The sequence below is a fragment of the Acipenser ruthenus genome, chromosome 3 (genome assembly GCF_902713425.1).
Source record: "Acipenser ruthenus chromosome 3, fAciRut3.2 maternal haplotype, whole genome shotgun sequence".
Classification (NCBI taxonomy): domain Eukaryota; kingdom Metazoa; phylum Chordata; class Actinopteri; order Acipenseriformes; family Acipenseridae; genus Acipenser; species Acipenser ruthenus.
Window position 1 is genome coordinate 63,804,867 of NC_081191.1, and position 60,948 is coordinate 63,865,814.

The window sequence follows — 60,948 nt, forward strand, 5'->3', positions numbered from 1 at the left end:
ATATTTGATACTGTAAATTCTCAATTTTAAATGTTCGATATATGAGGTCAGTTGAGCGTCTTGATGTATGTACTGTTTTGTTTTGTTTTTTTGCAAATATCAGGATGTTTAGTGTTTTTATTTATTTTTTTACTATTTGCTTAATACGCGATAGCTTTGGACAAGTTCGAAGTTAACTATAAAATCCGGTCCTGCGAAAGTCTTGCGATGTGATATAGCTGGAATTGAGTAGATTTGGTAGGGTTTTAGCAAACCACTCCCTCTTCTCAACCCACTTGTAGTCAACAAGCGATAGCTGCTTTTTGAAGGGCGAAAAGGACTTGTTTAGGTTCCGCGAGATTTTGCTTGGAATTTTTCTTGTGTTTTATTACCGCGAATGCTTTCGCGTCCTCGTTTGCTAAAGTGCTAAATTTGATTTGGTCTGGCCCTATATTTACAGCGAATAGAAGAAAATTAGCTGCTTGTAAGTCTATCTCCCAATACACCAAATATTTGTGCTTAGCAAAATGTGTTTGCACTTTCTTTTTGTTCTAAATAAACAATTCTAAATTATTGGGAATTTACCAAGATTAAGATTGTCTTAGAAATTGAAATTAGGTCATGAGATCTATCCAACATGGTCACAGTGGGTTTGTAAGTGGGTCCTGACCAATATGAGCGCTCCACTGATTTAGTCATCAAACAAAATGTCTGACTGACCATCACATAAATGTGCATTTTAATATATTACCCAGTTTCATTTTTTAACAAAATTATCCACAGGAAAAGTGCAATTAAAATATGTTGGGGAACCTCAACAACAAGTAGTCCAAGAAGAAGATAAAGATGAAGAAGATGCCCTAAGAGTGGCCTGTTCCAGTCAAAGCCAGAAATCGGTGGCCTACTATAAATGAGGTGAGCGTGATGTTGAATTCACAGCCTGTGTCATATTATAAATGAGGTCAGTGCAATGCTGATTTGAGTAAACCTGTTCGTGTCTTTTTGCAATACATTATCTCTGTCATGATAGCTTTTTTTTTTTTTTTTTTTAAATACAACATATAGCTATTTTACAATATTTTACAGCATTTCTCTATAATCCACCACACATACTGGGGCATACTCCAGAAAGTACAGTGATTCTCTACAAACATGCCTATATCATGGGATACAATAGAACACACTGTGGGGCCGATGTAAGGATACGTGCAAAGTGATTTGTGGCCAAAAAACACCCATATTGCTGCCAAAAAAACGTGTTTAGCTGGCGTAAAGTGGGACTAGCGGTCACTAAAAATGTAGCGTATGTAAAGAATGGTTTTCATCTGGCATTCTGCACCCGCTGTAAAATCAGCACTTTGCCATCATTAATCCATTTAAATGACATTGAAATATATTCAGATGTATTCAGAGCATGGAATAGGGCGGGGAAAAGTCCAAGGGGGGTGAATACTTTTGAGAGACACTGTATATATATATATATATATATATATATATATATATATATATATATATATATATATATATATATAATTTCTCAAAGCCATGGTAACAACATTCTATTGTATTGCTAAATATTCCTGCTATGCTGTATCAAATAAATGTGAAAACAATTAAAGTGTCCAAAATATCTATTGGGTCATTCCGTGACAAATCACCCAAGAAATCTTGGATTTAATACCCTACCACCTCCAACTTAGACCAAGCGCTCAGGGTTGTTCAAGGCAATAATAATAATAATAATAATAATAATAATAGTTTTCAGCCTGATTGGGTCAAGGGGTCAAAAGTTATAGAGGGGTCTTTTTTATTGGAAATTGCATGAGGAATTTGTTCCCCACTAAGCATGAACATAGGAAGGACTGAGAGAAAAGCTTCATTGACTGACTTAAATAGTTTTTGAGTAAAAGATTCATTAAAGGTTGGGGGTCAACCAAATCCCCCCCCCCCCCCCCCCCCCAACAACTTTTGATCTCTTGACCTGATCAGGCTAAAAAAATTGACTTTTATTGCTAAAATGTGCAGCACCCAATTTACCCGCTGTATCTGTCACCCACAATGTAATACACTGATTAAACTTTATATTCATGTATCCCTTAAGATCAGCTAAAGCACTCCTCAATTATTTAAAAAATAAATTGTCCAATCCCAGTGTATGATGCATACTGTAGATTAAAACCACAATTCTTACGTTTTGTTTCAGGTACTGAAAAGAAGAGATATGATGGGTACCAGTACCTGAAGCTTTTTGGAAATTGCAGAAATTGTTTTAAATTGCATTAAGCTCCCCAGAATCGCTATTAAAATGCTTCTTTGTGGTAGTATTGTGAATTAATAATCCAGCTCATTGAATATTTGTTCTTATTGTTTTGAAGACATAGTTATTATAAATTTGTCATGATTTTCAACTTAAAAATCTAAATATGTCATTAGGCAAGAATAAGAAGATGACACATTACTACAAAATGGTCTTCCAAGTTTTTGGCTGTATTTTTTATGATTTATTTTTGCATGGCTTTGAAAATGGGACAGTTATCTATCATTATACCCCCAGTGCCTCTGCTTTCTTTGAAAATGGATAACATTCTGTAGCACCACTGCACTTGTAAGACATCTTGCTTAATAAAATATGTTGAATATATTTGAAGACTGGATGATAATCTGTACAGGGATGCTAAAATATTTCATGAACAGCTGGTCTCAGTGAGGCAAAATGGGAAACAAATTCAAATTACAACATTTCGGCTTCCACCTTCTTCAGACAACATGACAGAAATAGCCAGGTAGATTGATGTTGTTTAAGTTTGGAAGTTGCACAGTGACTTACAGATGAATGTTCTAAGAACACTGTAACCATAGACAGTTCTGAGGTGGAGTTCCAATCCTTAAAGGATGTATTGTTTTCTAGATTCTATCTATAGGGAAATAAAGTCTTAAGTCTGTGAATCCAGAGGTTTTCCCTTTTATCTATCATGTTAGGATTGTACACTTTTTCTATTGGAAGAATCCTCATCTCTGCAAGGCTATGGTTTTGATAGTTGAGGTGCTTTGTAATAGGTGGATCCAGCTTTTTGGTAATTGTGACAGACATGGTTTTGTAATGGTGTAGTTTCAGTTTATCAATCATTAAGTATTTCTAGTTATTGATGCGTATCCTCTTGGATCCTCATTGTCCTTGGTTATAGAGTTGTTTACTGTTTTTGAGCAAATTTCAGAGGGGGTTAATTACCAATGGGGGGACATGAAACCAAAAGTGTTTTACAGAATTTGGAAGAGTGGTCCCTAAGGTTCTTACAGCAATACTAACATTTTAGGACCTGCATCCCCTACAGGGTAAAGGGTTGGGCTGAAGTTCGAATAAAACTTGTCACTTACCCTTCATCTGGCAACTTGCCAAAAGTGAATGAGTTGCTCCTGGTATTTGTTTCTTGAAAGCCCTATTCATTACGAGTCGAACGAGGTGCTACACATGATGGTAGCGTCTAAGTTGAGCCCAGGGTGAGTTTTCTGGTCAGGGTCACTTTTTCACTTTAGGTTGACCTTTGCCAGGTCACAGCTCGAAGGGGAAATTAAAAAATAAATAAAAAATTGATTAGCATTTCTGAACTCAACAGGCCTGAAAACCCCCAGGTGAATTTTTCTAGCAAAATCTGCAACAAAATGCCCCTTTTCTGGTTGAGTTGGTGTGGAATGACGGAATTGCAAAAAACTATGTTAATGCTGAGTTAGGGTTGAACTCATTGCCACAAAAGCAAGGAAATGTGACGCTAGGGTTTTTAACCCTAACTGGCCATTCCCACCCCCCACACAAGCAGCTGAAGGAACCAGAAAACACAAGCAACCGCAGACTGCTGTAATCAGGTAAGACATAGAACATGCAACTCTTTCCAGACCACAAGAGGCATCCGTCATCATGGTCCACTGATGCTGCAGCAAAGTATATACATGAACACTTCAACAAATACAAACCCACTTTAGGCTGCAGAACCGTATCAAATTTACAAAAATAGAACTATATTTGCAGCTCACACCTGGTATGAAAAGATGGCTGCCAAGTGTACTTTGAGGGTTGTTAACCGTAGGCCCGACTGGGAGGGAGCAGAGGTAATCCAGGATGCTTTCCACTGGGCAGGACGGGGTCTAGCTCCGTGCCCTGACACCAAATGAAAAATCTCTTCAATTTGAAAGCGTAGCACTGTTGGGTCGACTGCTTCGGAGAGGACAGAACGACATGCAGATAATATTCCTTTTGCCCTTTCCGACAATTCCGACAAACCCTGCCAAAGTTATTAAAGTGCCAAGAGGTTTAACACTGAGCACCCAACTCAACCCTAACTATAGTGGAGCTACCACACCACTATAATAATACATATATATTGGTTACACTCTGTGACAGTCTGGCTCGCAGTGGTGATGTCACGGACCAGGAAGTAGAAACCAAAACAATGGATGGGCGGTTGAAGCTGAGTGCAACAGCACTCAGCGTATTTATTAATAAACAAAACAAAAACAAAAGATTTAACAAAACACCAAACAAAAGGGCACGAGGGCCAAACGAATAAACAAACAAGTTAGTGTCGTGCTGGATAATCCAGCACGTTTTAGCAATTGTTTTTAGATGTTGCTCGCTCTCTCCGCTCCCCGTACTCTCCTCTGTACACTCAACCCTGAGTGCAGAGAGCTGCAGGTTTATATATTCTGGCCGAGGGATTAACTAGTTGTTAATGATCTTATTATCCCTCGGCCAGAGTCTGCACGCGTTTGGTAAGGATGCATGACTGTCAGCTAGTTAAATAATCAGTAGCTGATCAGCCATGCATCCTCACAGGGTTTTTAAATATATAATAAAAGACGCAGCGCTTTTACCCGCACCGCAAACAAAAATACAAATAATAATACCTAGGGGCGGGACACTCCGCCACACACTCCATTTAATTTTTTTTTTTTTCACTCAATCGTTAATGAAAATGTATGGAACTTACCCAATTAATAAAAGTTGCAAGACAAAAATCGGAGTCATATCGTGTTGTCTGGAGTTCTATAGGCTTAAACCTTCTCTCCAGCAAAGCTGACCTCTTTAAATGTTGTGACGCCCAATGTAAACAAGTATGTCAGTAACATACATTCCCAGCCACGGCTGTAAATTCAAAATGAGAGAGAATGGACACCAAGCCTTCCTCTTTGTTTTCTCAATAATGGATACTTTTCAGTCAAGAATGATTTGTGATTTGAATATGAGAGAAGCTCAAAAGCTGAAAATACCACAGAAAGTAATACACTAAACTGAGTGCGGATTATTTAGACAATATTACATGTAAGAAAATCAGACTGTTCACAGCTTTGTAATCAATGAGTTACATTTAAAAAGACAAACTTCAATTAAGATGTATCTGTCATAAAACAATTAAATGATGTACTTTATTGTATCTACAGTACATTTCAACAACTACCTGCAGGTTCTATAGACATTGTCATCTCAAATATATTGCAAATGTCATGGACTTTCTTATGTTATGTTCTTATGATATTGTATATTAACAGGAATCTACATTGAATGAACTGTATTCTAATTTGTCTAGCTTTGCCTAGTGATAATGATCAACCTAACACCTTGAATGCATCAGGCACTCAGGAAACAAAAGGCTAATCAAACCCGTCTCCGTGATTTAATTAACCCATCTAGTGAGAGAGAGGTGGTTTAGCATAGGCGTCTGAAAAGAGAGAAAAATAGCTTAAAGATTTAGAGATTTAAGACAAATTTCACATCATATTGATTTAATACCACTGAGTACAAGATGCAAGCGTTTTTATTCTTAAATTGTCTAACAAGTATAGAACAACCCAGGCAACAAGTATAGAACAACCCACCTAGGGCAGCAGTGTGGAGTAGTGGTTAGGACTCCGGACTCTTGACCGGAGGGTTGTGGGTTCAATCCCCAGTGGGGGACACTGCTGTTGTACGCTTGAGCAAGGTACTTTACCTAGATTGCTCCAGTAAAAACCCAACTGTGTAAATGGGTAATTGTATGTAAAAATAATGTGATATGTGAAATAATGTGATATCTTGTAACAATTGTAAGTCGCCCTGGATAAGGGCGTCTGCTAAGAAATACATAATAATAATAATAATAATAAGGTAATAAATCCCTAAGAGAATTAAACTGTTTGCAATGTCCAACCAAAGTCGCAACCAGACATGTTTGGTGTCTAAAGAAATCTAATTTCTTATGGTCAAAATAACGGGAATTCAAAATAAAATCTGAATTATTTAGCAAAAGTTATGCACATTTTAAAAGTTTCCCCTTTCCAGATTATGATAATGAACTAATCAGAGAGGAAGGGGGAGCAATCAATCAAGGTTTCAAGCCCTTTCAGCTACAAAGTAGCCAATCGGAGCATGCAGCGGGAAATTCAAATAATCTCTTTGTTTGAAAAGTATAAAAGCCAACTGTAAACTTCAGCTCCTTGCCCCTGCTCTACGCCCCTGCGCTATTCCTCTGTGATAGCCCCCTGCGCTGATCGCTGATCCCTGCTCGCTCAGATTCTAAGAAACTACAAGACTGCACCTGGAGCCCTCAGCTCTCAGTATTTATCCATCAAGGTTGGGGGCCCTTACACTCGGAGAAACACAAGGCAACAGAATGCTGAAAGTGACTGTTTTCCAGGCCAGGTAACAATACTCTTAAATATCTATTCAGGCATTGTGTGACCCCTTGTTGTTGTGTCAGTATGTACTAATATTTCTTTGGTAAATTGTTGTTTTAAACCTTAGTTCTCATTGTAGTGCTTTTAATGTGACATTAATTGTGTAACTGTTTTGTGTGATTTTCAAACTTATTTTATTGCATGCTTAATAAATGCCATCTTTCTAAGAAGAGATTCCCAGTATTGAATCATTCGCAAGTGTTGAACAAACATGATTTATGAACTTTGAACAGTCTGGAATGTGGTCTATTTTTGGCTTGTTGTAACGTGTAAATCCACCATCGTTTTCAGAGAGCGATATTAAAAATGGGTTTGTACATTATAATAGGACACTGTTTATTGTAGAGGTCCCACCGAGATCTTGACAATCGAAGGTATCTCTTTATCCCCTACAGTTTTTGGAGGTCCTTTAATGTATTGCTTTTAAGAATATATTAACTGCCTACAATAGTACTGTAACAGGGTGAGGTGCCCTGTACATTGTTTTTTTTTTTTTTTTTTAGAGCGGGGTCCCCCTCCGCCCCTGTGTTTATTTTGTATTGTTTATTTATTATTGTTTAGTGACGACGTAACTGTTTGTTTTATTTTATACTGTTTAGTAATGTGGATGGGAAGCCCCATCCACATAGTAATTAATAAACTTGTGCAGATTGTGGCCGAGGGGTAATAGAATAATTAATTGCAAGCTAGTTAAACCCCTCGGCCACGATATAAAAAGACTGCAGCTCTCCAGCTTCGGGGTGGGAGTTCAGAGGAGGAACGAGAGCGGAGAGAAAACGAAACAAAACGAAACTTAATAATAGACATAGGAACAGTGAAGGCAATCTGCCCAGCCTGACCTGTGTTTTATTTATATTTTGTGTTCGGGATTTGTTTTGTTAAAATATTTTATTTATTTTTGTTTTGCAAATAAAAATGGCAGCCAGCCGATTCTTTCTTTTACCTGCAGTACTCCCTGGTGTCAGTTTATTTTCCCTTCCTGCTTCTGCCGTGACGTCAGACCACTCAGCCACCCTGTCACAAGTACCCACATACCCTCATTCTTCTTCTTCTTCAAAAAAAAAAAAACATTCAGCTGCCAAGCAAATGCTGGAGCTAAGATCACTGTTTTTTGACACAAATTACTTTTTTTTAAAGGGAATGGAAATTTTGCCTACAAGTGACAAAAACAAAACATTTACTTTGGACATTGTTTCACCTTGTCTTTTGCAACATTGTTATTGTTTCTATGAATTACGTATGATATTTAAATGTAATTCGTAAAGAATATGCATAGCAATTCTGCACAGCTTGAGTTTGCATGTTATTAAGCTTCAACTACTTTGCTGGTTCCTGGCATCTCAATGGTCAATTGTGACTATACTGCATGTGGTAGCTAGAGAATGGATCATAGGTCCTATGTAGGCTTGCATGTGCCATGTTGTTTATTTTTCCTCCTTTGCATCTTTAAACAACTTCAGTCTTCAGTATGTTGTCATTATGAGGTGTTATCAGTATTAAAACATATATATTGTACAGTAAAACCACATTTTAAGGCCGCTTTTTAAAGTCCTGATTTGCTCCTATTGACATCAATGTAGTCGCCATCAATATTAGGGCACAATCTGCTGTACCAAACGTACCATGCATCTCCTAAATGGCCTCTCTCTGAGTCCAGATGTAGAAATCGACAGTCCCAAAACTTGGTTACCTAAGGGCATCTGGCATACTTTTAATAAAGGCAATATATGCAGCACATTCATTGTCATGTTATTTGTCCCATCCAATATATTTTTTTATCAGTAACAAGTCAAAACAAAGAAAACGTGCCTATCTGGGTCTAAAATTGTAACTGTGTTTAAAAAGTAAGCAGCAGGTTGTTTGAAGCGAGGTGGCTGTGCTAGATCGTACCTGTAGTACTGATTTAACTTGGCTACAACCGACAGGAATACTTTTAGTCTGCGCTGACTTTAAAGTTAGTTTTCTGAAAGCTGTTTATTTTACGTTCTGTTCAGCAGCCTCTGTAGTAGCCTTTTGTTTAATGTGTGATTCTGAAGTTATAGTGATCGATCGTATTTTCTCAAGACACATTAGATGTGCAAAACAATTACCTCCATCTGCGTGTAGTTTATTTGGGAAATATCTTGACACGATCATCAGCTGAAATATACTTTTGTTTTTTTTGCTTTGTCGTCCATTTCTGGTATTTTACCTCCAATGCTGAAAACTAGATTTTAGCAACCTAAATCAAAACAATGCAGCACTGACTTTGCCCCACTCCCTACTGTACAGTATAGGTCACAGAAAAGCCAGTACAGATGCGCTGATAGGCTGATTAAAACATCATTGTCATTTGAACAGAAAACAAGAACGTTAACCGCTTTGGAGTATTTTTTTGTTAATGCTATTTGTCTAAGGACTTTTTTTGTGTAAGTGCAATGCAAACAGGACAGCGAAGTAATAAAAAAAAATGCTGTCCTGTTTCTTTTTTTTTCTCTCCGTACTTGTCCGGTATGCATTGGCTAAAAGGTGAATTTTGTTGTGACCCCTCAATTTCCCAGATTTCCGCAAAATCGTGATTTAGGTAGACCCCTAATCACGAGTCATCTGCAAATTTGATTTAGAAAAAAAAGGCGGCTATCTAAAATGTCTATCTGTAATTTGAGGGCAAATTATGTGTGGTGAGAATGTGGCCAGGTGAAACTGGTTAATTGATTGCCAGTTTAACCTGACCACCTGTATATAAGGGGAATGACTAGTCTTGTGATAAATACAACCTGGGAACTCAAGGTGAGCAAATCCCTGTGAGCTTTACCGTTAGACACAGTGGTAGTTGTCTGCTTGGGTGTGTATGTGTTGCAGCTCCTGACAAAGCCATAAAGGGACAAACGTTCGATTTATATTTTGTAAATTTTTAGTGTTATTTTAAAATACATATTTCCTTTGTGTGACTCTTGTTTGCCTTCCTTACCACTGGCTGTCACACAAAGTTCAACTGATTTTAGTTTTTTATGTTCCCAATAAAGGGCACAGATATTGTTTTTTTTCTATTTCATTCTTTAATCTCTATTTCTTTCTTTTATGTCGCTGACCATCTCAGGCTGTAGTTTTTGGATCCATGTAAAACAGTGAATTAAGAAAAACATTAAGCACCTTTATCATGGTATACAAGTTTTAAGACAGTTATTTTTACTGGTAGGATAGTTTACGTTTTATTACAGTAGAACCTGTCATAACTGATCCTGTAACATATGATCCCCTCTATTAACTGATGGACCTCTGGCATGTTATTTACACGTGTTGCTACCAACTGAACGGCAATAATGGAAACTGATCAATGGACATTTTATTATGGATCTAAAACAGTACATTCAGCTTGTAGCAGGATAGAATGGATTCCGTTGCAGATACAAAACAAAATACAATGAGATATATTTGTACATATCCAATGGACCCTGGAACCAATTCAATTGGATATGACAGGTTCTGCTGTATTTTGTTTAACAAATCTATGTATTTTGCCTTCACATGATAACTCAGGCCTGTCTGGACACTGACCAAAGATTATGATTTATCAGATTCGTTTTATTGTGATTTTATGCAACTTCTGTTTCACTTGATTTGAATTTGAGCTTACTGTAGAGTTTTTTCTTTTTTTTTTTTTTTTTATTGTACAGGACTCCCAAGAGCAGGCCAACAGTTTTCATTGTCAAACACAAGTAGTAAGAAAACAAAATAAAACACTAAATACAAAATTAGGTACAAACTGTTATAATGTATATAAAACTCAAAATACAAGTTGTTAATCTTCATTTGAATCAGAGACTGGTTTGCATTCAAGCACCTTTTGATGCTGATATTCAGTGGATCAAAAGTCATATGCCCAGTTCAATGATACAGCACAGGGAAGCGTCTCCAAGGAAACTGGACAGGTAGCAACAGTGAAGAGGATGTGGCTGCAAAATGTGCTTCATAAGTTCTACTTAATTAATTAATTAATTAATTTTTTCAACAGTGGTTTGCATCCTTGGGATGAACTTACACAGGCATTGACATCTTGAGGAATTAATTTGTAGGCTATTTAAATTAAATCTCCAGGAGGATAACCCATTGAGATCTACATCTCTTTTCCAAGAAGTCCTAGAAAGCAGCAGCACACAGTTGCACTCAGTTACAGTACAAGTACAAATAATTAATATTGTACAGTGTGAAATTACACCTATAAATACTTAACTAATTACAACTGGGAATTAGCAGTTAATGTATTCCATGTTTAAATCTGTAGGAAAAATGATAAAACTCTTAAGCAATGGGGAGTCCTAAAAGCTCTACTTCTGTAACATTTTCAGCTAGAGCGTGAAACCTGTCTGTAAAACTCAATCTCGTTCCAACTGGAGCTGCTTTCGTTCACATCACAGTCTGCCACATCACCTTTACTGGTGTACATGTTAAATATATTCACAGCCTTCATGTTCAGCCGAAATAGATTGTTCTGCACTTGGAGATTTAAAACCTGCCTCATGTCCTTGGACACTCATTAGGGAACTGCTTACAAGAGTTGGAGAGATAACAATCCCAGATCAATTCAATCCCAGTGGAAGATGAAAACGTAGCTTAATGTTCAGCTGGGGGACAGTTGGGGTTAATTATGGTTGTTTGGCGTTATTAAAGTTTTATTCATAAACTCTTAAGAGTTTCTAGGTCAATCTGCTTTGCAAATGATACTATGGTATTAACCCTCTTATGGATAACAGTGTCAGCTACACCCTCTAGTCTATTGTTGCTACCTGACAAGTTCTTTTTGCTGCATTCTAGATATAACTAATTCTATTGAGCTTTTTGTTTTGAGGTTGAGCCATTAGTTGCTGCTGTATATCCGTTGTGATAGCCATTCTTGATGTCCTTAATGTCAGCTGTGATCCATCCATCTTCTTTTGAAAGCTTCTTCTTGTATGTCTGTAAGGCAATCAAAATACTTGAGTATGTACTGTACTAATATACAAACTTTGATTTAACAAAGACCTCTATTATGCAAACCGTACTGGACATCGCCATCCCTTCATCATCTGTTATTTACTGTACTGTACATATAGTCACCTGCAAAATGGTTGGCACCCTTGATAAAGATGAGCAAAAAAGACTGTATAAATTAAATAATACCAGTACTGAGCTATATTGTAATTTTCCAACATGTGGAATATATTTGACTTTATTAATGATTCAATGGAATCAACCAAAATTGCACATTTCTGAAATTATAAATTTATTTCCAAAAAAAGATGAAGTGTGCACCCTTGTTTTCATTACTTTGTGCACCCTCCCCTTTCAAGGATAACAACACTGAGTCTTTTTCTATAATGTTTAATGAGATTTGAGAAAGCATTGGGAGGGATCAGACCATTCCTCCATACAGAATCTTTCCAGATCCTTGATATCCTTCGGTCTGCGCTTATGGACTGCCCTCTTCAATTGAAACCACAGGTTTTCAATGGGGTTCAAGTCCAGAGACTGAGATGGCCTTTGCAAAATGTTGGTTTTGTGGTCAACTAACCATTTCTTTGTGGATTTTGATGTGTGCTTGGGGTCTTGCTGGAAGATCTACTTGCGGCCAAGTTTCAGCCTCCTGGCAGAGACAACCAGGTTTTTGGCTAAAATGTCCTAGTACTGGGTAGAGTTCATGATGCTGTTGACCTTAACAAGGGCCCCAGGACCAGTGGAAGCAAAACAGCCCCATAACATCAAAGATCCACCATCATATTCTACAGTAGGTATGAGGTTCTTTTCTGCACACGCATCCTTCTTTTGACGCCAAACCCACCGCTGGTGTGCGTGGCCAAAGAGCTCTATTTTCGTCTCATCTGACCACAGCACCCGGTTCCAATCAAAGTGCCAATGCCGTTTAGCAAACTCCAGGCGCTTACGTTTGTTGGTTGCTCTCAATAAAGGCTTTCTTTTCTGGCAACCCTTCCTAATAGCCTATTGGCATGGCGGTGGCGTCTAATTGTAGATTTGGAGACTTGGTGCCCCCAAGATGCAACCAAGTTCTGTAATTCTCCAACTGTGGCCCTTGGATTTCCCTTTGCCTCCCGAACCATCTGCCTCACTGTGCGTGGGGGCAAGATAGACTTGCGTCCTCTACCAGGCAAGTTTACCACTGTTCCAGTGGTTTTGAACTTCTTAATTATTGCCCTAATAGTGGTAAGTGGTATATTTATTTTTTTAGTTATTGTTTTGTACCCATTGCCTGATTTATTAAGGTCAACAACCATTTGTCTCTTTTCATTTGTGAGTTCTTTGCCTTTCCCCATGGTGATGGATGACAAATTGATTTCATATGCGTGTTACCTCATTTTTATACCCCAGTGAAACAGGAAGCCATGGAAGGCCACAATACAGTTCCTTAAAACTGAGATGAACTTAAAGAAGTAGAATGTTAATGCAGATTTAATTTTGTTTGATTTTATTTATAAGAATCTTTAGGGGTGCCAAAAATTCTGATACCTATCTTTTTGAGAACATTTTTTATTTCTGTTAATAAACATTTTCTCTGAGCAATTGTATTAGAATGAAAGAATATGGTTTTCCCATATATTTGAGCATAAAATATAGCTCATTACCTGTGTTTATTTTATACAGTATTTTTTGCTCATCTTTATCAAGGGTGCCAATAATTTTGGAGGTGACTGTGTGTGTGTATGTGTGTATAGTATTCCTAGAGGTGTTTGGCATAGATTGAAGCCAAGTGCTGTTAAACATTAGGAGTGTGGAAGGTGATTTTAAATAAGTGATTTGTTCAGAGAACTGAGAGAAATGTGTGCATAGCAAAACAACCCTTATCTTGTCTTAGTTTTATGTTTTTGAAAATATCCCAAATGCATGTAATAAAAAAACAGTAAGAAACATATACAATAACGATATTAAAGCAATTTAACCAACAAAATGAAAGGTATCATACGATCTATTCTTTTTGTGAATTTTCTAGCAAACCAAAAGACCTTGGTTCTCCAAGCACTAATTAATATACACTAGTTGCATAAGCCAGGGTTTCCCAATCCTGGTCCTGGGGAACCCCTGTGTCTGCTGGTTTTCATTTCAACTGAGTTCTCCATTACTTAATTGAATCCTTAATTGAACTATTCATTAGCTTAATTAGACCATTTTAAATTGTTTTCATCTTTTAAACGGTTGGAGATTTCAAATTAATTATACAATTATATAAGTAAGGGGCTATTCACACTATAGTTTATTCGCTGTGTTTTCTATGGTAAAAAATCGAACCTATGGAATTGAATACTACCTTTCACACTTGAGCGTAATCGCTGCGAAAAAAAAAGCGAAATTCGCTGCGAAAAAAAAATCTACACATGCAGCGATCACTACCTTGTCCTGCTAAATTTATATAAACTGAATGTGGATTCACCCTAAAATAACGAGCAAAGGGAGTACCCTAGGGGAGTACAACCGGCTTCTGTAAGAGGTGGAAATATACTGTATATATTTATATAATCTCAGCAGTGTTTTTTTAATAAACAATACAGTAAATGCAGGTAGATGGTACTGTCAATGCAGATGTAACGTCAGATAGCACAGACCGAGTGTTTTACATTTTTGGGGAAAAAATACACATATACTAACATATATGATTGCCATAAAACTATCTGACAGTTTAATTTGCTGTAAATACAATACCACTTACCTGTACGCTACTGGATATAATTAGATACGTAATGTGTTTTGTAGTTCAGTCTATATTTAATAATGGTTCAGTATATCATGAATTCACTTTCTAGAAGCTACACCCAGACATTTAACGAAAACCTGTAGTCAAAACAGTGTTTATTTTAATATACCAATAGTGCTTACTTTCTGATCTCCTGATTATTTTACCATCATTTCTGTTTGTATTGTTTATCGAGATATTTCTTGTGCTGCTTACAGAGATGCCAACTTCTGAAAGGAGAAAATAGTAGCATGTGGCTGCTAGCCCCTAGAAATTAAAAAGTTATTAGGCTCTGGCAAGCCAATGACCTCCTTTTTGCTGTTCAATCTATAATTTTGGTAATTGTAAACCCACAGCATTTAGAAACTCCAATAAAAATACTTCAACACTGATTTATTTTTCTTATTTTGAAATTCTATTTAATCTGGATTTAAATATTAGTAATGAAAAGTGTTTTAGGATCTCGTAAGTGTTATCAAACCTGGCCTGAAATATTCAACCTCAAAACTTCATAAAAATAACTATCAAAATAACACCAAGAAAGATTTAACAATGTTTTTCATTTACATTTTTACTACTCTGCAACTGTGTAGTATTCAATAATTAATTATTTAATGCGACTCAATTTCTTTTAATGAATAACCATTCTGTGGTAAATTCCTCTCTATTTCTACAAGCCAACTTCAATCTTTTAGATGGAGGAGAGTGACATTTTTTGTGTGATACCTATTTTAATAACTGATAAGTAAGGCTGGGATTTTGTCACGGAAATGTGTACTAAAAATCATGGCGCAGTCACAGTAAATTTGTTCAAAATCACGGAGGAAAGGGAACATGGTGTGTGAAGGTTCACGGGGATGAAAATTTTTAATTTTTTTTTTTAATACAATATACAGTACCTACATAAAATTAGTCTGCCTGTAGAAGTAGGAAAAATGGAAAATTAATCTAAATATCTATTTATATATTATGGTTTTCACATCAGGTTCAAGTTTTAATCCTGAAGTAGTGGTTAGGGAGCTGGACTCTTGACCGGAGGGTCGTGGGTTCAACCCCCAGGTGGGGGACACTGCTGCTGTACCCTTGAGCAAGGTACTTTACCTAGATTGCTCCAGTAAAAACCCATCTGTATAAATGGATAATTGTATGTAAAAATAATGTGATATCTTGTAACAATTATAAGTTGCCCTGGATAAGGGCATCTGCTAATAAATAAATAATAACTATAAACAAAAATGTTCATTTTATATAACATTTGGTGGGGTTTCTACAGGACAGCAAACAAAAACTGTAGGTTTTACATACCTTTAAAAAAAAAAAAAAATAACGTTTGAAGTTCAAAAAGACTATCTCTGTGTGCATCTGTTGCTTCTGCTGTGGTACAGTTTGCAGTTACTTTACATGTTGGTTTGTTTACATATTATTCTGATACAACATGTTGTACATTTGAGGCCTTTCTGGAGTGCTGGTCATCCCGAAGTACATTTGTATGCAGAAAATGATTAAGCTGGGAATCTCGTTTCCATTTTTTTCCAGAACTGGTAAACGTCGCATTTCATTTCACTGACAATTTCGTAGTAAGCAGGGTATTCACACTGTGCTACACAGTTATCTTCAGTAGAAAGGCCTCAAACACTTATTTCGCAGCTATGCTGAGATACTTTGCTTGATTTGGGCCAAAGACCTGACAAGCATAAAAACGCTGTCAACAGACCGATCCCGGCTATCAATCAAATCCTAGTGTTTAGCCAATGGCATCAGCCCCTTGTATCACGTGACGCATATAATCAGATGTTTCCCAACCTTGCCTGTGATATTTGACGTGCAAGTCTTGATACAAAAATACAAATGAAATGTCGGAGGAGCTGAGAACAATTAAAAAGCTCTAATTACGCACATTATTAGTTCAATTAAGGGTTTGATTAAGTAATTGAGAACTCAGTTGGAAAGAAAACCATCAGACACAGGATTGGGAAAGCCTGGCATAAGGTACTTCAATTTTAAACTGCAGCCATTTTAGGTGTTTTTTTCAAGGCCCACTAGAGGGCAATATAACAAGATCATTTAAACAGACCACAACATGTTAACGTGGCCATTTCTATACCTTTCTACAGTATTCAGAGTTTTGTATTAACAAAAAAAAAACATACCTGTACATAAAAGTTAAGAAACAGGATAACCAAAGTGGCCATGTAAGAAGACTGGAACATCAAGCAGCCCATGGGGAATCCACAAGGGACAACAGCAGCACTGAGTGTGTGTGTTATAGTGAGCAGGAACTGAATCTAGAAAAGAGACACAGGTCCGGCACACATGATATGAGTGACTTTAATGAATCGAAAACAATACACAGGGGTTGTACATAAAAATGAAAACCCTGTAATAGTTAGCCCACCCCTTTGTGTAAATGCTGATGGACTAATTGTTTTTGAAAATGACACCTCTGACATGTATTCTGTAATACGAGATTAATCTCTCTGTTGTACAGATGAAAGAGTAGACTGTTCCAGGGCTTATTATGGGGTCTTACAGCAGATACTTCCATATCTAAGTTTAATATTTCCACTATCTGTATTACTGACTTAGTTTCTTTTCATTATGACTTTCTTGAGTATTTACAGTTATGGACTGGACAAAATGGGCTATGCTGGACGTTAGGTTCTTATCATAACCCTGGTTCCCTGAAATAGAAATGTAACCATTACTGCATGGGTGTTTACCTCCTAAAAACCCTGAACCTGAATACTCTATACCACAGCTGCTCAGATATCCGCATCATTTTTCCTTTAAGCCTGCTGCAATAATGGACGTAGCGAATTTGAATGTTAATGGTTACATTTCTATATCAGGTATGAAATGTAACTATTACCACATGGGTCAGTATACCCGAGCTGTCGCAAGGGCATGATTGCTGCACAACCAGAGTGCTACAAGGCTAAGCTGAGGCTGCCTTAGGCATTACCATTCAGAACCCAAGGGCTAACAAATCAAGGAAGAAACTCGCCTCTATCCCTGTATTGTAAGGGCAGACTGAGAAGCCACCCTTTACACTTTAGTTCCAAAACCAGGGTTTTGAGGATCCACGACATTAAGTCTGTATAACCTAGTAAATGTATGGGGAGTAGCCCACACCGCTGCATTGAACATGTCCTTGACAGATGCACCCTGAAATAAAGCCACAAAGTTGCCATGCCCCTGGTAGAATGGGCAGTGAGCTTTTCTGGAGGGGACAAGTTGGCTCACTCAGGCAGTCCTGACTGTGTCTGCTTTCCATTTGGACAGCCTCTGCTTAGACAGGACTTGTCCATGGGACTTGGCCTCATAGCAGACAAAAAATAGGACTGCCTTTAACTTTTCGTCCTGTCAACATGACATGCCAGGGACCGCACTGGACACAGCATATGGAGCTGCCGCTCCCTGTCAGACTGGAAAGGAGGTGGCTGGAAAGCCTCCAGTTCCACAGACTGGTTGACATTAAAATTGTCTTTGACAAAAAAAGCAGGATTGGTACAGAGCGTAACCTTTGTTCTGGCTTCTGCAAAAATTAAGCAGGCTTTCGCAATTGTCTGAAGGATGCACCATTTCTCCACTGGCGTTTACCATGGCAATGGAAGTAATCATTAGGGCATCAAAATGGGTAGTAGGAGGAGAGCACTTGGCTTCTGGAATGCGACTACCGCCAATTTGAGCATACATGGATGACTTGACAACCATGACTACAACAGTAGCCTGCACTAATCGGTTATTGGGCAAATTAACCAATAACGAATGCAATTCAAGAACACTAAATCAAGGAGCATCTCTATAATTAAAGGCAAAGTAGTAGATAAAACATTCTTCATTAATGGTGAGGCAATACCAACAGTGTCTGAGAAGCCAGTGAAGAGTCTTGGGAGATGGTACGACGGGGATCTAAAGGACACAGTTCGTGTGGGAGAAGTTAGACAACAAGCAGTGGAAGGGTTGAAGAGCATAGACAGCTGCGCTCTACCAGGCAAACTAAAACTCTGGTGCTTTCAGTTTGGTCTACTGCCGAGGTTGCTGTGGCCACTGACTATGTACGAGGTTTCTTTGACAACAGTAGAGAAGCTGGAAGCTTTAATCAGTTCATACATCAGGAAATGGCTGGGAGTTCCACGCTGCCTCAGCAGAGTGGGACTTTATGGTAAAGGAATACTGCAGCTACCAGTCTCCGCTCTAACCGAGGAGTTTAAGTGCGCCAAGGTCAGACTGGAAATGACATTAGTAGAGTCACGCGACAAAAAAGGGAGGCAGCACCTGTGTTGAAAACTGGAAGAAAGTGGGTGGCAAAGAAAGCCGTGGAAGATGCAAAGGCTGCCCTTCGAATTGGTGATATCATGGGGCAAGTTCAGCATGGAAGAGGGGGTCTTGGTCTCAGTTCAGCTCCTCCTACATGGCACAAGGCAGCCCCAGCTCAAAGGAGGAAGCTGGTAGTCAACGAGGTGCAAAAGCAGGAGGAGAGGATGAGGTGTATAAAGGCCATTTCCCAGGCCAAGCAGGGAGAATGGATGAGATGGGAGAGTGTGGAACAACACAAGATTGGCTGGCAAGACCTATGGTCAATGGAACAGAGCAGGATCAGCTTCCTCATCAGGTCAACATATGATGTTCTCCCATCACCACAGAACCTAAACCTCTGGGTAGGAGAGGATCCCTCATGTCCTTTGTGTTCATCACCTACAACATTAAGGCACATTTTGACAGGATGTAAGGTGGCTGTTAGCCAAGGACCAGGTGCTGCGATGTTTGGCCTTAGCATTGGAAGACAAGCGTAACATGACCAATAAGTTGCCACCAGTTCCATCAAAACATTACACACAAAAGACAACATTCCTCCGCCCAGGAGAGCAACCACCAAGAAAAGGTGTGAAAACCAATCCTCGCCCAGGACAACTGGAAGCTGCTAGAGACTGGAAAATGCTGGCAGATGTTGGTCAACGCCTTATTTTTCCACCTGAGATTGCCACCACTAACCTTCGACCAGATATTGTCTTGTGGTCTGGATCAGCACGCCTTGTTCACCTGGTAGAGTTAACAGTGCCATGGGAGGATGCTGTAGATGAGGCGTATGAGAGGAAGAAACTGCGGTATGCTCAACTAGCCACTGAAGCGGAACAGCGAGGATGGAGAGTCCGGGTTTACCCAGTGGAAGTGGGTTGTCGAGGATTTGTGGCACACTCTACAACCCGGTTTCTCAGAGACGTCGGATTCAGTGGCCAAGAGTTGTGTCGCACAGTGAAGAACTTATCTGAAGCAGCAGAGAGGAGCAGCAACTGGCTGTGGTTGAGACGGAAAGATTCTGGCTGGGGATCTCAAGCACAATAGAAAGAAAGAAACGCTGATGTACAGGTAAGTAAGCTGGGCTGAGTTGAGTGGGGGACGGAGGGGGGTGATGCTGGGACGCCAGAATCACTGTCGAGCCCTCTTGAGGTGTCGTGGGCTAGTCGACGAAACACTGAGGATGGAAGGTGCCCACTTGAAGACCCCAGAGATGTACCCTATTTAGCTCAATCCAGACGGTTGTCATGCTGATGCGCTGGGGAGGCCGCACTATGGTTGATCCCCGGAGCCAGCATCGCAGCCGTTGTGTGTGCTGATGAGCCAGGGAGGCAAAATAAGCTGATCCCTGGAGCCAGCTTTACACTTCAGCCATTAACACCAGACAGAAGGATATCTAAATCATCATATGGAAGGAAACGTAAATGGATAGAGACACATATGGATCACATTAGTTTACTGTAAAGCTACGTCTTAGTTGGTGCTTATCTTGGCGAGAGCCGAGTTCAAATCAGCATGAAGTTTTAACATCTACTCTCGTGTAATGGAAATCATCAATCTTAATCAAATCATCTGGGAATGCATGGACGCTGCTCTGGCATTTTGCAGGGTGTCAATAACCCTGTTGGGCAGACCCAGATGGCTCAAATGCAGGGGCTTGGGCAGACTCCATGGCTGGTCACTCAGGAGCTGCATCAGGGCTGAAAGCCAGAGCCTCCTGGGCCAATAAGGGGCTACTAAGAGCACTTTGGCCTGGTCCAGCCTGATTTTCTCCAAACACAGCGGGAGCATGGCGAGCGGTGGGGAGGCATATAATAGTTGCCACTGGTGTGCCAAGTCATCTATCGTCAGCGGGTCCTGGTTATGGAGAACCAGATGAGAAAGTGGGTCGATTCCTGGGACGCAAAGAGATCTATCTCTATTCTCCCGAATCTCTCCCAAATGAGGCTTGCCACCTTGGGGTGAAGCCACTCTGAGGTGCTGGGAACTCCCCCTGTGAGGAGGTCCGTCACCCAGTTTGTCACCCCGGGCAGGTATACTGCCCTCAGTGAGAGGCGGTTCTCGTGTGCTTAGAGCAAAAGCTTGCGGGCCACGCGATGGAGATGGGAGACCTGAGGCCGCCTTGGTGGTGTATGTATGCCACCACTGTTGTGTTGTCCGTACGAACAAGCACATGGCTCCATTGAACCTCCTGCAAAAAAATATGCAAGACCAGGTAAACTGCCTGCAGCTCCAAAACATTTATGCAGAGACCCTACCAAGGGGGGGGTTCCGCACCCTCTGCACCCCCTTGCCATTCCACACAGCGCCCCAGCCCAGGCTGGACACATCCATGGTGACGACCTGGTAACACTACCCAGCGCTATGCCGAGGCATAAATGGGCTGGCTGTTTCCACCAAGAGAGTGCCTATAGACAGTGGCAAGACAACCCTGCTGTTGAACCAGGCCTGCAGGGTGCATGCGCAGGAGACCCAAAGGTAGGGTCTGAGAAGCTTCTGCCATCCAGCTTCTTCCATGCGCAAACGCACTGGCTGAATAGGCACGCTTGAGGATCACCTGCGAGACCTGGCACTGTTCTCCACAGCGTCCTTGGACAAGAGTGCTTATCTACATTGTGCACCCTATATAGTGTCCATAGACCGGGAAACAGCAGGACCTGTAACCGGGTGACCCCAGGACGTCTGGATCTCAAAAAGAAAATGGGGGTACTGGGGGGACACAGGAGAGGTGGTAGGCTCGTCATCAAAGATGGATTGCCCTGTCTGTGCTGTAGGCCAGGGCACTTGCAAGACTGCAGTGGCCCTCTTGATCAGTGGCAGAAGCTCTGCCGACAGGGAGACCTTAACCGCAGGGGATGTGCTGTCTGACTCCACGTCCTCAGACGGGAATGCCAGCTCCTGTTCGCCCACCTCCTCAGAGGCAGCAAGGGAAAGCATGTCATCCTGCTGCCAATCTACGCTCGTAACCCCCTGGGACCTCAAGAGGTCAGGCGGAGTGAACGTTCACACAGTAACTCTGAGAGCACCGTTCCTTGGTGGGAAACTGCTGCCCAGAGCTTTTTCAACTTTTCTTCTTCCTTGGGGAAGACCGTGAACAGAGCCATGGGGTGAGGACGCAGCTACCTCTCTACCAGAGGGTGATGGGGAAGAGTGCTGTGCAGGAGTGAGAGACGCAGAGCGCGCTGTAGAGCTGCGGGAGACATTTCTCCAGTGTGTGCTTGGAGAAATGAGCACAAAACTCGCAGAAACTGTGGTTCACCAGTGCCTCCTTTGCATGCTCTGGCCCCAGGCAGGAAAAGTATCTGCCGTGCCTGTCCTCAACAGGCAGGATAAAACCCAGGCATTATGCAAGTAGCAATGCAGTGTACAGTAACAATGTACCGGTGCTGCTTCAGTCTGTTTGAAGACAGAAACAAGGCTGTTCAAGACCAGGACAAGACCGGACAGGAGATGTAAGCACCGGTTGGTAGTGGGTCGGAACGGGGATGATACCGGCTTGGTTCGGTACTGGTTCAGTGACTGTAGTATCGGGTTGGTATGGTGCGGTACAGTACCGGGTCAAAACCAGTGCGGTACCGATGCAGTGACCTCGGTACCGGTACGGGTCCACTGGTTCGCAGTTACCGTGGGTAGCACTGTTCAGGGATGCCCACCAGTGAAAGCTACTGGCAAAATCACTGTCAGTACTGACATGAGACTGAGGGAAGCCTACTTGTTAGAATGAACTAACAGCCCTTGTAATGGTGATGCAAAAAGCTGTCACCAAAATGGTATCAAGATACTGTGGTAGAGATTGCATGCAATCACAACCGAAGCAGCCTGCAACGGGGCATAACAAACAACAGGCTGTAGTGCACAAATACGCATAGTTAGTAAAACTAACACAGCGATTATTTTTAATATCACGTTTAATTTGTGTAAAAACACAAATGTGAAAAATCTACAGCACAAAAAGTAAGAAGTACTTATCTGAATAGTTTCTCCTGTCAGGTCAGTTTTTGAAAGGAAAAATGGCACTGAGATCTCTCTGGGGTGGGCATGGCTGCATCACAGGCTCGGCTGAGCAGCTTTGTTATATATTATTTAGGTTTCGGGTCTCTGGGAGGTAAATACCCATTCAGTAATGGTTACATTTCATACTTGAAAGGGAACAGACTTTGCTGCAGATTTACACCACAACTTCCATGAAGGATTTAGAGATTGTAATCATTAAGGAATAGTCATGTATCCCTCCAGAACAATTGAAACACAGACTCGTGACGTCAAATCTGTGCTATCCTGGCTGGCCATAGTGGTCCTAAGACCCCTATAGACAGTGTCAAGGCAGCTGTTTTTCAATTGTCAAACTGGTTAAAGGTGCTTTATTATTTTGTCTTGTAGCTAATTATAAAAGCATGTAAAACTATACTGTATATGAATGATTTAAAAAAAATGTAAAATAAATACACTACCAGTTGAGCCTGAGTAAGATATTTCTTCCACCAGAGGTATTTGTGCATTGAAGGAATGGTAGATAGCCCATAGTAGGAGTACATTAATACATGGATAAAACTGTTCAGGGTAGGACCAAAGAAACCTACAAGAAACAGGCAAGCACATGGTTAATTAAGAGCTCATTGACTTTATATCCTATCTCTATTTTAATAATCTTAACCTCACAGATCAGATTGATTCTGAGTTCAGTGACAATTAACCCCTAATATAAGTTTACTGGGGCATGTATGGTAAAAATCATACCGGTAGCTGAATAAGTCATGCATAGTAAAATCATAGTGAAAGCACAGACAAAGGGCTATTCGTTGATAACTATGGTTAATACACATAGTTAACCATTATGAAGGACAGTAAATTCTTAGTATATCGTTAAACTTTCTTATTGTAAAGTACATTTAGAAAAAATCAGTAATATGAATGACTATAACACAATTGTTTAGTCATTCTGCTAGGGCAAACCCATATCCTTTACTATTGCCTTCTGTTCTAGAATTAAGAAGATTTAACACTGCCACTGATAAGATAATTTAATAGGGTCTTTTGACCTATGAAAATCAAACAGCTAGCAATGCGTACAAGACTCTTTAGGGTACCAGGGAGCTCCTCATATGACTCACATAGAACTTGTTGACTAAAACTTGCAGTTGTGTTTTTACATAAGAGCAGGTGTAACAGACCTGTGTAAATATAACTGTAGACTATTGTTTTATACGTTTTTATTATCTATGACTCGTTTATTCGTTTATTATCTATGACTCATTTTTACTTACTTTGTCCACAGGGTATCCAGTTGAGAACACACCACCAGATGTTGAACATTGATGCATGGTGATACACGTGAAGGAAAGTAATCTGATTGTTCTTCTTCCGTAAAACAAAGAATATGGTGTCCAAGAACTCAATCAGCTTGGAGAAGTAGTACCACCACAACACCTTAGCAACCTGTTATGGTAAGTTGATAAAAGGCAAGAACAATGTATTGTTTTAGTAAACCTAAGCTGTGAAAAATCCCTTTTCATCTCAACACAGATCACTAATAGATATGATATTATTATGGTGACAGAATGTAAAAATTAAGTACCTGAATTTATTCTCATACGAGTTGTGTAAATAGAGGATATGCCACGGCCTAACTGAAAATATCACATTTTGGTGGCTCCGCTTTGCTCCGACACTCGTGAAGGTGACGAGACCAATACTAACTCAGAAAATAAATTTGATATTTTCAGTTGTAGCCTGAAGCTACCAGAACACACATGGTATTCTGAGCAAACCATTCAGTAGCAACAAAAACTAGTGCTGTCTAAACTCACAAAAAAAAAAAAACACTTTAATTTATATTTTTTTTAACTTATCCATTTTCTAATAGAAATAAAACTGTCATAAGAGGGCTTTACTGTCTAGTAAGGGCCTTCTCATTATGTTAAATGCCATTGGCTTCGGCTCGGGACATTTAACAGCACGAGTCGGGCCTTACCAGATGGTAAAGCCTTCTTCTTCAGGTTCTATTGCTTTAAAAGTTCCCCCTTAAACTATAAACCTAAAGAACTAATATAGATGTATAGCAGCAGCAGAATCATGGACTATACCATTTTATGAGAACATTTTAGTCGGTTTGTTCAGATCCTATTTTAGGTTTGGTTGTACCTTTTACATATGTCTTTGCAGAACCCAGTTGGCACTCATTACCTTACCAAAGGTAACATTAGATCGCGATTAGTACTAATTGGGGCTGTCCCATCTGTCGATAGTGTTATAGGGCAGGCTGTATGGTTTCCTGTTTTCTTTTTCTTTTACATTGTCTGTCAGGTTTTTAGCGGCGTGTTGCTGTTTTGAAAAGGGAGCTCGGCAGAAAGGTCCGAAGGACACTCTGTAATTACAGTGCAGTTGGATACTGTAATACTCAGGTAAAGTAACCTACTTGGTTAAAACTCTTTTTGTATGTTGTAATATCAAAGTAATCACAATAATGTTGATAGTAGATAGTTTTCACAGTTCTTTTGCTGCTCTGTACTTGCAAACTACATCTTAACAGTACAGTTAGTGAAGTCAAACAAGTGGTATTGCATTGACTGCTTGTTTCTGGTGTCCAAAAATACTGTAACAATGAAAGCAGAATGCAGCATTTTCAGTGTGATATACACGCTGTAAAAACACCAACTGACTTTCTAATCGGCCTGTTTGCATATACATTATAATATATATCAAACTCTGCCCTTATATCACAAAGAACACAGATAGTGTAACAATATGTTGCATTCATTTTGTATCTTACCCTTGTGTCCGCTTCCCCAGCACTGTGGAGATTCTGACACTGCAAATTGTAAGCACCTTCCCATGTTGATGCAATCAGCTGAAACAGAATAACAATCGTATGTATTACAAGATGCCTACACTCTACCCATAATCCATGCACTTTTTCTCGTCATGCACAATACACAAAACATTTGACCACAACATATTTTTTTACATATCTGTAATAGTTATCCTTTTTGCAGAGTAGGGTGCACACACAGCAGCTTTTATTTTCCCTTATGAGCAAATTGCAGGCAGATTGCCCCATCCATAGTAAACGCATTGCATGGGAAATGTGCACCTAGTATTTAGCATTCAATTCCTCTTTTTTCAGTTAGTTATCTTGCATGATACTTGTCCCATTCTGAATAGTGTGCAATCAAGGCGCAATGCTCCAGGCTATACAATGTTATGAACTGAAATGAAGTTTTGTTAGCTCAGGGCAGCAGTGTGGAGTAGTGGTTAGGGCTCTGGACTCTTGTCCAGAGGGTCGTGGGTTCAATCCCCAGTGGCGACACTGCTGCTGTACCCTTGAGCAAGGTACTTTACCTAGATTGCTCCAGTAAAAACCCAACTGTATAAATGGGTAATTGTATGTAAAAAATAACGTGATATCTTGTAACAATTGTAAGTCGTCCTGGATAAGGGTGTCAGCTAAGAAATAAATAATAATAATCAGAGGTCAACTGTATAATATGTTCCAATTATGAATGTATGACACTAATCAACTTAATTGCTTTTAAGCTTTTTGTCAAATACAGTATTGTTTCATTCTAATGTGGTTTTGCTTAATTTGTCCTGGTAGTAAGGACACTGTACACTCCATAAATCCATATTAATCTGCCCTCACACAATGTTCACTCAAGATTGCTTCTACAGTAATCTAACCCATGCAACCGTTACCAAAGTAATAAGACATGAGAATGCTGTTAATCTGTACTGCTTGTAATGGGCCACTATGTCTGTACAGGACAAAACACCTGCATTAGCAGTAATGTGCCAAACTGAATGAGTAATATTCATACAGAGAACAATTTTCAACCGCATTCTTTCTGGTTCTTACCCTTGCTCTAGTATTTGGACAAAAAATTGAGACACAATATGTAGCATTGACGTTGTCTAAATGGGCTGTCCCTTGCATGAGATGCCTGATCAATTTGTTATAGAAATGGAATCACTAAACTGTAATAGATACCAAAAATGAAGAAAAAAATGTAAATTAACTTTTATATTTCTATAAACTGTAAAATGTAGTACTGTATGCAGTTTTGTATTACAAAAGTAATGTATTCTGTTACTGTGTATTAAAATAAACCAAAATGATATACAGCTGAATAAGGCTTATTCTGTAGAAACTGACAAACAATTCAATCTTTTGAACACTTGGGAGATGAGATTCAAACCCATGACTCTTAGGTCTGGAGACAAACATTGTACGAGTTTCGTTAAAGGAGCTCTTCCACTAGCTCAGCTGTGACTCAAACACAGATTAAATGCACTATGATTAAATGACAACACTGCATGACTATTTGACAGTTTACACTGTGACTGATGGCTTTTAGACACTGTGCAACCAGATACAGACTGGCTTAAAGTGTCCACAATTGAACTGTAGAGCATTAATTTGTCAACTTGAATGCTTAGGTTTTCATTCGTACAGAAAGAAAGCAATCCGTTAGAGAAGAAATTCCTTCATAAAAATGAACCACAACAAACCTCAGATGATGGTTGAATACAGAGGTTAAATCTAGGGAAAAAGCATAGGCCACACATAGGTTAATATGGAGGCTGTGCTATTGGCTTACAAAAGCAAAATACAAAAAATACTTGCAGTAGAACCACACATTTAGAAGTACATCAGGAGGACATTCATAAGACTGAAATGTCTAACTGAAACTTGTACTTATAATGATTTAATATATGTATACTGTATTAACTGCGTGTAGCAGGGCGGTAGAAAAGCCCTCACATATAAAAGAGGCCAGGGCAAAGCCCAGCTGTTTAAATGTATTTGTTTATTTTAGCACAGGTGATTATTATTGTATGATTTAAAATGTATTGTTTGGGAACTGGTTATTTTTAGTATTGGTTTGAATGTATTTTGTTTTGGATTTAAAAATACGATGTTTTGTTATTGTGATTTATTATGTATATGAACAGGATGGGGAAGGCAGCGTGGATGGGGAAGCTCCATCATACAAAAACCTCGTGCAGAAGGTGGCCATCTCCCGATTGAATTTATTGATTAATTGTTGCTAATCGGGAGATGGTCACCTGTATAAAAACCTGCAGGAGAGAGAATGAAAGTGAGTGGAGAGTCCAAGAGCGAGAACGAAAAGTAAAAGAAAAATAAATAAGGCTCAGTGAAGGCAACTGCCCAGCCTGACCTTAGGTCTGCTTTATTTTGTGTTCAAGACTTAGTTTTGTTTATCTATTTTATTTTGCTTTGGTGCAGTGTTTTTCTGTTTTGAACCTTTTATTTTATTTGTTGTGTTTAAATAAACATGGCGCCGCAGTACTGCCTTGTGTTTTGTTCCTGCATTCTAGCCTGATGGCAGCCATCCCTGTCACACTTTACATCTTTAACACAAGAAATATTAATAAGAAAACAATAAAAACTATGCCAGGAGAACATCTTTTATGGAAGCCACAAAACCGTTTCCAGGTTCAAGTTTGTGTTTGGTTGACAGATCAGTGTGGTGTTTGTAACTTTCAGGCTCCAGTATTTAGTTTTCCCATCATCCAATGAATCCCATAATATAAAATACAATAAATATAAAACCAGCTTCATCAAAGCTAATACCAACTAGAATGTTTCTTGAACTGGTTTCAAAGGCTTAATGTCCTAAAACCTACTAAGTTGTATTTGTGATGTAACTGCAGCATTCACTGTCCCCAAATGGTAAGCATATACTGTATTATGATTATATTTGACATTAGGCTGCTTTAAAATGGCTATGTAGTCCTTGAAATATATAGTTCTAAATATAGTTCTAATCTTTTGTTTTAGTCATGAGAAACTGCTACACTAGCTGAAGGTCTGTAACATTCTGCTAACTCATGCTATTATGTTAATAAGAACAGAATTCAAACTGGGGGAATAATTTGTGATTGTCTAAGATACGCACATTACCATAATGCAGAAAGAATATAGAAATCAGGAATGCAAAGGTTCCTATCCCACACCCTCATCTGTACTAAAACACAAAGCAGCCTGTGTGGCATGTGGACTTGAATTTCCTCAACAAGGAATCTGATTGTCCTGTTGTTTTGCACTGTTGAGTCAAAACATCATTGGCTGGGTTTCCATACAGCTAACGTAGGAGCATATGCCACACTCTATAGGGAGTGCGTGTCTAAAACATTGTATGACTTTAAAGAGTGGGTAAATCGCCTTCGCACGCTAAAAAGCTGTACAATTTACCAAAAATTCAGTTTTTTTTTTCATGTAAACATGTCTGGAAGTTGTGCATTACACTTACCAGACTTCAGCAGTGAAATCCCGTTTGTGACGTAACCTCGCGCAACTTTCTACTATAACTGAAGGCCTTGCCAAGCAGTCCTTCATTGGCAAGTTCTTTGACCGAATAGGAAAAAAATAAGCATACAACGAGCGGTTTAAAGACCTCTTTATTCAGTGTTTAAGTGGTTTTTTTTTTTTTTCGTGACACCATTTATTCAACATTTCAGATTATTGCCATTTGACTTATAAAAAGTGCTTTATAGTTAAGTTTTATAAGCAAGGTTACAAAAAATACTGAAGCTACTACAAATACAAAAATACCCTTTGCAATAAAAGCATAAATAAATAACATAGCCTTTACGCTTTTTGCTCTGGCCTAGACGATGCTATTCATTGTACACTAGCTTTAAGTAGCATGGGTACCTACGAAGGAAAAGAAAGTCACGTTTGTACCAAAATATGTATTATTAGCGTTGCTGTATATTGCTCCCATCTACCAACAACATCAGGCTTGAGCAAATTCATTGAGCAAGATTTGTTTTAAAAGTACGAAAACATGAAAAAAAAATAATTGGTTCCATGAATTTGTTCAAAAAGACAAATACAGGGCTAAACATCAGCTTGCTGCACAACTTACTACATAACAAAGTCCCAGTGGATTACAACAGTATCTTCTCAGAAATGTGTTGAACTCATATGGACTAATATACTGGATCCTAACAACAAGAACACAACAAATACATAACCACAGAGAGCCTATATATATATATATATAATGGATGCTCTTATTAAGAAAAAAGACACTTTGTAATTACAAATTCAGTTTGCTTAACTTAATTTTAAAGCTGAGGGAACACAGAGCCACTTTGTCACTTGGAACTTGGTTTCAGGAGACTAGGTTTCAAGCCACTGCATGGCACACCAGTGGAGATTTGAGGAGACTAGTGGCGCCAAATCAGCCAATCAAAAGCCCATTTTTAAAATACGAGAAAATAATTACTGAATAAGGAATAAAAAGATTAACAAATTCCAACATTATTTCTCAGTTTGTGTTATTGCGTACATCTGAAATGATATAAAATAATACTGACAGTTCTCTCATTTACCAATTGCAGTTGGTGGGGGGGGGGTACTCAGTAATTTATTTTAAATTAATATCTTTAGCAAAAGGTGACGCATTCAATACGATTTGCTTGTGTGATTGTCAGGCAAATCAGTGCATTTTGGCAGTGAAGCGATAAAAATAATAATAATAATATTTCTAATTTATATTTGGGGAACCCCCCCCCCCAATACAGTCCATATATAGATAGTATTCATCACATGATTTGAATTAACGTATAATATGATTCAGAAGGATTTCCTAAAATAGTCAGGGAGCAGACTACCTGTTCGTAGAAAACAAATAGCATTTTTTAATAGACCTTTTTTTAAAAAATTGAAATGGGTAGAAACTTAAAACGTAAACAAATCAAGTGCAGAGACAACATGATATTCGTTCAGTAATTGTAAAAATAATTGTGTTTCTTCTTTAATCCATGTCTGCCAACAGTTTTTTTTTATCAATAGGGCATTAAACAATTTGACGTCACTGGAATGGCAAAGAAGGGCGCTAGGACCAGAAATTTGCTCGTTACGTTTCTTCCATGCAAGTGTCAAATAAAATGTCGCTGTGAGTAAAAAATAAAACCACCTCTAGCGAGCGAGCTTGTTATGCGAGTAAAAAATAAAACCATCTCTAGCGAGCAAGCTTGTCATATGTTGCATATATTTTCTTATTCGCATAAGTTTTACCAAGCTTAAAAGTTGGATGGAAAAAGGCCTATTGTCGTTTTTTCCTCCCAAAATTTTAAACTGCTCCTGTTCGCATGTGGTGTAACCAATCAACATGAAACTTGGCAGGTATCATCCTGTGTAGATTACAGTTCAGATGCAAAAACAATTGTGCTCCTGCATCAACCAAGATAGCAGCCTGACACATTTTTTGGAAAAACCTTTCTAAATAATCTTCTTGGAAACCGGTGGCAGCCAATCAAAATGGCTGCCACCAAATACGCCAAAACGCGCCCCAAACATCAAACTGCTTCTGTTTGTAAACCATTTTTTAACCAACTAACTTGGTAGGCATCATCCTGTGGACAATGGAATTCAAATATGGCAAAATGGTGTTCTTTCGTAAAACAAGATGGCCGCCAGACCTACGTTTCGTTCTTAAATTTAAAACCGCTTCAGATGAACACGGTTTAGTTGATTAACTCCAAAGATGACAAGCATAATCACTGTGTCAGTACAGCTGACTTTTTCAAAAATTGTGATTTTTTCCCTAAACCAAGATGGCCGCCTGACGCATTTCTTTCAAAACCTTTTAAAATCTTTGGTCAAATGTAAAACTAGCATATAACTCCTTACAGTGCATATAGGTTAATGGTTACTATGGAACAAATATAGGAACCCATATATGCTCTATTCAATAATTGCCTTGACCGTGACCTTTGACCTCTCCTTAAGGTCAAATGCAAAACTAGCTTATAACTCCTTACAAAGTGCAGATAGGGTAATGGTTACTATGGAACACATATAGGAACCCATATATGCTCTATTCAGAAATTGCCTTAACTGTGACCTTTGACCGCTCCTTAAGATAAATGTAAAACTAGCTTATAACTCCTTACAGTGTGTAGATAGGGCCATGGTTCCTATGGTGTTTAAAGTTATAAAGTATCGTGAGATAATGAGCTAATGCAGTATTTTGAATTGAAACTGTGCGATAAAACTGATCTGTTGCTGACACTTGTGCTGCAATGCTACAGCTTGCCAAAATTTCCAACTGGTACTGAGCTTGGAAGCTGTAAAACTTCCTGACAGTTGTAGTTATTATTATTATTATTATTATTATTAGTAGTAGTAGTAGTAGTAGTCGTAGTAGTATTAAAAGTGTCTGCTAAATGACAAATTAATAATAATAATAATAATAATAATAATAATAATAATAATAATAATAGGTTTATAATAAATATATATGAATCCAAAAATATTTAGCAAATAATACTACGATAGTACACAGCGCTTTTTTATGGAATGTTTTTTTTGTATTAGTATTTGTGTAACGTGGTGTCTGCACTTCTTTATTACATCTTTTTGGTGGTCAAAATAGGCAAGTTACACACTTAAACCTAGTTTAGGAAAGCTGTACAATATCAGCAGGAGCGCAAGGACAAATTGAAACAGACACAAACATTTAAATATACCCTCCCGTATTTTAATATTAATTTGGTTATTTGCATTTGGAACGAGAATCTCTCTGTCTAAAAGAAAACTACATGGAAACACACACAACACGAAAGTACTACCAAAATACAGTGAGAAAAAGGTGAGACTAATTTTTCTTTTTCCATGGAAATTGCCCCATTGATAGAACCTCAGTGCCATGACATTTCTTAAAGCAGTGGGAAGGCAAATCTTAATGTGACACATCATAAAAGTACCCCTTGTTTAGTACCCATTAACCTGTAAATTCTTAAATGTGCATGTATCCAGTTGAAATTAAGGGGAGATAGTAGGAGGTGTGGAAGTCGCTGAACTGTGGTATGAAATGTTTTTTTAATTATCAACATGATAATGTATTTGAAAAAACTGTATGTCCTGAATTAAAGTACAGTATGAAATAAAATAAAAAAAACAAGCAAAGAAACAACAAATCTGCACCATAAGTATAGGTTGATAATGCTTAAAATTTTGATACAATTAATTTAATACCTTGGTCAGCTCTTTTAAAGGGCTCTGGTTGGAGTCTTCATGTAGTCTGTGCCCTACTTTGGTTCTGGAACTAGATCAGTTTTTATTACAATTAGCAGTAGGATAAACTGCCTTTATCCTACTGCTAATTGGGCCCTTTGGTCTCCGACTGTACCTAACTTTACCTTAAAGAGTAAATAGCGGGGTTCGAAAAATATAGCGTTACCCCACATATTGCTACAACTATTTAAAAACGTACCTGTAATTTTTCTTTTTAGTTGTTAACATCCTGACACATTTTTACAAATTTAAACTCTCTCTCAAAGGTCTTTTCAAGATGCCTGGTTACTGCATGGGTTTGAGATCAGAGGTGTGTCCTCTCTCTGGTCATTGCCAGTAGGCGTACACTTTTTTAACATATTCCTGAAGAGACACACCCCAATGAAGTTGGGGCAGTGATGACGGTGTGTTTCCCTTTCAAGTATGAAATGTAACTGTTACCATATGAGTATTTACTGTATAGATACCTGAAACCTGAATAAGACATACCAAAGCTGCTCTCTATACAAACAGACTGCGCTCACAGATCTCATCGCCATTGTTCCTTTAAGACTGACCTGACAGAGAGCCTTGTTCAGGAAAGTACTTGTTACTTCTATCTGCTATATATTTTGCATTTATTGTGTTTTACACAAATGATATATGATATTAATATAATCGCTGTAATAGTTTTGACTAATTACGCATACTTTCTGCACTACAGCCTGTTGCTTGTTACGTCCCACTGTGGCCTTGTGTCCCGCGTGAAGCCAGCGGCTAGAGTCGCGCCTTCCCAGGGATCCATCAGCATAAGTCGGCTGACTTTGTGCTCAACCCCCCCAGGCTGCAATAGCTCCGGTTATTTATTTCTCATTTTGGCTTTGGCTAAAAATACGAGACGTTTAATATTATTTATGTAATTGTTTAAATCACTGTATTTGTTGAGAACATTTTTTTCTCTTGTGTGTTTTCTGTTATTTTAGAGACTATGCTCAGACCTCTCTGCAACGTGGTGCTATAGCACACACGCAGCAAAAGCAGCTGCTGGGCTCAGCAGCACTTCGCAGGACCAAGATACCTGCTTCGGTTGTGCTTGCTTGCAATCTCTTCCACAGTATCTTGGCTGTTAGTACTATTCTAACAAGCAGGCTTCTCTCAGTCTTGTGTGTGGTACTAACTGAGTGGTTTTGCCAGTGGCTTATACAGGTGGGGATCCCTGTACACTGTCACCCACGGTCAACGACCCGGTCCGCTCCCGACCCCGTACCGAGGTCACCGACCGTCTCTGCTCCTGACCCGGTACGGTATCGGTACCCAACCAGGACCGAGGTTAACCGCACCGGTCCCAGCATTGTCCCGGACCGAACCCATACTGACCCGGTGCTAAAGTCACCGAACCGGTACCGAACTGACCCGGTTCTGACCCGGTATCCTACCCGTACCAAACCAACGCTTCCATCTCAGAACCAGTACCGAACCAATCCGGTGCCGTCCTGGTACCGACCCATACCGTACCCATACTGACCCGGTACTAAAGTCACAGAACCAGTACCGAACCAACCCAGTACAATCCCGATACCAACCCGGTACCGTAACCGTACCGATACGGTGCTAAAGTCACAGAACCGGTACCGAACTGACCCAGTTCCAACCCGGTACCATACTGTACCGACCTGGTGCTAAAGTGACCGAACCGACCCGGTACCGTCCCGGTTCCGAACCAGTACCAATCTGGTCCTACATGGTGCTAAAACCACTGCACCGGTACCGGACTGGAAAAGCTGTGGGCAGCTGTTTCCCACCAAGGAACTGTTCTCACAGAATTACTGTGGGGCCCCAGGGGGCTACGAGCATAGATTGGCCACAGGAGGACATACTGTCCATCGCCACCTCTGAGGAGGCGGGCGAACAGGAGCTGGCATTCTCATCTGAGGATGTGGAGTCTGACAGTGCATCCCCTACAGTTAAGCTCTCCCTGTCAGCAAAGCAGCAGCTGATAAAAAGGGCCACTGCAATTTTGCAAGTGTCCTGGCCTACAGAAGGTGAAACAAGGCAGTCCATATTCGATGATGTGCCTTCCATCTCTCCTGTGTGTTCCCCCAGTGCACCTGCATTTTCATTTTGAAATCTAGTCTTCCTGGGACAACCCGGCAACAGCTCCTGCTGTTTACTGATCGATGGATGCCCTGTATAGAGTACTTGATGCAGAGAAGCTGGGCCTGGCCCAATTTCCGCCGGTGGAAGCTTCTATTGCCGCCTAATTTAGCGCTACTTGCCCCAACAAGCAGGTCACTGATGTGATCTTCAAGCGTGCCTGAGGTGATCTTCAAGCAATGCTGGGCAATTATAATAGCATCCTGGTAGCCTACCAGTGCCATCTGCCGAGGTCCCTTTCAGAGAACCACAGGCCCGCACTACAACAGTTGGATGAGCTGTGCCTGGTTAACAAGAACCTGCTCCGTGTGTCCAAACTCAACGGGAAGACTGTGGGTTTCCCAGGCAAGCGTGCCTGACAGGGACAAGGCTCCGTTGTTAGATGCCCCGATTACACCAGGGCATACGTTTGGTCCTGCGGTGGACGAGATGCTGCAGCGCTCTCACTGCGCGCGGGAATTCACGAAGGAGCTGGTTCACCTGCTTCCCAAGTGACCACCTCCAGTGTGTAAACCAGCAGCAAATTGGCACCCTAGGACCCAGCAGCTGCAAAGACCAGCATAGTCGTCTGCGCCCACTGCCAGAGATGATATTTGGAACCGACCTGCTCGCCGTGGAAGCTGTAATAGGTTCCGCCACCATGCGCAGAGACAGAAGCATTAGTCCAAGCCACAAGCTGAGCAGCAGCCCTAGGAATTTGCTACCACAGGCCCAGGGCCCTTTCTCAGGCAGCCATCTGGACTATTGGCGTCAGTGCACCACAGACATCTGGGTACTTACTACCGTTCAGACTGGCTACTCACTGCAGTTCAAGCACGGTCCCCCTCCCTGTGGCGTGACTACAACATCAGTCACAGACCCACAGGACACCGCTGTGGTATCCAAGAGGTAGCAGCTATTCACGATAGACCTCCTCCAGTTGGAGGAAGGGTTCTACTCCAGGTACTTCCTAGTGCCCAAGCAAGATGGTGGTCTCAGACTGATCCTCAACCTCAGACAGGTCAACCTGTATCTGAGCCAAAGGAGGTTCAAAATGTTGACGATGCAACAGCTGTTGCAGTCAATCGGGCCAGGCGACTGGTTCACCACGGTGGACCTCAAAGACACCTATTTCCACATCCCCATAAAACCAGCACACAGGAAGTACCTGCGGTCCGCTTTTCAGGGAACAGCATACGTGTTCCATGTCTTGCCATTTGGCCTCCCAAGCAAGTCTCCATCGTGTGGCCTGCAAGCTTTTTCTCTGGAGAAAATCTCCTCTCACTGTGGGCAGTACATCTGTCCAGGGTGACAAGCTGTGCGGCGGACCTCCTCTCAAGAAGAGTCCCCAGTGCCTCAGAGTGGAGGCTTCACCCCAAGGTGGTGAGCCTTATTTGGGAGGTTTGGGAGAGCAGAGATATATCTCTTTGCTTCCCAGGAATCAATCTATTGTCCCCTCTGGTTCTCCATAATAGGAGAGGAGGACCCACTGGCAATAGATGCCTTGGCACACCAGTGGCAGCCCTATTATATGCTTTCCCACCACTCGCCCTGCTCCTGCTGTGTCTGGAGAAAACCAGGCAGGACCGGGCCAAGGTGCACTTAGTAGCCCCTTATTGGCCCAGGAGACTGGTTTTCAACCCTGATGCAGCCGTGGAAACTGCCCAAGCGCCACAACCTGCTCAGTCAGGCACGGGGGACCTTATGGCATCCTGACCCATCGAGCTTGCAGCTCTGGGTCTGGCCCCTGAACGGCTGCATTTGAGCAGTCTGGGGATGCACTGTCTACGCACTCCCAGTACGAGTACAAGTGGGGTGTTTTTCAGTCTACCTTGTGGGTTCGACCACACAACTGGTCCCATGGCAGTTATGCTGCAATTTTTGCAGTACCTTTTTTGATGAGAGGAAATCCCTCTCCACATTAAAGGTCTATCTGGCAGCTATTTCAGCTTGCCATGTCAAAATTGACTCGGTCTCCCCAGGAGCTCATTTCCTGATTGGGGCTTGGTGGTTTCGGCCACCTATGAAGGACATTTTTCCTCGCAGGAAGCTAAACGTAGTGCTTAATGCACTCATGAAGCCTCCATTTGAACCCATGCATTCAGCTGACCTGAAATTTGTATCGCTCAAAGTGGCTTTCTTGCTTGCTATCACCTCCGTAAAGTGGGTGAGTGAGATGAAGGCATTCTCCATAGCAAAAGCCTGCTTAATTTATATGCTCTGTACCAATCCTGCCTTTTTGCCGAAGATCATGGAACTGGAGGCTTTCCATCCACCTCCTTTCCAATCTGACAGAGAGTGACAGCTCCATACACTCTGCTCAGTGCAGTTTCATACAATATTAATACATAAATAAATACATAAATAGAAATTCCTTCATGTCAAAGTGAATCTACTTCGAAATACTGAGTTTGGGGAAAAACAAACAAAAAAAAAGTTAATGCAGTTATAAATAGGTATATTGCATGCCTATGCTTTTTAAATACAATTACCATACCATCTGATTTATTTATGTATGTATTAATGTATGAAACTGAAGATGATCCTGTATGAACAGAAATGAAAACTAACTTACTTTAAAGGAATGTGCTGTATTGCATTTCGTATGTTCACCCACAACTTTAAAACACTCAATTATAAACCTCACATAGAACTATAAAACCCACAGACCATGTTTATTTAGTTTTCATCCCTTCACGTAGACTAGTTGGAATTATTCTCCAGGGTAGCCCCAATTGTGTCAAACTATTTGGAGAAAGAGAGAGATAAGCCACACCATCGTCAATGACCAAGCTTCATTGGGGCTTGTCTCTTCAGAACTACGGGTAGAAAAAAAAAAATCGCTTCTCGTCAGTGATCAGAGAGGACACACCTCTGATCTCAAACCTGAGTCCACTAAACAGACATATCTTTGACAGAGAGTTAAACTTTATTTAAATGTGTAAAACCTTGTCAGGATGTTAACAACGAAAAGAAAAATTACAGGTACGTTATTTAAATAGTTGTAGAAATACGTGGGGATGTATATCGCTATATTTTTCAGAACCCTGCTACTTACTCTTTAAGGTAAAGTAGTCAACAGTTAGGACTAGGGGTTCGTGAAACCAAACAATAATGTGTTAGGAATTACACAAGCAAGATTTTACCTTTGAAGAAGAGCATTTTCTATTTTCAGCCTAGATATACAGTACTGGCAGTTATTCATTATGAAATAAATAGATTTAAAATAGTACTGCCATTACATAAATATACTGGTGCATATATCCCACATGTTGGCTTTAGTTCAGTTGTAAAAAACCAAATCAATAACATACTTCTTAATTTTTAACATTCAAGTAACTGTAGTCTGTTAGTGAGATATGGTTAATTTTTCTGTTTTTCTTTTTTCTTACCTCAATGAGCATGTACAGAGACAGCATGGTTACTGAAAAGTTATATGCAATTAAAACACCCTTTAAAGAATATGCAGGTCTGTTCTTCATATATATTGTTCCCAGCCATACAATAAGCAGGTACAAAAGGGTAAGAGACATTGTCGGCAAACAGGAGTCCAGCATGAACCATCCTCTGACCCTGGTATCTAAAAATGAAGAAACACATAACGTCAAAATGTACTGTACTGCTGCTGCAGTTCATAGATTACCAGTATATGTAATTCCCAGAACACTTTTAACAAACTGAACATATACCTGTTAATTTGCCAGAGAACTAAACTGTTAATCTCCCAGAGTTTTACCTTTAGAGGTCAGAATCTGTAAATTGCTGTGCACAGCACAATACATGCCCAGTGTACATGTATGCCTAGAAGTGCTGAAGCTGACAATGACAGTGATTACAATAAATGATGTAGCATAAAGACACAAGCTTATCCAATATGTACATGTTTTTATCTTTAACAGTTCCCTTATTATTCATGAATAAACCAGCAGTGTTGTGCACTTACCTGTCACCAATAATTTTAAAAATGAACGATAAACCTCATTGTTTCTGAAAAATAACCTTGTGCAACTATTTTTTTGTCCTGTGTATTTCCCGTTTTCATGTAGTGGTCCATATATCTTTAACCTCCTCTCCAAAAATATAATCAAAAGTTTAAAGCCTCCAATGGCAAGGAAAATGTGATACATTATTGCATCTGCAGTTGCACTGTACAAAACAGTATTCTTGGATGTTAATGTGTTTTGGTAGGTTTCCCTTGGTGCAAATTGTAGTGAACAAGAAAAAGTGAAACCGTCTTCATGCACACAAGTTTAGCAAACTAGAAATGTGTGTTTTCATGGGCAAAATGAAAGCATCCACCACATAACAACAAAGTGCATTCACTCACTACACAAGCTCATTGTACAAATGGTATAGGAAGATTTGTAAGGTAAACTAATGTTTGTTTTTTAGTGATGATAGTCTCAGTTAGCAATTCTGTAATACCCAATAAAACCATGTACTTTTTACTGAAAAGCTGTTTCCCAAAAGTAAAACCAAGAAAAACTAAAAAAAAAGTTAAATAAACAAGTTTAGATTAAGATTAATATGTGCAACCAATCATTGCAACAATTCATACACTAAAAAAAAGCCAACATAGGCTATTTAAAAAAAACTAAACTGCTAAGTGCGAAAGTTTCAGGGTTACATTGAGGCATGCATTCTATAAAGTATTGTACTATAATGATATGCAAATACTGTAGGCACAATTTAAATGACAATTCTCTACAGATTGCTGTTTACCCTGGACACCACGGTCAAAGAAAGTATGCCAACAAAGGGTGAAATGTCCAGGTTTAGATTCATTACTTCTGTGTGATACTGTTTGAACTAAAATTAACAATTTTGTTATGTGGAGGTCTAGGAAGAGTCAAGACATGTCCAGTATAAGCCTCTGTGACAGATAGAAATGCTGAAGCTGACTTTGACAGTAATTATAATAAATGGTGTAGCTGAACTGAGACAGAAAAGGATTAACTATACCTCGTGCTTTATAATTCTTTAATGTATGTTTTACAGTAAATAGTTCTTCATAGAATGTTAATTTTGAGAGCTTTTGTTATTAATGCTCAGTTAGGCAGGAATTGGTATTCTTGAACGGTACGGATTACAATTGGAATGTCGCATGTGACTTGGCTATGCTGGTGAGCCTTTAGTATCCAAGTCACTTGTAGCCAAAGCTGTACGTGGGTGGAATAAATGAATGTTTTTTTTTTCCTTATCACCAATTTAGGATTGTTACTGTATGTAAATAATTTGTACAGAGTATAAATAAGGGGTTGTTGGAGGGTTAGTAACGATTGAGGCATGTCTATCTTTAGACATTTTTGATGGGTTTAATTATGAGGCACTGCAACATACTGTGTTAGCTATGTCTTTAAAAGGCTATTATTTAAAGTCCTGTAGCTTTTCTAGTCTGTTTGTAACTATCCACATGAAGAAAACTTTGTCTGTTACAGCATTATTATCATTATTAAATTAAACACAAAAATAATTAAAAGTTTAAAATGTCTATTTTTATTGTTCATGGTCGAGGATACATAGACAAAACTTGAGGTTTTGCCTAGCATCGTCACAATTTCAATATTTACAGTACATTTTGTATTGTGTTTTGTGTTTTCAATTAAAATGTCATGCATTCATTAGTTCACCTACATAAAAGTCATTATTATGCATTTTTACATTTTCTATTTGAGAGTGTATAACATAGTTGTCCTGAGTTTATTAAGGCCATTGATTAAACCCTTTTAGTCCTATTAATTTTTTTCCTATTCATAATTATATACTCTACTGTCTGTGACCAACATTTTGTGAATAAATTAGGTCTGTCACTGCTACCATATCATACTTTTCCTAATCATAGTACTTGAAATGATTCCATCAATCAGCAACAGTGGAGTGTTTATATTTTGAAATTAAGTGTGTTAATAGCATTTAAGCTATTTCTAATCACTGTTTGTTCATCAATAACAAAAGAAATCAATAGTATTTTAAACTTTTTAATTGACTGGATTTAGAGTTGGTTACTGTGGTGCCTGTCTCCAATAAATAGTTTATCAACTGTGTACATTTACTTTGCTGTTTTTTTATTTTTTATTTTTTATTTTTGACACAGTGGCTTTCAAATCCGTTACAACAGTATAAAGTCATTTCTCTATGTTTCTTAACATATACTTGCTGGACTTGAAACGTATATCTAGGGTGAATCTACCACATGTTCAAGATTTTGTCTCCTGTTATTCAGTGCAAATTTACTGACTTTATTAGAGTCCAAAACTGTGAATCTAGTTCTGAAACTAATGTGAGCACCATATTAAACACTTTCAGTCTTCTGTATGTTGTTTAACATTATGAGATGTAATTAATATTAAAAGATTATGGGGTAAATGTACTAAAGTGTTGCGCCTGTCGCAACAGTCCCAAACCAGTTGCACACGAGTCGAAGTCTAGGGTGAAATGTACTAAACAAGCGCAATGCTGTTAGCAACTTTTTAGGGAATGCTTTGCAGCAGCAGTTTTTCTTTGCGGTTCAACCTTAGATGAATATGTAATTAGGGGTGTTCCCGCATAAATTCGCAAAAAGGGGGCAGAGATAGTGCAAATGATGGTTCTCAAATATTATAATGAGATGTACTAAAGCTGCCGACAATTAAGACACTTACAATTGCATCAATTTGTTAAGAACTTTTGAAAGCATGTTTTAAACAGCCACAATTGTTGCTGGCATTTCCTTGTCCACTTTTTTCTCGTGCATTGCCAGTTGTGCTCAGTGCATTTTTGAGGCGAACACCCAAGTACCTAATTTTCACTAAAGTCAGGGTGTACTTACAAGTCTTGAAAACAAATTTGTATGACATTTCTGGTTTCCCCAATGTGTTGGGGGCAATAGATTGCACACATGTGCCACATACCCTTTAAAATAATATTTTATTCGCATTGTACACCAATGTGTACAATGCAGCAGCATGATTTATTTTGTGTTAGCGGAAGGCTAAAAGTAAAAAGTAAGTGTGCAAGGTATTCATTTGATTTTACTACTGTACTGTATACTGTAAAGGCCTACTGTACAGATTTATATTTTTACATAATGTAATGTGTAGCCTACCCAAAACACATTATAATGATTTACATTTAAAATGCACTGAGCACTATAAATGTATGTGTGTGAGATTTTATTGTATTGTTTTTAAATCCAACACCTCCTTATGTCGGACAAACACGTCTGGTTTAGCGAGGGGCTATATAAAAAACTGTTTTGGGGTGAAGGTAGAGGCCCCACTATAGATTCAGATGGGATTAAACTGCCTTTCATTTTTCTATCTCTATAACAGTATTAAAATTGGTAAAATGAAGACGGAACATAATGCATTGTACAGATGACGTTTACATTTAACAAAACAATGTTATTTTGATTCTTGCGCCCTTCTGTCTATTCTGGAATCCAGCATGATTCTGAAGTCTCTTCTGCATAAAATCAATGTAGCACCAAGTTTAAAACTAGTATAAAAAACAAAACAAAGCCATATATATACTCACATGTCCCGCCGCACCATTCTGAATTGTGCAGTTGTTGAACAGCAAATAAATGTCTAAATGTCCACAGAAAGAGCTACTTCATGCGTTTTTCAAAAAATATGAACGTTTACCAAAACCAGAGCTATGTGAAAAATTCAAAATCGCAAGGCAACCCATTTCAGACATTCTGAAAAGATGCCTACTTACATTTTACATGCCAGCAGAAAGCACCTGAATCCCACATGCAGGTTCAGTATGGACAAGTGAACGTCTTTCTATGGTTTAAACAGGCTTGTGCTACTAACAGGTGAAGACTTTGTTGAGGCAATCTCGTTTAAAGTTTTCTGAGGCATTATTGTGTTTATTATACTGTGTATGTACAGTAATACACTTTTTTTAAAGCGTTCCTATAGTTTTGACATTTTACTTTTTTTTTAGGTGCAGTATTAGATTTGTTACAGTAACTCTGTAATCAAGCAACACCTGATTGTAAAGGTTTTACTGTAAAATATCATCTATCCGGCACTAGAATAATCTAATACTACACTATTCTTTCTAAGCTAATTCCAAACTCACCCGCAAAGTGCTTGCCTCTGCAGTTCATGTTAAAACCCATGTGTTTTAAACTGTGCATGTCGGTAAGCTGCTTCTGCCATGACAACATGAAGTTTGGAGTGCAGGGAACCCTAAATCCTAACACAAATCTTAGCATGCAATTCAAAAGTAAATAATCTTTAATAATTTCAGAACTGAACTCTGAAATTAAAATTAAAGAAAGATAATTGCAGGGTTATAAAAGCAGTGACCCAGCTTCCAGTCCTAGGTTTCAGACTATGTATTACTGGTAAATGACCAGGTACCAAGCTTTTGAGAAATCACCCTGTTAAATCTGCAGACTGTAGATTTGTCCAGTATTAAATCCTGCATCCACACAAATCTGTGGTGGAGAGAATGTTATTGTAATTGTCCCACTCTCAATGTTGCAACCTGATTGTTACTTTAAGGTTTGTGGTAAAGGTTGTGATTTAGGGTTACGATTAAAGGATGTTCCTGGTGTGTTGTCCTCCAGATGAGGCGAAAATTTGTGTTAAATCTGTGTAGAATTTATTTCCCTGATCACAGGAGTAAATCAGATGAAAAAATGCCAATCAAACCCACAGCCATTCTATTCTGCTGGCTGTAAGACCCTATTTGTATGAAAACCTTCTCTGTGTACTGAACTTTGTTATCCGACCCAACGACCCATCTGCCTGGGACCAGGGAGATATTAAACAAACAGGCACTGTCCTGATTAACTACAATATCATTGTGTGTTGGCAGTCATCCAAATAAATCTGAAGCACTAACAGATAACGACATAGAACGTCTGTACAGCACTGAAACACTACGTTTAAAAAAAAAACTGTATTGCTGAACCTCGTCTTCTTTAATATTAGCATCACAAGCGTATCCATGTATTATAAAACATAATAGATTGGCCTCTTCAGTGATGTAGCGTCAGAGTGGGTCATAATATCATTCAGTGTATGAAATTAACAGAAATGAAATATACAAAGGGGGGTCTTAAGCCATTCTCTGTGTCTACTCAGTTTCTGCTCACAAACTCCCACCACGGACCAATTGAGAACAATGGGCTGTCTCTGAACGAGAACAACCAATGAGAAACACCACACGTGGACTCGGGCACAGCCCAAAATAACCAAACTAACCGATCACAGGGTGGAAGTCAGGACAACAAAACCAGCCACGCAACTTTCAGAAACACTGGAGTTTGCCCCATGAGAGAGCTTCCTGTACGAGATTCCCATAAGCTCCCCACACTAGAAGTGTGCCCCACAGAAGGAACGGCACTCCAAGCAAGAGAAAGAAGCAAGCTCCACTCACGAGAGGAAGTGGCTTGGAGTTTGGAGGAATGAAATGAAAGCTAAACTGCTCTGAAGAAAGTTAGTAGATAAACAGTTCTTGGAATAGAATATAACTTCCTGTTTTAGAGTGTGTAAGAAATATATTTTGTTTGTTGAAATGTGCAACTCAAAGAGTTGCCTCGTAAATGCAGAGAATTTGATCATTGCCCCACTTCTGAGTTAATTTGAATATATAATCAACTGAGGTTGATAACATATTATTAGTTTGGTACATCACATCTAAACTAAATTAACACGGTAAAACTAATTTGCTAAATTAGGTACTGGAATGTTCGATTCCATTCTGAATGGGAAGTTGAATTAATTCTCGTGCATATTGACATGATCGATTACAACAAGAAATGGGTATTGAAAATACTAATGCAAAGTAGACACTTTGTGTGACAAGCCATTTTTAATATTAGTATATTAACCATGTATGCTAATGATGTTATGGTCGTTGTAATCGTTTGACTATGGAATCAATGAACTGTACACTATTGACGCATATCTCTAACCAATAGCCTTTCCTTTCTGTATGTCTCAGTTAATAATATTTGGATGTTCTTAAACAGGGCACCTAGAGGCTAATTTATATTGAAATGAATTGTATACCTAATTCACTACAGTGAGTTACAGGAAAACAATTCCATCTTGGGTTTCTGTGACAGTTTATAAATTACTCGACCTTCAGTCTCGTAATTTATGACGTCACAGAAACCCTAGATGGAATTATTTTCCTGACTAAAGCCCATCTATTATTATATATATATATATATATATATATATATATATATATATATATATATATATATATATATATATATATATATATATGTATATATAAAGATGTGTGATGCGGTACACCCCGCCCCTGTATGTATTTTTTGCAGCCCTTTGCAGCCTCTTCTTTCCATTCTGATATATATTGATCAGATAAACATTAATAGGTTGTACTCACCTCTAGGTCCAAACAAATAATCCAGAAAACCATTGAACTGTTTGTCAAAGGCCTCTAGTTGCTCCTGAAAATAAAAAAAAAGTATAAAAATAAGAACATTTAAATGGCATTTTAGCTCACTAAATGACTACTTTTAAACAATTAAATTGCTGAAAACCTGCTAGTTCATTTTTTTTTTTGTATTTATACATTAATTCAGGATATTCAAATACAGTCAACCTCGGTTAACTCGACATTTAGTGTTGACTTATCCAAGGTGTCGTGTTAACCACAGGTGCACATGAACCATGGCATTAACATGCATATAAGTAACAGAACTCACACGTTTACAGTCGTATCACGACATCACCGCGAGTCCAAGACCGTGCCGACATCACCGCCACGGACATTATCGCACTGGCCATTACAGCGACTGCCCATAATAGTGCTATGACATCACCGCAACGGACATTACAGCGCAGACCATAACAGCGCTACCACATGACCGCGACGGACATTACAGCAAAGACCATTACAGCGACTACCCATAACAGCGCTACGACATCATCGCGCCGAACTACAATTCAATTCCCAGAAGACTGCGAAGTTCACAAACGCGTCACTTACCAGGAACTCCCCCCAACCTCCCTCAGTATGCAGGTATTAATATGACCTAGCAGTGTCAGTAAGACTTGTATTGCACAATTGCAAAGCAGTTGCATACCAGGATTTACTACCAGCCCCCCATCCCATTTCTCAGAGGGTCCATTTCTCAAGGAAGAAATAAACAGTGGTTGTTGTTAACACTATTTTGGCCCCAAAACTGTCTTTGGTGTGTTTCTTTTGTCCACCGCCACAATATGTATAAATGTTCGTTTGCCCGTTTGGCAGGGCACCTAAAAATGTAATCCTGTAAGCTGCTAGAGAATAGATTTATACAGTGTGTGTGTGCGTATACAGTGGTCATCCAAAGTTTACAAACCCTAATTTATGGAAGTGTATATAGTACATTCCTATAAACACCTCTATTTATTTATGGTAAATATATGTAGATGGTACATTCCTAAAATCCCGCTATTCTTTTCCAATATAAAAAAAAGTTCCAAAACAAAAAACTTCATCTTCTTACACTTACTGCTTTCTTTGTGTTGTGCTCTTGTAGCCCTGAATAAATATATTTTCAAAGAAACAAGAAATCATTATTTAATGTGTGCAACAGAAGCATACATTAGGATACTTTTGACAAACAACTGTGGATATGGGCCAATTGCAATGTACGCTGAGACCTTGAGGGTGGAAGACTCACTCAAATAAAGATATGAACGCACAATTAAATAATAATAATAATAATAATAATAATAATAATAATAATAATAATAATAATAATAATAATAATAATAATAATAAAAGCTTCAGCTCGGAACTCAGATACAGGGGAATGGGGAAGAGCTGCAAGTCTCATGCTGTCACTGGAAGAATTGGATCAACCTTGCACCTTTGACAATTAAAAAATATTAGCGGATGTAAATATCTCTGTGATGTATTTGTACGGGTCTTTTAATAGACCCTTTTATTAGAAATAGTTACAGACCCTGATTAGGGTCAATTGGGCAGCAGTGTGGAGTAGTGGTTAGGGCTCTGGACTCTTGAACGGAGGGTCGTGGGTTCAATCCCCGGTGGGAGATACTGCTGCTGTACCCTTGAGCAAGGTACTTTACCTAGATTGCTCCAGTAAAAACCCAGCTGTATGAATGGGTAATTGTATGTAAAAATAATGTGTAAAAATTAATGTAATTGTATGTAAAAATAATGTGATATCTTGTAACAATTGTAAGTCGCCCTGGATAAGGGCGTCTGTTAAGAAATAAATAATAATAATAATAATAATTAGCAGTAGTACTAGAAAAAAAAAATAATAATAATAACAACAATAATAATAATAATAATGTGCCCAGCAAGTACATAAAGGGGAATTATCTGATTACAACATTTTAATTTCAAACAACATAAGCGAACTCGCTCTGGATAAAAGCGTCATGCTAGAAAGAAAACAGTGGGTTCAGTAGGGATACGACAGGGCGGAGAAGCAAGGAAAACAATATAAAGTTAAACTCTTTATTTAAAAAACAAATCTGTACAAAGTATACATTTTAAAAAAAAATCCAAACACATCCTTGTATCGGTCCCCAATTCCGGATGTCCTGTGGAGGAGTAATCATATACAAATAGTAGTAGTTGTGAGTGAATGAATGAATGAATGAATGAATGAATGAATGAATGAACGATCCGTTTCTATTCAGAGTTCAGTCACGTGAAACAAGAGTGTCAAGTAGATCAGTCACGTGAAATGACAGTGTTGAGTTAACCACTAGTCTTTTTAATAGTATTTATCCCTTCAGTACCGGTAATAAGTGTCGAGTTACGAGTAAAGTATGGTGTTGAATTAAAAGAGGCAGGATGCACATATTTTATATGGAGAAAATTCGGGACCAAGACTGTCTGTCGAATTAAGCAAAGATGTCGAGTTATCCGCCAGTCGAGTTAACCGAGGTTGACTGTATTTTAAATATATGTGCTTTAGGTTACATGGTCAACCTACAACAAAACCACTGGAATGAATCTGACCAAGTAAAGTTATTATATACCAGTAGGCAGCTGCAACTTTTCATTTACAGCATAACACCATTTGAAATATCTGCAAATCCAAAGCACAAAAAAACAGCAAAGATCTAAAATAAATTCAACAGAAGAAAAAGGTTGGAAGAGATCATGTTAATAGGGCTAAAAAGGAGGGCACTCCATTAACCTGACCCAGTACAAAGCAACTTTAATACATTCCACACTCATAATGCACAACAGAATGCCCAACTGAAAAGGAATAAAATAGCATAAAAAAATTATTCAATACCATCAGCCAATCAGTTTCCAGCTCTAGCAGGCTTCTATCAGACAGTAGATGCCCACCGAAACTTCATAGCATCAACAGTGAATCAAACTTAAAATCCATCCACGCAAGTGTCTGCTTTTTAATTTCAGCTTGCTTTAATGAAAGCTCACATCTCACAGTTCACATCTATTGTACAACAAATACTAAACAAATTAGTCTAAATTAATTTTATTATCCACCAAAACCAGCCAATCAATACTTTGCACCAACGAAAGCAACTAGTCCTGTACCCGCAACTGCTGAATCAGTCAATCACAGCCTGTCAGCCTGAATGGCGCGCCAGACAGCATCTTTCAACAAGAACAAACAGACACAGACAGTTCAGTAAAATTGCTTTGTTCAGCGATAAGCTGCTCTGTCAAGTCAGCTTTTCAGTTTATACTTGACAAAAAAACCCAACTAAAAACATGTTTGAAAAATAAATGATGAAGGTAGATGTAGAATTAGTTTGTTTTGAATATAAAAGAATATTATAGACTGCTCAGGATCTTTCATCTAATCAAAACACACATTTAGCCTCTGTATTCAACGACACCTCACAGAAAAACCCTATTCATGACATCAACCATGCCACTTCAGGTTTTTACTGTGCTGTATTCTCCATATCAGCATTGTTGATGTCACCTGCTTTTAAAAAAAACATGCCTTAGGCATTGGATACATACATTAGTCATAACAGTATTCACTTCATCAACCTTTCCCCTATTTTTAATGAAAATGACAATGAACTAAATAAATGTTGGTGATGATGATTAGAAATCAGTATAGTTATAGGACGGTGAATGTCTGTGTATATCCACAGTTGTAGCACTTAAACAAACCTCGGCTTTTAGCCTCAGTCTGTTCACTTCTACTCATGTTGATATTCCGCCACACCCTAAAAAGTATTGCCCTTTTACATTTCAAACAACATTTCCATGTTACTATGTTATAAACAAAACATAAGATACCAGCTGTGTGAACTGTGTGTTCCTATGTTAAGGCTTTTCCACAGGTCCTTTTCAAAGCATAATGTTATGTTTAGTTGCACAAAAGATCATTTCAGAGGAGACTGACCTAAAATATACAGTCGAAACAATCACATACCACTGTAGTTTAGTACACAAACCAATACTGAAGTAAACAACAAGTCATTAAGGCATTTGCTGAAGTGTTTTGTTTTATTGACTTCATTTTCAATAGTTTTACCTTTTAGAATGTATGCTTAAATGTTGACGTGCCATAAATTCTTTCAAAGACAATAAGGCTGATTTAAAATTATTATGGTACCATTTTTAAAATGATTACGGTAACATGTTTATTTATATGCATCAGAGAAGATGATAACAGTGACATTCAAAACTGGTCAGAAGTTTTTTCCACCACGGAAGTGTGGGTGTTATTGATGTGCCAAACTGGGACAACAGTAAATCATATAAATCAACTCAAGTACATGCTGGTGTACAGTAACAGATGAATACAAAAGAGCTGGGTTCTGAGATTTCAGTGCAGTGCGTTGAGGGAAAACTGAGGTAAGTCTGTAATTCAACACACGTTTGATGTTTGAAGGACGGCATACCAAACTTTCCATTGTGTTCGACGCTTATTACTATTGTATTTTGAATAAAAGCCATTAAAATGTGCATCTGCAAAAAGTATGTAAACTATAAAACGGATCCTTATCGTTGCAGTAATTAATACAGTTTTCCGTCTAACATATACCTTGTATGTTATTACCTATGTGTAAGCTTGCCTCCCGAAGGCCTGCTCCTGCCCTGTTCTGCACCGCCTAGGGCTGACGAGCCTGCACCGCCTGGGGATGCCAAGCCTGCACCGCCTGGGGATGCCAAGCCTGCACAGCCTGGGGATGCCAAGCCTGCACAGCCTGGGGATGCCAAGCCTGCACAGCCTGGGGATGCCACGCCTGCACAGCCTGGGGATGCCACGCCTGCACAGCCTGGGGATGCCAAGCCTGCACAGCCTGGGGATGCCAAGCCTGCACAGCCTGGGGATGCCACGCCTGCACAGCCTGGGGATGCCACGCCTGCACAGCCTGGGGATGCCAAGCCTGCACCGCCTGGGGATGCCAAGCCTGCACAGCCTGGGGATGCCAAGCCTGCACCGCCTGGGGATGCCAAGCCTGCACGACCTGGGGATGCCAAGCCTGCACCGCCTGGGGATGCCAAGCCTGCACCGCCTGGGGATGCCAAGCCTGCACCGCCTGGGGATGCCAAGCCTGCACAGCCTGGGGATGCCAAGCCTGCACAGCCTGGGGATGCCAAGCCTGCACCGCCTGGGGATGCCGAGCCTGCACCGCCTAGGGCTGCCAAGCCTGCACCGCCTGGGGATGCCAAGCCTGCACCGCCTGGGGCTGCCAAGCCTGCACCGCCTAGGGCTCCCAAGCCTGCACTGCCTGGGGCATCCGAGCCTGCAACGCCTAGGGCTGCCAAGTCTGTTTGTCAACACCCGGGGATTCCACGGCGTTACTGCCCAGGGTTGCCTGTTCTGCACCATCCAGCATTTACACTGCCAGCGCATTTCCGCTTCCAGCATGGCCACCAGAGCTGCTGTTGCCGCCTCCGCAGCTAGGAGGCATGCTGTTGCCATCTCCGCAGCCAGGAAGCCGCTTCCCATCACCTGGGGGTCCTTTGCTGCTGACCCCCGGGAATTTGTTGTTACCGCCGCCCATGTAATAAATGGTAATAAATATTTGTAAGACTACATAATTATTATCACATAATGCAATTTCACGAGCAGAAACTCTGCAGCAGTAACGATAATTAAAACAAGTCTTCTTTCTGAATAACATCCATATATCTTTTTCATGGCTTTGTGTATATTCTGGTAAAAGTGATGAAATCAGTAAGAATTATTTCAAGGTCAAAAACGTTAGCTCACCTTTTGTTTTTCTAAGAGAAAAAAACAATATAAACAGTGTTAATAATAACTCTATTAGTCCCAAAAGATGGACTGAAACATGGCAGTGACCCAAACGGCATCTACAAGCACTGGCCATTGGTTTTTTATCAGACCATTTATCCCACTGCATCTTTTAATTAATCTTTAAAAACAAAGAACTATTAGCTTGACACCTTTAAGAAACACCCAACGGAAATATAATACAGTATGTCCTTGCAAGGTGTTTGGTACTTATAAATAAGCTGTGGAGTGAGACAACCTTAACACAAACATTTGATGTTTAATTGGAAACTTGTGGATAAACTCTATTCTCCAATAAATTAATAGCACAAATTAAAAGGAAGCATGCACCCAGTAAGGTTACCAAATTACTTTTTATTAATTTTACCTTTCAGAAAACAAATGTATAGCTTAATTTTCACTATATCAACAACAGTGCTGACTATGAAACATTTAGTTAGTAGCAACATTAAAATAACTAAATCAATCAGTATGTTAGTTGTACTTTCTTTTTTAAATGCGTTTGAAGTCTCTTGATGGCAAATAATGCTTGGAGTAACTTCTATATAGTACCTTACAACATTGTATATTCTATGTGATCATTGTTTTATTGTAATGTAGGCCTGTATGTAGTCTGTCAATGTCCACCTCTTATGTAAAGTGTGTAATTCACTACCAATCTACTTCATTTAACAATGCTAAACAGTAATCCGACATCATGACTAGTATCCCATTGTCCTAAAAACTGGTAAACCTCCAAAAAAACTCATCACATTGGCTTCAAGTGGTGTACCTGTGACAGATAACTATTTCCAGAACTAATGCTACAGCTTCATATGCCAGCCAATTACCAGAGTCCTGAGCCACAAAATAAATCTGCCTGGCTGTACTGTAAGTCAGATCTTTGTAATCCATTAAGAAGGTGCACCTAAGACACTTATTACAAAGCTGTAAGGCCACAATCTGTCATAGATACATTCTTCACAAAGCAATGATGTTGCTTGTGTGTGGGTGTCAGTCTAGAAAAGTGTGCAGTGTTTTCTCCAGTTGCTGTCTGGAGAGACACCAAGCTATCTTAGTTCTTAGTCAAAAACATAAAAAACAGTGTGTAGAATTGAGTATGCTGGTGGTCAGCACAAACCCTATCCAAATGCAACAAAATTATGTCAGTTTTGGCTATTAGAGAAATGTATGCCAGTACCATACATATCAGCCAAGGAGGGGCAAAAAACATTAAAGAACAGGTCCATGAAAAAGTAGGTTGCCATGACAAGACACCCTTTTTAATGTGGTAATTGTGAATGTAGTGCACAATTAAGTTGAAGGACAATCGCTCTGGTGACAGTCCACCATGGTACAGGTCCTATCAGTCATGGCCTGAACTCCCTTGCCGGTCAATCCTGCCAGACTGAAAATTGGTATCAACATAAATGTGTCTGCATGTCGACCCTGTTAGCAGCAAATCAATTTCCATGCTATCAGAGCCATTGGGGGGAGGGGGGTGGGGATAGCCTTCAAGAGGCAACAGTTAAGTGCTTTGGATTGATTTGGTCTGTAGTTACTATTAGGTGAACTAAAAACGAATCAGTCTAAGTGCACACCATGTCCGAATGCTAATTACCCTTTCATAACAAGTGAAGCAGTTCAACTGCCATTTTTCATTTGCAAATTGGATCACTGTGTTCAATCACAAATACAGGACATTTGAATATTGTGCCATTTCATTTTAAAAACAAGATAATGATAATATTCAAATTATGTTTGTGAGTTATGTTTGTACAGTCATGTTTTGCTTTCCTTTTCCTGTGTGTTGTTAAGGTTCCCTCTGGTTGTAAGGTGTTAGCTCTCTGAAGACATTTCCCGATAGAGAAGTACTGTACATTAACCAGATGAAACGTTTCAGACATTTAAGCAGTATTGTATTTTTTTATTATCACAAAACCTGTATCAAACCTTGAAAGCAGGGGGCTCCCCAGTGGCGCATCCAGTAAAGGCACTCTGCGTGGAGTGCAGGATGCGCCCTATAGCCTGGAGATCACAGGTTCGAATACAGGCTACGTCACTGCCGACCGAGACCAGGGGTTCCTAGGGGGCGGCGCACAATTGGCCAAGCGCCTCCCGGGTAGGGAGGGCTTAGGCCGGCAGGGGAATCCACTGTTCACCGCACACTAGCGACCTATGTGGCCGATAGGGTGCCTGCGATTCTGCAGTGGAGCAATCAGATCAGTGTTGTCCTCCAGCACTATAGGTCTGGTGGCAGGAACATGTTTTGGAGGAGGCGTGTTCCAGCCTCCGTTTCCCAAGTCGCCAGGGAGGTGGAAGGGTTAAGCGGGATACAAATAATAATTGGGAATTCCAAATTGGGGAGAAAACCGGGGTAAAAAAAAACATTGGCAACAACTAATTAAAAAAAAAAAAAAGAAAATTGAAATCTTTTTCAAGTTTAAATTAGAGAGGCATGTTCTGTAACTATTCCTATGCTATTTGTTAAAAAATATTTTTTCAACCTTTCAAAAGAAATAGATAATATTCGCTGTACAGACCCAGGAAGGGAAAAGAACAAGCCTTTTTCCCACCATTCCCAATGCTAGTGCCCCTAAACAAAGGGAACTGTGTTTTAAGGCCAGGCATTTATTGTCAGTGTCCTAGCTGTCAATAATGTAACACCAAGCCAGCCACCCCTGGCACAAACCATACTAACCACAAAGGATTTCCTAAAACCCACTGCACAAAACAGCCTAGCCTGGGTACCTCTCCTGTGGCATTCTGGGCACAGGTCTCCTATTGCAAGAATATGTTAATATACATGAGAGCTGATATTTCAAACATATGCAAATATCCTGAAACAAGTCAGTGACTCATGCCCAACACATTTGAATGTATATGAAATAGATTATGTGCTTAACTTAAGCTATTCCAAGAAGAATACACTACACTGTACATTGAAAAGGCTTTCTAAAATAGGTAGCCCATACTGTACCCAGATCCAATGTAGTTTTTGGTGTGCCCCACGTCATGATAATGTTCTTAAGTCCATGGGACTATTGTGATGGAGCAAGCCTCATCCCATAAGTGAAAAACGAAAGAAAACAGAGTACAAATAAAAGTTCTAACTTGTATTAAAACACAGAATAAAGAGTGTTTTAACAAGACCTGGCATAAGAACCTGTTATTCCTTGAAGCCAGGTTGTTTCTTCAAGCCTGCATTTAGGATGTTTCTTTTTCTTTTGTAAATAGCTGTAGTGTTTGAAGTTCTTCTTTTTTTTGTGTTCATCGATTATTTGCATAATAATAAAATAAGTATTTGGCTTGAAATCGATAGCTTTCCTGCTTATACCTAACATCAGACACAGGACTATCACAACAACTATCAACACTGGATCAGGTGCTGCAGTAAGGCAGCCTTCCTCGAATGAAGCCTGCAAGCACCTATCTGATTCATGAAATAATTTACCCAGCTAATATTCTTTATTCTGCCTTTGGTCAATTATCCATGATACCTTGATAATAACTACAGATTAAAAAAAAAAAAACATTTAGAAGGTTTAAGTTACAGGTACATGTTTTAACTGATAAAACTAGAGATGCAACAATTACTTGATTAATCGATTATTGACTACCCTGGCTTTTATTTTGCAAGCCCAGGGCGCGAAATAACCGACGGCACCGATGGCAATTGCTGTGCTGCCCAACCCGTTTTGCCGCAGTGCCTCTCCAAAGTTAAAAAAACTAGCGGCAAAAGTTGCCTCCGTGCCCGCTGTCATTGCCACCGGTGTCCGTCACCAGCACATCTGATCTACAACCCATTCACAAACTTGCTGAACGTCAGCTGGCCCATTCTGTCACAATTCAATTCTGTCTCGTCATGCGAGAAAATGACTCGTTCTTATGATGTATTATTGTTGCCATTCTTTTTACTATACACCTCCCAGCACTAAGCCATGAGAACGACGTACCATTGGTTAATAAAGGGCTAACAGAGGGAGGGGTGCTATATGAATGCCCATGCTTTAACTTTGTGCAGGAAGCTTATGTTTCAGTGCAAAATGCTTTCAGCTAAATTATAGTCTACTCTGTGTACATTTAATACCTTACAGAACTAATAAGAAATTCTATGTGTGGGAGGGTGAGGGGAGGGTCAAGCCTCATTCTTTAATACTATCTTTCAATGCAAAAATTTGGCACTTTAAATGAATGACCTAATCCAGGTGGAACTGAACATACATTGCCAGCCAAGCCTGAAAACAACAAAATGGTTCAGACGTACCTAGAAAAACGTGTGTGTTCTCAGAGCTAGAACTTGTGAATCGCATCATTTAAACTGCCATACAATGCTTTCCATAAAAAAAAAAAAAAAAAAAACATCGCATTCATTGAAGCAGTCTCTGCCAGCACTGACGACTGCCTTCCAACAATTGTATACTTCTCATTGGTCTATTTTCTGTCCAATTCTATAAGGACATAGGTCAAGGCAATTATAAAAGCTTTCTCCTGACAGTTCAGATCCCTGTGTTTACAGTAAGATAAACCAACAACAAAAGCAATCTTTCAGTGAACCATGAATGGAAAATGGTTTTGTGGGCTTATGAGTTCACAGTACAAAGCAAGGGTACATGTTACTCATCATATTGAAAAACCCATGCCAGTCCTTGGCCCATATGCAACAACTTTACCGTCACCTTTATCGTGCCAGTAATAGTGTTTAACATGACAGTATTTTATTGGGTGATGCATAAACGCCATTTACCGTCAAAAAAAATAAAACATCACTCATCGCGACATTAGAATAACATGCCCTGGGGCTCCCGAGTGGCGCATCCGGTAAAGGCACTCCGCTTGGAGTGCAGGATGCGCTCTATAGCCTGGAGTCGCCGGGACGGGAGCTCACAGGGGGCAGCGCACAATTGGCCGAGCGCCGCCCGGGGGAAGGGAGGGCTAGGTCAGCTAGGGTGTCCTCGGCTCACCGCGCACAAACGACCCCTGTGGTCTGGCCGGGCACCTGCGGGCCTGCATGTAAACTGCCCAGGGCTGCGTTGTCCTCCGAAGTTGTAGCTCTGGGTGGCTGCATGGTGAGTCTGCAGTATGAAAAAAAGCGGTCGGCTGACGGGACACGCTTTGGAGGACAGCGTGTGTTTGTCTTCGCCCCTCCCGAGAAAGCGCAGGGGTGGTAGCGGTGAGCTGAGCCTAAAAATAATTGGACATTACTAAATTGGGGAGAAAACAATAAAAATAATTGCTGACCACTAAATTTATAAAAAAAAAGAAAAAAAGAAAATTAGAAGCCCTAATTATATTTTATAACTTCCCCAACACAGTGTGCTTACTATTTACAGCTATGGCCAAAAGTGTTGCATCACCCTACAGAATTAACTAATTTTGCTTTATAAAGTCGAATGAAACCTGCTGAACAATGTTACGTTAATATTGAATTACATACCGCTTTCTAATTTTCTAATGATACTTGACTACAAACTGACAGAATTGTAAAAATGTGACATTTTGAAATCTATCATGAAATACTGTACTACTATTATGGCTTTCCGGTACTTTTGCTATATCATTGTGTAGTTACTTTGATTACATGATGTTAAATTAAAATAATTTTGAAATGGGATAGACCTTGCTTATAGGTAGGTAATTATAAAAACACAAAAAAATGCAGAAGTAGCAGTCACCAAAGAAAGAAAGAAAGAAAGAATCATTTACATTGTATCTCAGGCGTGAATATAGGTTGTCAAAAAGCACTCTGTTTTTTGGCTTGTTTAACAACCATGCGGCAAAGCTAAATTGATTAAAGAGAAAACAACAACAACAAGAAAAAATAAACTTGAGGTCTGATGAACTTTTCATGTCTGGTTGATTTGGAATAAAAACTCAAAAGTTTGGGATTCTTGCATGTTGGATTAAGATTTGATGCACTTTGAAACGATTGATTGATTGAACGTCAGATTGATTTTGAATTAAAGCTTCAATTCGGGATTTTTGTTTTTGTACTATGTTTTAATTATTTAATGAATAGGATAAAGCAAATGCAGACCACTGCATAGATTAAATGAACAGGTACGTGTAATTCTATTTATATTCACAATCTCATCTCATTAACTTACTCCAACAGTTTGTTGTTCATTTTTACTGTCCGTTCACTATAATGAACAAAAGGCTTGGACCCCAACAGGTTTGTTATATGAGGGTATATTGTAATTGTAGGTTATTTTAATATAACTGTGTGCTGCTGTCTTGCTGTATCATTTGTCATTAAAAACGAAAGTTTAAAAATATGAGAAAAATAACCAGAGCTTGCTGATGCTCCAGTGCCTTTTCTTGTGCGCTGGAAAGGAAACGTGTGCTAACATTAGACATCCTTTTTTTTTCTCTCAACCGAAAGTCAAATATCATCAAGTGTGACAAAAATTACATTGTTGGTGGTTACAGTACTTTTTCAGGAAGGCATGTATATATTTAAGCTATATAAAAAATCTTTTTTTTTTTTTTATCCGAAAGTGTATACTGCACCTAACCTCTCACTCGCTTCCAGCACCTGTGTGTGCAATGTATTATATATATTTTTTAATAAATCACATCTAAACAACTGGCAGCAGTTTTATGCATATGGAGCTTACTCTCTATATTTGAATTCTAACACAAATACTGTGTCCAACAGAGCTACTGTGCTAAAAGCTGTGCTAAAGGGGTAGATGCACTAAGATGCGCCAGTCGCAGTGCAAACATATCACAGTTTGCATTTTCGTTACGACAATTCGCAAAGTGCACATTTTGTCATATGTACGAAGAAACAATATGTTAATGAAGAGAGCCGCAATATACTAATTTAATTAGTTTGCATCATCTTAGCGAGATCTCTAGCGAAAGTTGTGCAACATTTTTTCAAATAAAATAGCGGCAGTTGAGTTGTGGTTTGCTGCAGCAGAGGGTGCCCGAAGCATAACGTCTATACATGCAAGGGTGCAAGAATCACAATAACATTGTTTTTGTTAAATGCAAACGTCATCTGTACAATGCATTCTGTTCCGTCTTCATTTTACCTATTTTAATACTGATATATATATATATATATATATATATATATAAATGAAAGGCAGTTTAATCCCATCAGATTCTATAATGGGGCCCCAACCTTCACCCCAAAAAAGTTTTACATAATCATACAGTAGCCCCTCGCTAAACCGGACATCCGACATAAGGAGGTGTCGGGTTTAAAATCAAAACAATACACACATACATTTACAGCTCTCAATGTATTTTAAATATAAATCATGTGCTGAAATAACACTAATGTGTTTTGGGTAGGCTACACATTAGATTATGTAAAAATATAAATCTGTACAGTAGGCCTATACAGTATACAGTACAGTAGTAAAATCAAATGAATACCTAGTGCACTTTTTTGTACTTTAGCCTACTGGTAACACAAAATATATCATGCTGCTGCATTGTACACATTGGCGTACAATGCGAATAAAAGATTATTTTTAATTGAAACTAAAGGGTTTTTTTTAATTTTATTTTTATTAGTATTATTTTTAACTTGGTCTACTTAGTAGCCTAGACAATTAACACACAATAGACCATGGTCACCTATACAGATGCTCAGAATGAGCTGGAGGGGTCAGTGGCACATGTGTGCAGTCTACTGCTACCAACATGCTGGGAAAACCAGAAATGTCATAGAAATTTGTTTTCAAGGCTTGTAAGTACACCCCGACTTTAGTGAAAATTAGGTACTTGAGTATTAGTCTCAAAAATACATTGAGCACAACTGTCAACACACGATAAAAAGCGGACTGGGAAATGCCAGCAATAATTGTGACTGTTTAAAACACGCTTTCAAAAGTTCTTATCAAATTGATGCAATTGTAAGTGTCGCAATTGCCCGCAGCTTCAGTACATCTCATTATAATATTTTTGATCCCTCACTATCCCCACCCTGTTTTTGTGAATTTCTGCAGGAACGCCCAGAATCACATATTCATTTAATGCTAAAGTGCAAATAAGAACTGTGGCTGCAAAGCATTCGTTAAAATGATGCTGACAGCATTGCGTTTGTTTAGTACATTTCATGCTACTCTTCCGACTGGTTTGCATGTGGTTTGCAACGATTGCAACAGATGCAATACTTTAGAACATCTACCCCTAAATCTGTACTTGTGCATTACTATATTGTCATATGGACATACCATGATGCACCATTGTACTTTTTTGTACAATAGAAGTACCATGGTACCTATAATGAGTACAATTGTAATCCAATACTATTCCATGGTACTCATTCTTTTACCATGGTAGTACTATCCTGTATCATGCAGTACCATAGTACCACCACTGTAATCCCATGGTACTTTTTTGTAAGGGTAAACACTGGTAATGGGTTTAAAAGAATGCAAGGATATTCTTCGGTGGAAGATACTGTACAGTCAAAATGCAAAATTAACTAGCTGATGTTTAGTCTGATTTTTTCAACAACTTTATTTTTGGTCTTTGATTAACTTGTCTGGGTAAGCATGTTATTCCACTTATGTTATCATGTATCCCCTCGCTTGTGGTATAAATATATTACTGTGACATCCTCCTGCGGAGAATAGAAACAGTATACTATATCACTAACGATCATTCCGTATCCCCCCCCCCTCCTCCTCTCTCTCTCTCTCTCTCTCTCTCTCTCTCTCTCAAATTCAAATTCAAAGGTGCTTTATTGGCATGACAACATTGGTGGGATTTTCAAAGCAGTTAAAAGTACAGTATATAATATAAATTCTCTCTCGCATAGCCACCTTTGTGGATTAAAAGAGCTTCACAACAAAACCTGTATCCTGAAAACCGGTCAGATAACCTTTATAGTAGCATAAAAGCACTGTTAAAGAATACTGAATAAACATGGTTAAGCACAGTAAACCCATAGCCTAAACAAATTACCGAGCTATTATTGAGAAAACGCTTTTAAAGAACCGACAAGCACGGTTATTTTACAGTATAGCCTAAAATAAAGGATAAAAAAGTGAATACATGAATAAATTGTGAATAAATCTGCTACAGCAGAGTAAATCCATAGCCTAAACAAATGACCGCATTATATGTTTTTGTATAGGTATTATTATTATTATTATTATTATTATTATTATTATTATTATTATTATTATTATTGAAACCTTGTTTAATCGAATTATATTGGGATGAATGGTTTAACTGGATTAGAATATAGACGGGATGAAGTTTTACAACATGAGCCCAATCTCAGCTCTGTGCTACACTCTTCTGGTATACATTTATAAATCTCCGTGCTTTAAATATCACAATGGTTGTAATTTTCTAAAGCAGACAGATTACACAAAGCTATTTCCCCATTTGTAAGAGATAAGTGTACCGAAAATATAAACCGATATAATACTAATATTTCAGTTACACATGCATTTTCATCAGTATATATTTAAATAGTCATGTTGCGTGTCAGATTGTTCAATTTGAAATGCATCCCCTTACCATTATGTTGTTGTTGCTGTAACCCGTCTGCAAGTGGACGACTGTATGGTTTTGAAAGAGGAGATGCGCTGTCCGCGGTATCTGTTCTACCGGCTGCTACTACAGACTTTTGTGATGCGGGAATAACGTCACTCCAGACTGCACTAAATACACTAGAGGGAGAGCGGTGAATGGCCGACAAAAGACAACAGCCAATCAAGAGACAAGTTTCTACGGGGCTACGTTCCAACAACAATGAAAAGGGAATCGAACCATATCTTGGCGGTGTGGCCATGGAATGACTGGGTGGTTTGAAGGGGTGGGTTTTGCATTTCCCAGATTTGTTAGGAATTAATAGTAAAACATACAGAGAACCACATGCTGCTTTGGCTTCAAGCTGTGAGGTACAGAGATTGTGTAGATTCAAAGTAACATACCCTGCGTGTGCAG

General features: G+C 39.2%; 2 protein-coding genes across 3 annotated transcripts in view; one reads left to right on the forward strand and one right to left on the reverse strand.

Moving 5' to 3' along the window:
• LOC117395038 (uncharacterized) overlaps positions 1 to 2,620 on the forward strand; it is a 6,840-nt gene extending 4,220 nt beyond the window's left edge. Inside the window, exons 9-10 of the mRNA XM_033993880.3 lie at positions 763 to 894; positions 2,183 to 2,620. Of these exons, the coding sequence (XP_033849771.1) occupies positions 763 to 893 (131 nt within the window). The 3' untranslated portion in view covers position 894; positions 2,183 to 2,620. The remainder of the gene's footprint in view (positions 1 to 762; positions 895 to 2,182) is intronic.
• A 7,371-nt stretch (positions 2,621 to 9,991) lies between these two features.
• On the reverse strand, positions 9,992 to 60,676 carry LOC117435692 (elongation of very long chain fatty acids protein 2-like). 2 transcript variants are annotated; one of them, XM_034059048.3, is made up of 8 exons: positions 60,520 to 60,676; positions 45,201 to 45,264; positions 38,234 to 38,421; positions 25,452 to 25,529; positions 23,947 to 24,118; positions 23,134 to 23,258; positions 16,534 to 16,668; positions 9,992 to 11,619 (listed from the first exon to the last, which is right to left on the reverse strand). In XM_034059048.3, exons 1-8 carry the CDS (start codon positions 60,520 to 60,522, stop codon positions 11,491 to 11,493), a joined length of 894 nt encoding a protein of 297 aa, XP_033914939.3. In that variant the 5' UTR covers positions 60,523 to 60,676; the 3' UTR covers positions 9,992 to 11,490. The 2 variants fall into 2 exon arrangements, with proteins under 2 accessions (XP_033914939.3, XP_058870733.1); XM_059014750.1 differs by lacking the exon at positions 38,234 to 38,421.
• Positions 60,677 to 60,948: the final 272 nt, after the last annotated feature.

What these genes read in the sequence shown, in the direction of transcription:
- LOC117435692 (XM_034059048.3), bottom strand. An exon ending in TTATTTGTTTGGACCTAGAG is followed by an intron (nt 38,422 to 45,200) that starts GTGAGTACAACC and finishes CTTCATTTTTAG; the next exon opens with ATACCAGGGTCAGAGGATGG. An exon ending in CTCTGTACATGCTCATTGAG is followed by an intron (nt 25,530 to 38,233) that starts GTAAGAAAAAAG and finishes ATTCTGTTTCAG; the next exon opens with CTGATTGCATCAACATGGGA.